General features: G+C 38.8%; 1 non-coding gene across 1 annotated transcript; it reads right to left on the reverse strand.

Annotated features, from left to right (window-relative positions):
- Positions 1 to 51,367: 51,367 nt before the first annotated feature.
- LOC116761379 lies at positions 51,368 to 51,478 on the reverse strand. Its single transcript, XR_004351955.1, has one exon. It is a non-coding gene; the product is annotated as a U6 spliceosomal RNA (small nuclear RNA).
- Positions 51,479 to 64,737: the final 13,259 nt, after the last annotated feature.

Below are 64,737 nucleotides of genomic sequence, written 5' to 3' on the forward strand. Positions count from 1 at the left end.
AATGACAAATAACATACAAGGGAACTCCCATAAGGTTAATAGCTGATTTCTCAGCAGAAACTCTACAAGCCAGAAGGGAGTGGCATAATACATTTAAAGTGAAGAAAGGGAAGAATCTACAACCAAGATTACTGTACCCGGCAAGGATCTCAACCAGATTCGACGGAGAAAACAAAAGCTTTATGGAAAAGCAAAAGCTAAAAGAATTCAGCACTACCAAACCAGCTCTACAACAAATGCTAAAGGAACTTCTCTAAGTGGGAAACACAAGAGAAGATAAGGACCTAGAGAAACAAACCCAAAACAATTAACAAAATGGTAATAGGAAGATACATATCAATAATTACCTTAAATATGAATGGATTAAATGCTCCAATCAAAATACACAGGCTCGCTGAATGGATACAAAAACAAGACCCTTATATATGCTGTCTACGAGGACCCACTTCAGACCTACAGACACATACACACTAAAAGTGAAGGGATGGAAAAAAGATACCCCATGCAAGTGGAAATCAAAAGAAAGCTGGAGTAGCAATACTCATATCAGATAAAATAGACTTTAAAATAAAGAATGTTACAAGAGACAAGGAAGGACACTACATAATGATCAAGGGATCAATCAAAGAAGATATAACAACTATAAATATATATGCATCCAACATAGGAGCTCCTCAATACATAAGGCAAATGCTAACAACTATAAAAGAGGAAATCAACAGTAACACAGTAGGGCTTCCCTGGTGGCGCAGTGGTTGAGAATCTGCCTGCCAATGCAGGGGACACGGGTTCGAGCCCTGGTCCGGGAAGATCCCACATGCTGCGGAGCAACTAGGCCCGTGAACCACAATTACTGAGCCTGCGTGCCTGGAGCCTGCACTCTGCAACAAGAGAGGCCGCGATAGTGAGAGGCCCGCGCACCGCGATGAAGAGTGGCCCCCACTTGGTGCAACTAGAGAAAGCCCTCGTACAGAAACGAAGACCCAACACAGCCATAAATAAATAAAATTAAAAAAAACACTCTACTCTCTTAAAAAAAACAAAACAAAACAAAACAAAAAAACAGTAACACAATAATAGTGGGGGATTTTAACATCTCACTTACACCAATGGACAGATCATCCAGACAGAAAATTAAAAAGGAAACACAAACTTTAAATGACACAATAGACTAGATAGATTTAACTGATATTTATAGGAAATTCCATCTGAAAACAGCAGATTACACTTTCTTCTCAAGTGTACATGCAACATTCTCCAGGACAGATCATATCTAGGGTCATAAATCAAGCCTTAGTAAATTTAAGAAAATTGAAATCATATCAGGCATCTTTTCCGACCACAACGCTATGAGATTAGAAATCAATTACAGGGAAAAACATGTAAAAAACACAAACACATGGAGGCTAAACAATACGTTACTAAATAACCAAAAAATCACTGAAGAAATCAAAGAGGAAATCAACAAATACCTAGAGACAAATGACAATGAAAACAGGACAATCCAAAACCTATGGGATGCAGCAAAAGCAGTCCTAAAAGGGCAATCCTACCTCAAGAAACAAGTAAAATCTCAAACAATCTAACCTTACACCTAAAGGAACTAGAGAAGGAAGAACAAAGAAAACCCAAAGTTAGTAGATGGAAAGAAATCATAAAGATCAGAGCAGAAATAAGTGAAATAGAAACAAAGAAAGCAATAGCAAAGATCAATAAAACTAAAAGCTGGTTCTTTGAGAAGATAAACAAAATTGATAAACCTTTATCCAGACTCATCAAGAAAAAGAGGGAGCGGACTCAAATAAATAAAATTAGAAATGAAAAAGGAGAAATCACAACAGACACTGCAGAAATATGAAGGATTGTAAGAGACTACTACAAACAACTATATGCCAATAAAATGGACAACCATGAAGAAACGGACAAATTCTTGGAATGGTACAATTTTCCAAGACTGAACCAGGAAGGTTTACAAAATATAAACAGACCAATCACAAGTAATGAACAAACATTTGGAGAAGAGCTAACACCTATCCTTCTCAAACTCTTCCAAAAAATTGCAGAGGAAGGAACACTCCCAAACTCATTCTACGAGGCCTGGATCACCCTGATACCAAAACCAAAGATACTAAAAAAAAAGAGAATTACAGACCAATATTACTGATGAATATAGATGCAAAAATCCCAAACAAAATACTAGCAAACAGAATCCAACAACACATTAAAAGGATCATACACCATAATCAAGTGGGGTTTATCCCAGGAGTGTAAGGATTCTTCAGTATATGCAAATCAATCAATGTGATACACCATATTAACAAATTGAAGAATAAAAACCATATGATCATCTCAATAGATGCACAAAAAGCTTTTGACAAAATTCAACATCATTTATGATAAAAACTCTCCAGAAAGTGGGCATAGAGGGAACCTACCTCAACATAATAAAGGCCATATATGACAAACCCACAGCAAACATCATTCTCAATGGTGAAAAACTGAAAGCATTTCCTCTAAGATCAGTAACAAGACAAGGATATCCACTCTTGCCACTATTATTCAACATAGTTTTGGAAGTCCTAGCCATGGCAATCAGAGAAGAAAAAGAAATAAAAGGAATACAAATTAGAAAAGAAGAAGTAAAATTCTCACTGTTTGACAGTGAGATGACATGATACTATACATAGATAATTCTAAAGATGCCACCAGAAAACTACCAGAGTTAATCAATGAATTTGGTAAAGTTGCAGGATACAAAATTAATGCACAGAAATCTCTTGCATCCCTATACACTAACAATGTAAGATCAGAAAGAGAAATTAAGGAAACAATTCCATTCACCATTGCAACAAAAAGAATAAAATACCTAGGAATAAACCTACCTAAGGGGGTAAAAGACCTGTACTCAGTAAAATATAAGACACTGATGAAAGAAATCAAAGATGACACAGACAGGGGCTTCCCTGGTGGCGCAGTGGTTGAGAGTCTGCCTGCCGATGCAGGGGATGTGGGTTCGTGCCCTGATCCGGGAGGATACCACATGCCGCGGAGCAGCTGGCCCCGTGAGCCATGGCTGCTGAGCCTGAGCATCCAGAGCCTGTGCTCCGTAACGGGAAAGGCCACAGCAGTGAGAGGCCCGCGTACCCACCCCCCCAAAAAAAAAAAGATGACACAGACAGAGGGAGATATGTACCATGTTCTTGGATTGGAAGAATCAATATTGTGAAAATGACTATACTACCCAAAGCAATCTACAGATTCAATGCAATCCCTATCAAACTACCAATGGCATTTTTTACACAACTAGAACAAAAGAATCTTAAAATTTGTATGGAGACACAAGAGACCCCGAATAGTCAAAGCAGTCTTTTTTTATTTTAATTTTTAAAATTAATTAATTTATTTATTTTTGGCTGCGTTGGGTCTTCATTGCTGCGTGCGCAGGCTTTCTCTAGTTGTGGCAAGCGGGGGCTACTCTTCATTGTGGTGCACAGGCTTCTCACTGTAGTGGTTTCTCTTGTTGCAGAGCATGGGCTCTAGGCACACAGGCTTCAGTAGTTGTGGCACATGGACTCTAGAGCACAGGCTCAGTACTTGTGGCGCACGGGCTTAGTTGCTCCATGGCATGTGGGATCTTCCTAGACCAGGGCTCGAACCTGTGTCCCCTGCATTGGCAGGTGCATTCTTAACCACTGTGCCACCAGGGAAGCCTGCCAAAGCAATCTTGAGGGAAAAAAATGAAGCTGGAGGAATCAGGCTCCCTGACTTCAGACTACACTACAAAGCTACAGTAATTAAGACAATATGGTACTGGCACCAAAACAGAAATATAAATCAATGGAATAGGATAGAAAGCTCAGAGATAAACCCATGCATCTATGGTCAACTAATCCATGACAAAGGAGGCAAGGGTATACAATGGAGAAAAGACAGTCTCTTCAATAAGTGGTGCTGGGAAAACTGGACAGCTACATGTAAAGAATGAAATTAGAACACTCCTTAACACCATACACAAAAATAAACTCAAAATGGATTAAAGACCTAAATGTAAGACTGGACACTGTAAAACTCTTAGAGGAAAACATAGGAAGAACACTCTTTGACATAAATCACAGCTAGATCTTTTTTGACCCACCTCCTAGAGTAATGGAAATAAAAACAAAAATAAACAAATGGGACCTAATGAAAATAAATGATATTGGAGAGTTGAAACTCCATCTCAGCACTAATTAAAACCACTCTCTTGGGCATAGGCACAGGGGGGAAAAAAAAGGAAAGACATCTTAAAAGTTTTCTTCTTGTGGACCAACTAAAATTTTTGTATACTTGGAGAGTTTCTAGTGCAAAGGTGTGATAGAGGGTATCTAGCCACAGAGAGCCGAAATGCCTTCAATATTACTCTTGACGGATAACGTAGCATCCTCCTCTTGAGTATAAACTCCTTAACTTCTAAGTCAGCCAATTCTATTCTTGAACATTAAATCTTAGGATCTGAGGTTTAACAAAAACATGTTAAAAAAAAACCAAAAACCTTCTTTTGCAAATTCCCTCTGAAGCAAGATAAAATGATGATTCTGTGGCTGTTACATCCCCACAAATGCCCTTCAAATATTTAGAGAGTACAATAAGAGTCATGCCCAGTTAAACATAGCCTATTCCTTCTGGTCTAAATCTTTTGTATACTCATTTATAATGGTAAATTTCTCAGTTTTATGACATTGGGAAGAATTTCAGGCTATGTCTTATCATTTTAATAAATAAGACTATGAAAGTGATTAACAGCTTTTAAAATAGTTGTTAGCAGAGCTTGGCTTTTTTCTTTTTCTTTCTTTTCTTTTTAGTAAACTTGCAAAGAAAGAAAGGAGAAATATGCAGTGGTGCATGTGTCATGGGAGAAGAGAGATTCTCACCTTCTCTTCTTTAGTTTTCCCCTTAATCATTAATTACTCAGACCAACTACAGAAAAACTCCACATGGCGGGTGGGCGCAGGGGAAGAACCACAGACCCCCTGAAAAATGAACACATGAGTTTATTGTCCACTGGATTCTCAAAGGGGCCCAAGAATCCAAAAAGGTTAAGAATCCCTGAGGAAAAAGCCTTCAGTAAACCTAAGACTCTAGAATCAAAGGGGTTAAATGTATTAACAGTCACCAAGTTGGTTCAGAGATAGAAATAAAGAGATTTTATTGGGCTTTCAACCTCTGTAGACAATGGAAGGTGTTTGTTCGGTTAACTTTTCCAAAAACGACTTCCTGCCAAGCAGTGGGCTGCAACGCTGGCTCACAATAGTCTGCACTTCCCACACAAGCCGCTGAGAAAACCCTGATTTCCGTGGACTGTTTCTGAGTGGTGCCATTATATTACAGTCGAGAAAAGGAGTGGGAGGAAGGAGGGAAACACTGCATTCAATTCTCCTGCAATCTATTTTTAACATGCTTGAGAAGGTTTCGAGCTATTAATGTAATGAGGCTAGATTTAAAAACAAAAAAAAAGAGCAGTAGGGCAGCAAAGGCCCACCCTGGAGGGAGTGGTGGCTGATTCCTTAAGGGTGCTAGCAGTTATTTCAGTATCACATGGATGTTCACAATACTCACCACCTTACATTTAATTAGAGAAAATCTTGATAAAAAGCAAATGTGTAATATGAATAACTTAGCTTCTCCCCGATTATGTTTTGGTGTTTTATAACTCTCTGCAGTCCATCTACTGAATTCTATGTTTCACAGGCTTATCAGGGGAAATTTCTACAATCCTCCAGCCTGGTATTGCTCTAGGTTCTTTTTTTTTATGTAAAAAAAGTAAAATACAAATTTGATCACCATGGCTAGGATTCAGGACAGGTATTGATTGCTAAAACACCTAAAGAACAGCTTAGCTAGTGTAGCATCATTCAAGGTCAAGATGTACCAAATTTTATGACACCATGGTGGCTAAACAGTAATGCTCTGCTGTTAAACTTCGAAATGACAGTGCAATCAACAGCCACCACTTAGTACAAAGTGGAAACCTTAGGTGTATTACTTTTTAATCATTTTTGCAAGTTCTCCCTCTCTTCATTTTCCAGAAGACCAGCTTGTCAGCCTGACTACTAGTGAACTAAGCAGGTATTAATTAAGAAAATTATAATAGTAGTCATAATAGCAGCTAGAATTTGTTAAATGCTTGATAGTGATAATGTACAATACTGAGCACTTTACAAATGGCATCTCGTTTAATCCTTGTTTCTCCCATTTACAGATGACACAAGTGAGGTTCAGAAAAGTTAGTTACTTGACAAGGCAATACTGCCAGTAAATGGTGGAGGTGAAATTTAAATCAAATTCCATCTTTCTCCAAAGTCCGAGGTTCTTAACCCCTGTGCTATACAACTTTCATCTATAGTTGTGATTCTCCGTGTGACTCACAAGAAACTTACACCAAGCAAGATAAATCACTTTCTTCTTAGAAAAATTTACCTGGCACTGAGTCTCAGAATTCACTGCTCAGCCTCTCCAGTCTCAAGTGGAGGTGAAGATTGGGGGAAAAGAGGAGGTAGATGAAAGGAGAGAACATGTCATCCAATGCCTCTCATCCTGCATGGCTGGCATCTTACTTTTCCTTGGTCATCTCAGTCGTGAAGCTAACACTCAACCTAGGAGAAGCAGCTTCATGCAATTACTCCAGCTCCTCTAAGTGGAGTTTAGTAATCTGCCAAATACCAAACCATCCTACCAGTATTGTTCCTGCTATGATTATATCAGTGACTAGTACCCTATAGAATAGACAAATGACATTTCTTAACCAGGGGGCTGTTTACTAGGTTACTTAATGTTCTATGTGTCTTTTATTTTCTTTTATTCTCTTTATTATAAATGAAAAAGTGCATAACTTGAACTTGTCTTAAACTTCAGGAATAATTAGAAATGGGAATACTCGGCAACACTTCAGCGTGAAAGAGAGGAGGCTGGAAAAAAAAAAAAAATGAAGATTGCCCAGATTCATACAGAGACTTATGGAACAGATTTCTGGGATGTGATTCTCTTACCCAGTCTCGATTCTCAACTCTCAGCTTCTCAACTTTCTCTCCTTGGCCCACTTGCCTTCTGTTTTGAGCCTCCTTCTACCCACAGATCCTTACGTCACAATATAAGCTAGAACAAAAATTATGCTTACTGATAAATGGACAATTTCAGTAATATTAAAGGAAAAAACCCTGAAACTTCTATGTGTAGTCAAAACAATTTTAAAAAGCTGTTTTGTTTTCATTACATAAATCATATATACTTATTACAGATAATTTAGAAAACAGAGAAAATATAAAGAAAATGAAAACCACCCATATTCATAGAAAGTGGAGATAACCACTATTAATATTTTCTGCACTTCTTTTTGATATTTATTCTCTGTATAAGTTGATGAATTCATTCATTTAACAAAAATTATTGAATAGCTACTATGTCTCAGGCAATGTTCTAGGTGTTGAGGACACAGAAGTAAAGAAAACAGGCAAAAACTTCTACCTGATGGAACTTATATTCTAGTTGGTGAAGACAGATGATAACACCCTCCCCCCAAAATGAGTAAATTATATAGTATATTAGAAGATGGCAAGTGCTGTGGAGAAAAATATAGTGGGTAAGAGGGATCGGGTATATTGGACTGGAATGAGGGTTGTCGTTTTTAATTAGGGGATGTCAGTCACTATGAAGGTGACATTCTAGCAAACCTTGAAGGGAGCAAGAGACAAATCCATACATATATCTCACAGAACAACCTCAAACATGGAAAACCAAAATTAGTATTTATTTCTTGCTCAGTTTTGTTGGTAACCTGGGGTAGCTTTGTTGCAGGTGGCAGTCACTGGAGTGGTTCTCCTCTGCATGTCTCTTATCCTTCCCTGAGACCAGGAGACTATCAAATGTCTTTTCTTTTCATGACAATGGCAGGAGCACAAAAAGGCAAGAGCCACAACTTAAGCATATATATATATATATATATATATATATATATATATTTTTTTTTTTTTTTTTTTTTTTTTTTTTTTTGGTACGCGGGCCTCTCACTGTTGTGGCCTCTCCCGCCGCGGAGCACAGGCTCTGGACGCGCAGGCTCAGCGGCCATGGCCCACGGGCCCAGCCGCACGTGGGATCCTCCCGGACCGGGGCACCAACCCGTGTCCCCTGCATCAGCAGGCGGACTCTCAACCACTGCGCCATCAGGGAAGCCCCATGTTCTTTTTTTTTTTTTGTGGTACGCGGGCCTCTCACTGTTGTGGCCTCTCCCGTTGCAGAGCACAGGCTCCGGACGCGCAGGCTCAGCGGCCATGGCTTACTGGCCCAGCTGCTCTGCGGCATGTGGGATCTTCCCGGACCAGGGCACGAACCCGTGTGCCCTGCATCGGCAGGCGGACTCTCAACCACTGCGCCACCAGGGAAGCCCCTCCCCTCATGTTCTTTCGAAGAAAGAAAATGTTCTTTTATTTGGTCCAAGTTCTGATCCCTGGAAGTCTCTGCCTAGTCCATTATTCTCCAGAACTGTTGAGGGAGCCCTCCATGAGTGAGGTGGAGATCCTTCCTTTTACATTCTTTGCCTTGGCCTTCTGACAAGGACATTGGAAAATATACCATTCTAGAATCCTAAGCCTTCTCAGCCTGCTTCCTGCCACAGAATGTTAAGATGTCATTTTTATAACTCATATAGTCTTAGTCCCTTTTAGTCCAGGCTGAGGTTAGCCCAACACAATATGCTCAAAGACTTTGGGGATATTTCCATGTATTTGATTCTAACCAAGGTCATTTGCCAAAAACCACATCCACCATTCTTCTTGAGACGCATCCCTCTTTCTAGACTCAGTTATAAGTACTTCAGGCACATCAGCTTCTGTGAAGCACACAGTGCAATACAACAATAATTATTTCTCAATTACAAGTTTGCAGGTCATTTGGGGCAGCTCTGCTTCAGCGTGTAGTTTCGCATTACGGGGAAGCTGGTGTAGCTCTGCTCCATGTGTCTTTTATTCTCCTCCTGGGTCCAGCAGACTATCCAGAGGTCATGTTTTGCTCATGGCAATGGAAGAGAAGCGTGGCCTCCAAGTGCACTCTGGAAGTGAATGAAGGGATGGGAACACAGACATCTAACCTCCTTGGCCCAGATGTGGCACATCCCTTCAGTTCCCATTCCACTTTACCAAACCAGTGATGAGGCACCACAGAGCTGCAAAAGGACTGAGAAGTGCAGTCACTGGCTGGGAAGCTGCTTCCCAACAACAGTGCTACACTGTGGAAGGGAAGCTCAAATCTTCAGAACTCAACTGGCCTTTTCTGCCACGATAGAGAAGCATTTCACTATACAGCATTATGTAAAAGAAAACACGTTAGGAAATATATACTATATAGGGACTTCCCTGGTGGTCCAATGGTTAAGACTTCGCCTTCCAATGCAGGAGGTGCGGGTTCGATCCCTGGTTGGGGAGCTAAGATCCCACATGCCCCGCGGCCAAAAAACCAAAACATAAAACAAAAGCAATATTGTAACAAATTCAATAAAGACTTTATAAATGGTCCACATCAAAAAAAATCTTAAAAAAAAAGAAATATATACAGTATAATGTCATTTCTATGATCTATAGAGAGAGTTCGATGTTGATGTACTTGAGACCTGGATAAATAGAGAAAAAAATCTGGAACTATATATTGATAGTGGTTACTGATGCATAGTGAGATTACAAGTAGTTTTACTTTCTCACTTATATACAAAAAAGAAAAATTTATACTTTAAGAAATAAAGTATAATTTTTATAATTAGAAAATAATACTATAATATAAAGTTCAAACAAATTTCTTCTTTACAGCATAGTGATATTTGCCATTTTCACTAAGGATCTGTAGTAAGACATTGTCATTCTTTTTCACTTTTTCCTTCATTCTGGAAAAAAAAGTACCCATTTTTAATTTCTGTCATTTCTTTGAAAAAAAATGATTATGCTTTATTTTTGGTCTGCCACTGAACTTTGTCCTTATTTTGAGAATGCTCACAAAACGGTACATTCCTCTGGGTATGCTGATAGTCAAGGGCATTACCTTTCAGCACACAGAAACAGCAGGGATAAAAGCCTTTTTCCATGCCATTTTAGAAGGAATTATTTCAGGTGGTCTTGGGGTCAAGTTCGATGTCAGTGGATATGTTCCCAAGAGACAGAAGAGCTTAGAAATTCTTAGGGGCATAGAAATTAATGTTCCAATTTTTCACCTGTAGTCTATTTTTAATAGATTCATATTGACAAACAGTCACCGTCATCTTCCATTTGGTCATCTCTACCTACAGAAGGAGACTGAATGTATACTATCCAAACCATTCATTTAAACTGCTTCTCATGAAGGTAATTTGTTAACTACAGTTTGAGAATTTCCTTTATAAATGATTTCTTACCAATACTGAAAATGAAGTCTGTAATTACCAGAAGCTGAAATAAATCATGAATTTAAAAGTTTTATTTCAAGTTTTATTTGCCTAAATCTAATGTTTTAGGCGCCATCTTATTCTTCTGTCACAAAACCCTTGCCAATTATCTCCAATAAGGAGTATACTTTTCAGAGTATTATAAAGTATGGAGGGGCAAGGTACAAAACAAATTAGCAGTTCATTTCTCCAAGAAAGTTAATATCTAATTGGGAAAATAAAGCATATGTAGAAAATTATCTAGAAACTACAATAACAGTATTATCAGTATGGTCACATTCCATGTGATAAAAAAGCATGAAATCTCCCTCATGAAGCTCCCAGTCTCCCTCTGAATTATTCAAAATCTTAGAGGTTTACATGGTACAAAAGAGGATCTGTCTGCCATCTCCTCCCTATTGGAGACATTGTTTATATCTGCAACCTATGCAATAGCTAATAATGTGGTCTCCAAAGAGAGACTGCCTGGGTCTCAGTCTTTGAATTCTGGTTCTGTCACCTCTCTCGGTAATTTATCACCTCGCTTAGCTTCAGTTACCTAACCTAAAAAATATGTAGTGAGAATTTAATAAATTAATTCTTGTAAAGACCTTAGAACAGTGCATCGTACGTAGTAAGTATGCAGTGAATGCCAGTTCTTAATAGGCTCCTAGCTGCCACATGGTGTTATTGTTGCAAACTTGTCCTCCAAAGTCTGACAGGTGAAGCTGCCACTCTATGATGGTACACCACTAACTATTACCATGCATGTCATCTCAGTTCTTCAGCATAGGACCATCCTACTTCCTCAGGGCTAAGCTTGGCAAAGGATGACCCCACACGTGGACTCCATAGGGTTACAGCTTTGCCTTATCATCTCTTTAGGGACTACTCCCAGCCATCTCACAGAATGATAGCCATCATCCACACTGCTTGATTGGAATGAATCAGATGGTTACCTCTTCAAAGACCCTAACTACTGCCCCTTTCCCTTCCTATAAGAGATCCATGCAAAGAATTAAGACAACTCTTCTTTCTAATCATAAATTCATGACACATGAAGGATGTAATTATACACCTGTCATCCTCAGGCAAAAGGTCAAGACCTATTGCACCTGGAGAAAGGGAATAGAAAAACATTCTTCTGTCCCTCCAGGAAGGGCAGGAAGTCATCTGGGCTCAGATGATTAGTGGTCTCCTACAAAGAGGGAAAGGGAAAAATCATTTGAAAATCCTACCCCCAAGGCTCAGAAACACAGAACTTACCTATGACTGAGGCTGAACTAGTACAACAGAGAATACACTGCATGACTATCCTGAAGAACCAAGCCAGCGAGCATTGAGTAAAAAGTAACAGCAGTCCACTGCTGGGAGAAGGACAAGAGATTGGAAAGAGACACTGTCTGAGGCACAGGCACAAAGGGAAGACCTAAAGCTGAAGATGGAGCAGATATTGGGAAAGATTCTCCAAAAACCAATTACCACCCTAAGGACATGGAATTTAAACCTGTGATGTGCTGAGGATCATAATAGCAATAAAACCACACCCAGCTCAACTCCTGATCAGATTAATTCAATATCCCCTCCCCCTCTACCACCCAGCCCAAAAAAGTGGACATTTCCAAGCACAAATAATATTAATTTGTCTTTACTGTTCTACATTAAATGCCCAACATTCAAATAAAACGTACAACACACAAAGAAGCAAGAAAAAGTAACACAATGCCAGAAGACAAAGCAATCCACAGAACCAGACTTGGATGTAACCTAGATTTGTAATTATCAAAGAATTGAAAATATGATTAATATGTTGAAGGCTCTAGTGGAAAAAATGGACAATATGTATAAACAACTGGGGAATTTCAGCAGAAAGATGAAAAAGATAAATCAAATGTAAATGCTAGAAATGAAAAAAAAAAAAAGAAGGTAACAGAGATGAAGTATGCCCTTAATGGCTTAATCAGTATACTTGAAGCAGCTGAGAAAAGAATTGGTGAAATTAAAGATAGGTCAATAGAAATCACACACACACACAAAAAAAAAAACCATGAAGAGAAAAAGTGTTTAAGAGAAAGAACAGAAGAGAAAATCTAAGAGTTGCACAATATTAAACAGTCTAATATTTATGTAATTGGAGTCGTAGGAGATGAGAGAGAAAGAGGCAGAAAAAATAAACTATGGACTTTAGGTGATTATGATGTGTCACTGTCAGTTCAGCAATTGTAACAAATGTACCCTCTAGTAGGGGGTATTCATAATGAAGGAGGCTATGCATGAGTGGGGTCAGGGACTATATGGGAAATCTCTGTACCTTCCCCTCAATTTTGCTCTGAACCTTAAACTGCTCTAAAAAACGAAGTCTTAACAAAAAAATTTTTTTAAGTTCAAGGAGAAATAAACAAATCCACAATTATACTTAAAAACTTCAATCCTCTCTCAGTGATTAATAGAATTAGTAAACATATATGAGCAGAGATATCACTAACATCATGCTTAATAGTGAAAGACTGAATGCTTTTCCCCTAAGACTGGGAAAAAGACAAGCATATCCACTTCTACCACTCCTGTTCAACATAATACTGGAGGTCCCAGGCAGTGCAGTAAGACAAAAGATATAAAAGAGAAAAGAAAAAAAAGGCATACGAGTTGGAAAAGAAGAAACTCTATTTGCAGAAAACATAATTGTCTATGTAGAATATCCCAAGGGATCTACACACACCCACACACCCCCCCACACACACAATCAACTAGAACTAATAAGTGAGCTTAGCAAGGACACAGGATAAAAATTCAATATACAAAAGCAATTGAATTTCTATATGCCAATGAACAATTGGAAATTACAATAAATAAATAAATTGCTTGCAAAAATAAACAATGTCTTTTCCCAACTGATCACTCTGCTAACTAAAGTAAGAAGCCAGAATAGTACTTAATATTTTAAATATATAGATCAAAAAAGTCTTAGTGTTAAAGTTTGGAAAAGATTACTTTCTCCCTGCATTGTGAATTAAACTAGATTATTTGTGTTATTTTAGAAATATTAAGCAAACTATTTCCAAAAAAAAAAATTTGTTTCAAACTCAATTTCTTTTACCAGCTAAAGAAATATAAAGTATATTTTGATCTTTACTGTCTCATGTTCAACAGTATTTGTATTGATAAATGTTGTTCTTATCTTCATTTTCTTCATTTGAAATAGTATAGTAAGAAAATGTTTGTGGAATGGACATTTTAAAAATCATATTTAAGGTGACTTGCCTCAAAAAAATCCACTGCTGTGTTGCCTACTGCATTGTAGACTATGCTGTAGCAGTTATGACAAACCTTTCCTTCCCATGCCCACAGCAGATATCACTAATCACAGCATCTTTGTCCTTTATCTTTTGACTAGGCTTAGAATTCTTCTCAGCACAGCCACCACCTGACAGCCATTACCAGTCAAACAGAGTTGACACGCAAGTTGAAACCTATTTAACATCCTAGAGTTACACCACCAAGTCCAAATTCCTTTGGAAATTAAGGCTCCATAATTGAACACATCCTAACCTCCTTATCTGTCCAGTAAAATTTCCTTTGGCCTTCTCTCTGCCTTTTCCAAATTTGCCTTTCTTCCAGGCCTAGCTCAGTCTCAACATCAACCATAAAGCCTTTCCTCAAATACTTGGGTTTATAACGAGTATTCACTTTTGTGAGCTCCTATCCCACACCTAAGCAATACCACATTTTAATACTAATCTGTCCTACTTTGGGGTCATGAGTTGCGACTTTGACTCCCCAAATTGACAAGTGTCCTGTCCCATGATTACTGTATAGTCTGCCCATCATAAAGCTGAAGGCAATACAGGAACTCAATAGCTACCATAGGTAACTTGTTCTGTTAAAATGGTAACGCCTAATGAAAAGGACCCTGCCGATGGTCTGTAAATAAAGAACTGCTGCTGTTTGATGTTACTAAACACTATAAATACTTTGGAACAACTCGTTCTAAGTTGTTCATATCATTCTAATTGTGTTCATACACCTCTAAACTTTTTTTCCAAGCTTTCCTGGAATTTCCACGTCTTCCAAATATCTTCACAAACATCATTTTAGTGGGTGCTCTGCTTCATTATATGCATATTGGGGGGAAAAAAAGATTGGAATGAAGTGAACCAAATTGTTGACAGTGATTAACTTTCAGTGGCAAATTTACTGTGATATTTATTTCCATCTTTGTTTTTTATCTTTTACAAATTTTCAGCAGTTAGAATGTACTATTTTTATACTTGGAAAAATAAAGGTAATTCAAAAAATACTCTCACCCTTTACTGTATGAGGCTGAGCTTCTTATTGGTAACAGTGTCCCTCCCATGCTGGATATTTTTGATTACTGAGGTTTCTGCAAAGCTACTATTACTCCTTGTGGTAAGAATAAAGAGAAAGACGATGGTCATTTCACTAAAAGAAATAGAACATCTAGTGCTTTCACAACATACTCAGACACACACAGAAACACACACACACAATAACTTCTTCTTTAAATCTAAAATTAGGGTTTCTCTGTGGGACAATTACAAATCAAGTATTTTTTTAAAAGCCCCCTTTAACAAATTATATATGCTGCCTCTTTTCATTTTAAAATTTTTGCCTCTATTCTTTCGTTTTACACATTTCTCATCACTTTTTCTCTGCTTACTCTTTGATGGCAGAGAAATATTACAATTAATATCCTAGGCTTATTTTGCCAATATATGGTATTACAGTATGTTTATAGTCTCAGAAATTACAAAAGCAGATATATTTCCCAATCTTTAAATAATATCATGCAGAACTTGGGAAGAGAGAAAGGTAAACAGGTAGGTAGGTAGGTAGACATTCGACATTAGTTAGCAAGTTTCAGCTAATGAACCTAAAGAAAAGGAATAAAATTAATTTTACCTTGGAAATATATAAAAGGAATATTAATAGAGCTTACTCTTTTGTTCCCATGAAGCTCAGAAATGATTACTCAAGTGGCAGTGCATAAACCCTAATTTTAAAAGAGATAACTGTGGCACCTTAAAACATTCTCATAATTTTATTATTTCATTCCTATTTTGTGTTAATTTTTCTAATATATTGATAGAAGTTTTGACAAATGGTGGTCTGTCTTTTCACCAATAACAGAAATCAAACAAACAAAAAAGAGCTGAATTTTATTTCAGTACATTGACCACCCCTATATTTACACGCATATTTTATATATATATGACCCGTAGGAACTAAGGCCAAACAAGACGACATTGATCTCACTTGCCCAAAGAACTCTTTCCGGTTCTGTCTCTTTGCCTGGCTGTCTGTTCCACAACTGAGTTCATTTAGTTTGTAATTTCTCTGTTCACAGCAGAACTTGCAACTTTTTGAATGACCACAGTAATCCCCTAGAGCCACTGTTTACGATGATTTTTTATACAAATGCTGTCACTGCAGGGAGTTTTCTTCTCAAGTACACTGAACTTTTGACAATCCATATGGTCTTAATGAATTTCCCAGGTGCTGAACACCATCCAACCTGTATTTTTGGCAGCCTGCAGAGGCATTTAAGCCTGCCTTTGTCATTCTTCCTAATGCTGCTTAAGATGTTTTTTAGAGGAGAAAGTGTGAAGTAGGTGGTGGAAACAATCAAGCTTTGCATGCTTACATTATCAATGCAAAAGTACTGTCAAGGAGAATTCACTTCTGAGAGAAGGAAACAAACCTGTTCACTTAATAACTATAGAGAACTATTATTGGAATACGTGTTTGAAATGTTATTTTATACTTCTAGATTGAGTTTTCTGCCTTTAGTCCACTAGAAAAAGTAGTGTACGATATTTTCTTCACCTAACTTATAAATCTGGGTAAGTTTAGAGTGAGCACAAAATTGGCCCAATTGTCAACCTTGCTTATTATGGAATTCCAAATTAATTTTAGAGTATTCCCATATATTTATTGGCTAGCTGAACTGAAATAATGGCTAATCAGTTAATGATACGGATGGACAGATACTATTGAGACCACCTAGAAAGGAAGAAAATATTTTAAAATCTTTAAACTACATTTAGAAGTTAATGTGTAAATCTATCCCTTTTTTCTCTATTTATTAAGCCTCTACTTTACAAATGTTGCCCACAAAACCCCAGGAGGTAGGCATTATGAATACATTTTATGGAGCAATGACTGGAATCCTTCTTTCTCTAACTCTAAAACCATACACTTAAGCACTTATGCTATTTTTGCCCAATCTGAAAAATATGTTGGTCATTATAGTGCACATTTTTGGCATTTTTTTAAAATGGCTGCTCAGAAAAATGAACCCCCTGTCCATGCTTTGGGTCCAACATTGTGTAAGTCAGTCTTCGCAGGAGACAGCTTGACCTCCCATTGCCAATGCCTAGAAGGCCAGACACTTGTGCTCCCAAACAGCTAGCGCTCAGACTTGTGTTAAGTTCAACATTCTGGTGTCCCAACCTGGGATTTTGAATCTGGCACAAAGATTCAAAGAAGGAGAGAAAGTTTAAAATTCATTTCTAGCTTTGGCAGCATCCAGTACTTAGTTTCCAGTGATGATATACACAACAAAATCAAGAATCTAAGAGCCTAGGGGTGATGTCACCAGTGGCACTATTATAAGCAGATCATTCCACAGTGTGATTTGCATGTGTCTGTGGGTGCATCGTCTTGAGCCTGGTTCTGTGCCTCATTCTCCAAAATTTTCATCAATTCTATATGTCTAGCCAACAAGTATCTTCTCAACTTCAGTTTACCATAACTGGTTTCTGTATCTTACATACTTACAGGTTGGCAGAGCTAAAGGATAATCACCTGCTTACCCCATACCATATTATTTCTCTATCCCTCAGTTTTACCAGCAGTAATTATAGCATTATCCATTACCTCTCTAAAATCCATCCTTCCCTTTTTTGCTCAATTGTAAAAACTCTGATTGGCCAGGCAGATGGCCATTCAACTGAAGACTACATTTCCCAAATTTCCTTACAGCTAGGTTGGTTCATGTAACTAAGTTTTGGCTGGTGTGATGTGAGTGGAAATGATTGGGACAACTTCTGCATCATGACAGTAAAGGAAAGAAGCATTCTCTCCACTTCACCTTCTTCCCTCACTGTAACTAGAAGGCAGACATGGCAGTGAAAGTTGAAGCAGCTATTTCAGACCATAAGACGGATACCAAAGGTTGAGAAGGCAGAACAACAATGCAGGTGTGTGGGTCCTGGATGAAGTGCAGCCTTCAGCCCTGGTCTGCTTACCCTTGTACCATTACTCATGAACTTCTATTTTTTTTTTTTAAGTCATTGTTACTTTGGACTTCATTGCACAGCCAAACTAATGTGGCCACTGGCATTTTCAACCATATTCTACAACTTCTCACCAGTTACCCTCTACCTTGACTCTGTTGAAGCTTTCTCATGAGAAGAGAAACACTGCTTCATGTGCCTCCCACTTGAACTTTTTAAAATTCATTTACTTTGTTAGCTACTCAGCAGTAACCGAAGTGGGAAGAAATGACAGGGGGATTGCTTGGCCACTTGTGCCACAACGGCAGAAACAGAAGCCCCAGTGTAGCATGAAGAGGTGTAGCAAATTCTAATGAGCATGGAAAGGTCAGGCCTTAGTTTTACATGCTTCTTGAAAAGTGGTATGAGGCCTTTTAGCAGTACTTAAATAACTTTGTCGTGCTGGTTTTCATTCTGAGGTTCATGGCACACTACCTAAATAGAAGAGCAAATAAAAGAAAACAGCTGTGTTGTGGTTTATGACATTCACATTTGCTATTGACAAAACTGCAGTTGAGGTTATTTTTTTATTAATCACACTGAACAAAGGTTCCAAAAGTAAGTCTCTCTTTTTCCAATTAAACATAATCTCTATTCCATAAATTAAAATTTAAAAGGTCGAATGCAAAGCACTTATGAAGCTCTTCCTTTCTTTTCTCAGCTTACAGTCTGACCATTTCCATGTGCATAAGATAAGAGGTTTGGGAAACAAGTGGCTTTGCTAAACATTTTGGTATGTGGAGAAACCATTCCGGCACCAATGCTATGGGACTGCAGTAGAGTCCACACACAAATGAAACCTGTCTACTGTAATAAATTACCGCGCACATTAGAGCCTTGATCTGACCCAAAATGCTTCATAATGGGTGTTTTACTATGTCTAAATCTCTGCTTTCTTTGGGGTGGAAAAAAAAGAAAAAAACCCTGAATCTTTTCCCATCTGTGGTTCATGTTCTACAGCTAAGGGGAATAAAAGAAACTATTTCTGTGCCGTTGCAAGAATGTAAAAGTTTACTGCTTCCAGGAAGTCGGATCAAGTCATTAGTACTTATAAGCACTAAAATTACTATCACTATTAATTTTCTTTACCCACCCAAAATTCTAGAACATTTTTAAATACAGTTGGAATTGTCATTAAAAAAGACATATGCACACACATTACATATCATAAAGTCATCTTCTTGAACCATTATCAATTTCCTTCCATACGTACTAGAAAATCCAAGCGATTTGATCACTTCTTCCCTCTGTTCCGATACTTATCAGGACAAGTGTCTCTTAATAGTATGAAGAGGACCAGCTAAGAGCTCAGCTGCCAAAAACGACTGCTTTAAAGTCCTTGTAATATCAGCCTAAGGCAGCCTACAAGATGAGCAAAGTGATTACTCACAGACCTGTGAACATAGGTAAGCAAACCACAGCCAAACGGATAATGTTTCACAAAGAACGTGTAATCTTTGGAAGCTGGGGCTTCTTCTACCACACACATTCCATAATGGCTATAAATTCCTTTACCACTAAATACCCACTGAGCTCTGAGCCAAGAGAAGGAATGAAATCCTGTCTATACAATATCAAGATGGCCAACTGATTTAGTTTATTTCAACAAATATTTACGACTACTTTCTATATGCCAGGCACTAGGCTAGGTGATAAGGATGTAGCAGTGAATTAGACACAGCTCCTAAACTCTACATTCTTACAGGCTTGTGGTGATTATAGACCCTGAAACAGATCACTTCAACATGTAACGAGCACAGCTATTAGCACACAGACAAGTGAAAGTGCCTGGGTTCAAATTCTAACTCTACCATGTACTCATATGTTATTTGAATTTGCAATGCCTCAATTTCCTGATCTACAAAATGGGAATAATAATTGTACCTGCCTTAAAGGGCTGTTGTGAGGATTAAATGAGAAAATATAATTAAATCACTTAGAACAAATCCTGGTTAGAGTAGATACTCAATAATTATGAACCACGGTCTTTGAAGTAAAATGAAATTGTCCAGGGAGACAAGAGAAGAAAGAGGGTCCTAGGATGCAACCATAAGGAGCTTCAGCATTTAAAGATTAGGAAGACAAGGTGAAATCTTCAAAAGAAAATGAGAAGTAGCCAAAGGTGATTAAAAAAAAAAAGTCAGAGGGTCTCACAGAAATGAGGGGGAAAGCATGTTTATCAAGGAGTTGATAAAACATACCAAAAACTAAAAAGAGTTCAAGGAAGGTGGAACTGAATATTGTCCTTTGAAGTCATTAGGTCCTTGGTGGTCTTGACAAGAACCAATGAATGAAATGGTGTGAGTGGAAGTAAACGATGCTCAAATGAAGACTCCAGGGGAGATAAGGCGGTCTGGCTGTGAAGAGGAGAGGCCTGATGGGGCAACAGCTGGAAGGTCTTAGAGGACCCCAGGAAGACTTTTTTAAGATAGAAGAGACTAAAGTATGTTCAAATCCTGCGATCCATGAATGGGTGGCAAATGTGGAATCCTGAGCACAGCTTTCTCAACTTTCAAAGCATAGAAAACTATCGCTACTTCTCAGGAACCCTTTCTGATACTCTAAGTTAGGTGATGTACCCATAGAAAAATGTCTGCAGACCGCTACTAAACCACTTACCATGCTGAAATTATTGGTTTACTTGTTATTGCACTCACTAAAAGAGAATGCACTTCAGGGCAGGGATTACTTATCTACTCCCATGCCTGACATGTTCAATTCACTAGTCAAACAAGAAAGTCTAACCCATGAGTAAAATCAGTTCTATTTAATCGTTAAACACAAATGTCCAATTCTCCTCATTTTCAAAAAATAGTCTGGCCAGAGAAAGACTATGAACTTTTTAAAAGGCCTAGGTAAAGAGATTTCTAATCTAGACTTGAACTTAACTTTTTTTTTTTTTCTGCGGTATGCGGGCCTTTCACTGTTGTGGCCTCTCCTATTGCGGAGCACAGGCTCCGCACGCGCAGGCTCAGCGGCCATGGCTCACGGGCCCAGCCGCTCCGCGGCATGTGGGATCTTCCCGGACCAGGGCACGAACCCGTGTCCCCTGCATCGGCAGGCGGACTCTCAACCACTGCGCCACCAGGGAAGCCAGAACTTAACTTTTTAAAATGTGTTAGAACAGATAAAAGCTACACAGACTGTAAGATTTCCTGTCTATCTTGTAAGTACTATATTTTATGCACTTTTGTATCCTCCACTGAGTCCAGCAAGGCACTCAACATAAAGTAAGAGGTTCAATACAGTAATTTCTCTTCAGTGTTGGTCAAACAGCTTGTGTCTCCCATCAATTTGACAAAAGAAAGTTCACACAAAACAGCAGGTAAATGAATCACGGTGAATAAGACCATCCATTTGCCACATCAAGTAGATGTACTGGTCTCTCTGCAATGCAGCCTTTTTTAGCTGTCAGGTGATTGAATTGCCAGCTTAAGTTCTAACTGTTTAAATTTGTTGTGTTGGAAATTTATAATGAAGTTAATCTACTCTCAGGAACACCTCTGATGGGCAGAGGAGTTGTATAGCAGCATAAAAATAAATTCTTCCCTAGTAAGAAACATTTACATGGTGACCAATCCATTGTTCTCCAGGATGAATCGGTACAGGACATTTTCTACGCAAAATACAGTCATTTTATTTTTCTGCTTCTGTTCCTTCTGCCTCAGGCACAGATGCAGTAAGAAAGCTAAAAAGTCAGAAAAACAGAACTCAAGTGTTCTGACATTCAACCTTTCTTGACTAAAGAAACCCAGCAAAGGATGTTATTTCCAGTCCCAGTACATAAGAAAAGTGCCACTAAATGCACATTTCTGTGGCAGAGGTCACTGATTCATCTATAGCTGTGTTTTCAGAAGTAAAATAATTTCTTCTGGAAGAAAAAAAATTTAATAGGAACATTTTAAGCTGTGAATTCAGGAAAATACTTGGTTAAAAACATGGGCCCTATCATTAGGTGAAAGATATTTTTAGGTCTGGGGCAGAGGAAAAACCTTCTCGCAGTCTTTCTGGCACAGCTGGGGACCCAAAGAAAGTTGAGAACTGCATTCTTATTTCAAGCTATAAAATAAGCTGCTGTGCTAGACTAGGGCATTCAAAGTCTACGTGACTTCTGGGAAAGATAACTACGTAAGCACATGCATCTAGCTCTCCTTCTAAAATCCTACTGAAGTGACCAATGGAATATATTTTTTTAACATCTTTATTGGAGTATAATTGCTTTACAATGGTGTGTTAGTTTCTGCTGTATGAAAAAAGTGAATGAGCTATACATATACATATATCCCCATATCTCCTCCCTCTTCCATCTCCCTCCCACCCTCCCTATCCCACCCCTCTAGGTGGTCACAAAGCACAGAGCTGATCTCCCTGTGCTATGCGGCTGCTTCCCACTAGCTATCTGTTTTTCATTTGGTAGTGTATATATGTCCATGCCACTCGCTCACTTCATCTCAGCTTACCCTTCCCCCTCCCCACGTCCTCAAGTCCATTCTCTATGTCTGCATCTTTATTCCTGTCCTGTCCCTAGGTTCTTCAGAACCATTTATTTGTTGTGTTTTTTTTTTAGATTCCATATATATATGTTAGCATACACAATTTGTTTTCCTCCTTCTGACTTACTTCACTCTGTATGAGAGACTCTAGGTCCATCCAACTCACTACATATAACTCAATTTCGTTTCTTTTTATGGATGAATAATGTTCCATTGTATATATGTGCCACATCTTCTTTATCCATTCATCCATTGATGGACACTTAGGTTGCTTCCATGTCCTGGCTATTGTAAATACAGCTGCATTGAACATTGTGGTACATGACTCTTTTTGAATTATGGTTTTCTCAGGGTATATGACCAGTAGTGGGATAGCTGGGTAGTATGGTAGCTCTATATTTAGTTTTTTAAGGAACCTCCATACTGTTCTCCATAGTGGCTCTATCAATTTACATTCCCACCAAAAGTGCAAGAGGGTTCCCTTTTCTCCACACCCTCTCCAGCATTTATTGTTTGTTGATTTTTTTACGATGGCCATTGTGACCGGTGTGAGGCGATACCTCATTGTACTTTTGATTTGCATTTCTCTAATGATTAGTGATGTTGAGCATCCTTTCATGTGTTTCTGGCAATCTGTATATCTTCTTCGGAGAAATGTCTATTTAGGTCTTCTGCCCATTTTTGGATTGGGTTGTTTGTTTTTTTCATATTGAGCTGCATGAGCTTCCTGTATATTTTGGAGATTAATCCTTTGTCAGCTGTTTTGCTTGCAAATATTTTCTCCCATTCTGAGGGTTCTCTTTTTGTCTTGTTTATGGTTTCCTTTGCTGTGCAAAAGCTTTTAAGTTTCATTAAGTCCCAAGTTTTAATTTTTGTTTTTATTTCCATTTCTCTAGGAGGTGGGGCAAAAAGCATCTAGCTGTGATTTATGTCATAAAGTGTTCTGCCTATGTTTTCCTCTAAGAGTTTTATAGTGTCTGGCCTTACATTTAGGTCTTTAATCCATTTTGAGTTTATTTTTGTGTATGGTGTTAGGAAGTGTTCTAATTTCATTTTTTCCATGTAGCTGTTCAGTTTTCGCAGCACCACATATTGAAGAGGCTGTCTTTTTCCACTGTATATTCTTGCCTCCTTTATCAAAAATAAGGTGACCATATGTGCATGGGTTTATCTCTGGGCTTTCTACCCTGTTCCATTGATCTATGTTTCTGTTTTTGTGCCAGCACCATACTGTCTTGATTACTGTGGCTTTGTAGTATAGTCTGAAGTCAGGGAGCCCGATTCCTCCAGCTCTGTTTTTCTTTCTCAAGACTGCTTTGGCTATTCGGGCTCTTTTGTGTTTCCACACAAATTGTGAAATTTTTTGTTCTAGTTCTGTGAAAAATGCCATTGGTAGTTTGATAGGGATTGCACTGAATCTGTAGATTGCTTTCGGTTGTAGAGTCATTTTCACAATGTTGATTCTTCCAATCCAAGAACATGGTATGCCTCTCCATGTGTTTGTAACATCTTTAATTTCTTTCATCAGTGTCTTACAGTTTTCTGTATATGGGTGTTTTGTCTCTTTAGGTAGGTTTATTCCTTGGTATTTTATTCTTTTTGTTGCAATGGTAAATGGGAGTGTTTCCTTAATTTCTCTTTCAGATTATTTGCCATTAGTGTATAGGAATGGAAGAGATTTCTGTGCATTAATTTTATATCCCGCTACTTTACCAAATTCATTGAGTAGCTCTAGGAGCTTTCTAGTAGCATCTTTGGGATCCTCTATGCATAGTATCATGTCATCTGCAAACAGTGACAGTTTTACTTCTTCTTTTCCAATTTGGATTCCTTTTATTTCTTTTTCTTCTCTGATTGCTGTGGCTAAAACTTCCAAAACTATGTTGAATAATGGTGGTGAGAGTGGGCAACCTTGTCTTTTCCTGATCTTAGTGGAAATGGTTTCAGTTTTTCAACGTTGAGAACGATGTTGCTATGGGTTTGTCATACATGGCCTTTATTATGTTGAGGTATGTTCCCTCTATGCCTACTTTCTGGAGGGGTTTTATAATAAATGTTGTTGAATTTTGTCAAAAGCTTTTTCTGCATCTATTGAGATGATCATATGGCTTTTCTCCCTCAATTTGTTAATATATTGTATCACATTGATTGATTTGTGTATATTGAAGAATCCTTGGGATTCTTCCTGGGATAAACCCCACTTGATCATGGTGTATGATCCTTTTAATGTGCTGTTGGATTCTGTTTGCTAGTATTTTGTTGAGGATTTTTGCATCTATGTTCATCAGTGATATTGGCCTGTAGTTTTCTTTCTTTGTGACATCTTTGTCTGGTTTTGGTATCAGGGTGATGGTGGCCTCTTAGAATGAGTTTGGGAGTGTTCCTCCCTCTGCTACATTTTGGAAGAGTTTGAGAAGGATAGGTGTTAGCTCTTCTCTAAATGTTTGACAGAATTCGCCTGTGAAGCCATCTGGTCCTGGGCTTTTGTTTGTTGGAAGATTTTTAATCACAGTTTCAATTTCAATGCTTGAGATTGTTCTGTTTATATTCTCTATTTCTTCCTGGTTCAGTCTAGGAAGGTTGTGTTTTTCTAAGAACTTGTCCATTTCTTCCAGGTTGTCCATTTTATTGGCATAGAGTTGCTTGTAGTAATCGCTCATGAACCTTTGTATTTCTGCAGTGTCAGTTGTTACTTCTCCTTTTTCATTCCTAATTCTATTGATTTGAGTCTTCTCCCTTTTTTTCTTGATGAGTCTGGCTAGTGGTTTATCAATTTTGTTTATCTTCTAAAGAACAAGCTTTTAGTTTTATTGATCTTTGCTACTGTTTCCTTCATTTCTTTTCCATTTACCTCTGATCTGATCTTTATGATTTCTTTCCTTCTGCTAACTTTGGGGGTTTTTTTGTTCTTCTTTCTCTAATTGCTTTAGGTGTAAGGTTAGGTTGTTTATTTGTGATGTTTCTTGTTCCTTGAGGTAGGACTATATTGCTATAAACTTCCCTCTCAGAACTGCTTTTGCTACATCCCATATGTTTTGGGTCATCGTGTTTTCATTGTCATTTGTTTCTAGGTTATTTTTTGATTTCCTCTTTGATTACTTCATCTGATCTCTTGGTTATTTAGGAGTGTATTGTTTAACCTCCATGTGTTTGTATTTTTAACAAATTTTTTTCTTGTAACTGATATCTGGTCTCTTAGCATTGTGGTCGGAAAAGGTACTTAATACGATTTCAATTTTCTTCAATTTACCAAGGCTTGATTTGTGACCCAAGATATGATCTATTCTGGAGAATGTTCCATGAGCACTTGAGAAGAAAGTGTATTGTGTTGTTTTTGGATGGAATGTTCTAAAAATATCAATTAAGTCCATCTTGTTTAATGTATCATTTAAAGCTTGTGTTTCCTTATTTATTTTCATTTTGGATGATCTGTCCATGGGTGAAAGTGGGGTGTTAAAGTCCCCTACTATGATTGTGTTACTGTTGACTTCCCCTTTTATGGCTGTTAGTATTTGCCTTAAGTATTGAGGTGCTCCTATGCTGGGTGCATAAATATGTACAATGGTTATATCTTCTTCTTGGATCGATCCCTTGATCGTTATGTAGTGTCCTTGTCTCTTGTAATAGTCTTTATTTTAAAGTCTATTTTGTCTGATAGGAGAATTTCTACTCCAGCTTTCTTTTGATTTCCATTTGCATGGAATATCGTTTCCATCCCCTCACTTTCAGTCTGTATGTGTCCCTAGGTCTGAAGTGGGTCTCTTGTAGAAAACATATATATGGGTCTTGTTTTTGTATTCATCCAGCCAGTCTATGTCTTTTGGTTGGAGCATTTAATCCATTTACATTTAAGGTAGTTATCAATATGTGTGTTCCTATTACCATTTTCTTAATTGTTTTGGGTTTGTTATTGTAGGTCTTTTCCTTATCTTGTGTTTCCTGCCTAGAGAAGTTCTTTTAGCATTTGTTGTAAAGCTGGTTGGTCGTTCTGAATTCTCTTAGCTTCTGCTTGTCTGTAAAGGTTTTAATTTCTCCGTCAAAAGTGAATGAGAGGGCTTCCCTGGTGGCGCAGTGGTTGAGAGTCCGCCTGCCGATGCAGGGGACACGGGTTCGTGCCCCGGTCCGGGAAGATCCCACATGCCACGGAGCGGCTGGGTCCGTGAGCCAGTGCCGCTGAGCCTGTGCGTCTGGAGCCTGTGCTCCGCAACGGGAGAGGCCACAACAGTGAGAGGCCCGCGTACCGCAAAAAAAAAAAAAAAAAAAAAAAAAAAAGTGAATGAGATCCCTCTGTGTAATCTTGGTTGTATGTTTTTCTCTTTCATCACTTTAAATATGTCCTGCCAGTCCCTTCTGACTTGCAGAGTTTCTGCTGAAAGATCAGCTGTTAACCTCATGGGGATTCCCTTGTATAATATTTGTTGCTTTTCCCTTGCTGCTTTTAATATTTTTATTTGTATTTAATTTTTGACAGTTTGATTAATCTGTGTCTTGGCATGTTTCTCCTTGGATTTATCCTGTATGGGACTCTCTGCACTTTCTGGACTTGACTGACTATTTCCTTTCCCAAATTAGGGAAGTTTTCATCTATAATCTCTTCCAATATTTTCTCAGTCCCTTTTTTTTTTCTCTTCTTCTTCTGGGACCCCTATAACTCGAATGTTGGTGCGTTTAATGTTGTCCCAGAGGTCTCTGAGACTGTCCTCAGTTCTTTTCATTCTTTTTCCTTTATTCTGCTCTGCAGTAGTTATTTCCACTATTTTATCTTCCAGGTGACTTATCCATTCTTCTGCCTCAGTTATTTTGCTATTGATTCCTTCTAGAGAATTTTAAATTTCATTTATTGTGTTATTCATCATTGTTTTTTTGCTCTTTAGTTCTTCTAGGTCCTTGTTAAACGTTTCTTGTATTTTCTCCATTCTATTTCCAAGATTTTGGATCATCTTTACTATCATTACTCTGAATTCTTTTTCAGGTAGCCTCCCTATTTCTCCTTCTTTTGTTTGGTCTGGTGGGTTTTTACCTTGCTCCTTCATCTGCTGTGTATTTCTCTGTGTTCTCATTTTGCTTAACTTACTGTGTTTGGGGTTCCTTTCTACACACTGCAGCTTCACAGTTCCCATTGTTTTTGGTGTCTGCCCCCAGTGGCTAAGGCTGATTCAGTGGGTTGTGGAGGCCTCCTGGTGGAGGGGACTGGTGCTTGTGTTCTGTTCGATGATGCTGGATCTTGTCTTTCTGGTGAGCAGGACTGCATCTGGTGGTGTGTTTTCGGTTGTCTGTGAACTTATTATGATTTTAGGCAGCCTCTCTGCTAATGGGTGGGGTTGTGTTCCTGTCTTGCTAATTGTTTGGCATAGGGTTTCCAGCACTGTAGCTTGCTGGTCATTGAGTGGAGCTGGGCCTCAGTGATGGAGATCTCTGAGAGCTTTTGCCGTTAATATTACATGGGGCTAGGAGGTCTCTGGTGGACCAATGTCCTGAACGTGACTCTCCCAACTCCGAGGCTCAGGCCTGACACCCAGCTGGAGCACCAAGACTCTGTCAGCCACCTAGCTGGTCTTCCTAAAACCAGGCTGCCTGCAGCAGCCTGACCAATGGAATATTCAAACTGGAAATGTTGCCTTAGCACTGGGTACTAGAGGAGATCTCCATCGCTCCATACCAGAAATAAAAAAGTATGGACAGCTCCTGTGGCAATCAAAATATTGGGTAATAAGTAAGAGTATGTTTCAACCACGCTTATTAACTATAGGGAACATCTAGAGACAAGGGCAGAAAACATCACCATGGGTAGATTTCTTCTGTCTGCTGTTATAGGCTAACAGCACAGGACCACAGGGCCAACAATGGAAGGTTGCATGGTTTGCTTCTAGCACAGGTAGAACCAAAGCAGTCATGGAAGTAGGCATATGAATTATGGGAAACAACTAATTCATAACATTGCACAGAGACAGCTCTGTGCCATGATGTCCCCAAGACCCAGCTCCCTCTTTGACCCTCTCATACTGGTAATTTACTGTGGCATTTTTGTTGATTTGGTTGTTTGCTTCTTCCCTACCTCCTTCTGTCTAGACTTGAAGGAACTCTGCAGAACATTTTGGGAGAAGATGAAGCATACCAATTTCTATTAGTAACCACTCAACTCCTGCAAAGGTTGGCAAGCATAGATAACCTTCTGGGAGTAAAAGAAAACTAAAAAATCATGAGACCTAAAATTTTTAAGGGTATAAGTGAAGGGAAGCACTTAGAAAAATGACACATCCATTGACTCAACAGGTATTTTTTAAAGTATCTAGCACGTGCCAGACACTGTACTAGCTGAAAAAAGAAAATAAACCAGCCCAGACATCTTCCTTCTTTTGAGGAAGTAGCTGGCTACCTCAAATATTGATTTACTACCAGGATCAAATAAGCCTTTAGAAAATGTCTAATCCGTGCATCAGCAAGTTTTAAGGGACCAGTGAGTTGATAGTGCAGTAAGAGGACAAATCTAAGACTAAAAACTCATTGAAAAATGAAAGCAGAGTCACTAAATTAAAGCCACAATGGAGGCAGTTAAAAACAGAAAATCAAACCACTGTAAGATAAATATGAGAAATTCACCCAGAACTCCCATGAAAGCCCTAAAAAATGTAAACTATGAGAGAAAATAGGTGAGAGAGAGAGAGAGAGAAAGAAAGAGAGATCCTGGTGTTTCAACCTGTGGTTCATAGGAATTCCAGAAAGACAGAAAATAACCAAAATAATAATAGCAGAAAACTTTGCTCATATAAGGCTTTACTTGTGACATTGACAAGCCATTTCTAATATTCACATATGAAAATTCTAAGCATCTAAAAAAGCCCAAAACTTGAAAAAGAACCAAGTTGAGGATTAACATTATCTCATTACAAGACTTCCTATAAAGTTATAGTATTCAAGATAGTACTGTATTGCCATAAAAACAGACAAATACTGTAACGTATTGGGACAGACTGAGGAGTACATAATGGACTCCCCCTTATATGTTCTAAAGACTTCTGACAAAGGGAAAAATCAATTCAATGAGGGGAAGGAAATTCTTTTCAAAAAATAGCAGAAAAATAATTGGCTATTCATGTGGAGAATCTTGATCTTTGCCTGCCATAGCATACAAAGAATCAATTTAGAATAGAGTGCAGGACCAAATTTATAAGCTAAAGTTATAAAGCTTCTAGAATAAAACACAGATGAATATTTTCACAAGTATAGTTGAGGTAAGGAAATTATTTTTTACAAAGCAATAATCATAAAAGAAAAAATTGAAAAATTAGACTTTATCAAAAATGCAAAACTACTGCTCATCAAAAGACCCCATTATGTAAATGAATAGGCAAACCATAGACTGGAAGAAAATATTCACAGTACTAATATAAAACAAGATATGTATATCCGGAATATATAAGAAATTCCTACAATTCAAAATAAAAAGACAAACAATACAATAAAAATAGGCAAAAGACTTAGACAACTCACAACTGAGATACTCAAATAGCAATGAGAAAGAGGATTTTGTGCAATACCATCAGACATTAGAGAAACGCAAAATTAAACCAAACAAGTACATATTACAAATTATAATGGATAAAATAAAACAATACTGACAATCCCAAACTGAGGATGTGAAACAACTAGAATTCTCATACATTTCTTACAGTGGTGTAGAATGGTACAACTGTTTCTGAAAATAGTTCGGCAGTTTCTAACAGTGTTAAAAATCCACCTACTCCACTGCCCATATATTTTCCCAGAGAAATAAAAACGTATGTACATAGAAGACTTGCATAAGAATGTTCATAGAAGTTTAGTTCATAATACCCCCAAACTGATAACAACCCAAATATTTAGCAACAGATTTTTGTATTTCACTCTATGTAAATTCTGCATCAATAAAAATAAAAATAAAAGGAAGAAAGGTCTGAGTTTGAAAATTCATAATGTGCTTCATGTCCTAAGAAAACCTTATCAACAAAATCATACTTAGTATAATTTTCAAATTACAAAATAAGGAAGAGTCAGATGGCCCAAAATGGAACAAAATCAAGTTGCATAGTTTTCTTTCAGTAACACTCAATCATAGAACACTATGTAACAATATCTTTACCATTACAAATTAAAGGGTAATGGTGTCAGAATTCAATATCTGGCAAAGTTGTCATTAATGTATGAAGTCAACTAAAAGACAATCTCAGCTATGGAAGGACTCAGAAAATATACCAGCCATCTAAATATTCTTCCAGAAAAAATCTAACCCAGTGCAAAACAATGGGGTGGGAACATGAGGCCAAGGATTAATTAAGAAAAATGTCATAGAAAAAAAAAGCTGACATTAAAGTTAAAATACACCTAAACACCAGTAATTGTTTTAGGTATACACACAGAGCTGATCACCAAATGCAATGTTTCAAAGTAAAAGGGATAATTTACAACAGGAGACAGAAAGCAAGAGTCTAGGTTTATAACATCAGCTTAAATTAACAAAAATCAGGAAGAAATTTGGATAGGAATCCAAATCACTGTAGGAAATAAAACAACCAGTACAAAAAAATTAGATTTTTTTTTTAAAAAAGGCAAGAAACAACACATATGCAGGTGGAGAAAATGTGACCAAAAAAAGGGAAATGACCTACAGTGCTTTACTGAAGAGATTCTAAAAAGGATTGAGTAGCTGGTACATACAGAAAAATGTGAGAGGCAATTCTATTGCATAGGAGAAACAGAAAATCATGCTGATTTCCTATTTACCACTTCCATGTAGTATAAACGAGCTTCTTCCACTGTAAAGCGGAGGCTTTCATGTCCCTCATGAGGCTGACCCTCGAAGACTGTGACTTTGACTCTTCAATCTCAGTTTCAATATCTTTTTCCTGCCTTTACTTCATAAAAAACTCAACTCATATCTCACTCCCAGAGGACCTAGCCTTCTCTTGGTTGCAGACTGTGGTACAGAGGAAAGAGAACGGGACGCTGGAAGTCAAGGAAATCAGAATTTCAGTCCAAGACCCGGTCATTTCCTGGCTTACCCTAACATATATGTATTTTTTCTGAGTCCAATTTTCTCTTTCATAAAATTACAATAATATACCCCTCACAAAGGTATTGTGAAAATTGAGTGATACCCGAGTATCGATCATAAATATGGTGATTAATGAGAAAATGTGTTAACTGAAAATGTTTTGAAAGATTAACTTTGGGACATTTGCCTTTCAACTAGAGTTTTGATGTGTATCAAGAAGTGTGCTAAGGGATTTCATATAAATTAAATCATTTCATTTAATTACTCAAAAAGGAATGCATTTCTAAAGGTAGAACTTCAGTTTGTGAGTGAGTCCTAAATCTTGGGCCAGTTTATGACATTTCTGTGTCCTCCTGATAATTAAGAAGATATCAAGAATCTAAAAATGAGAATTTAGAATTCAGCTCCTTGGAAACTTATATTTTTTGTAAAATCATGTGTCATGGAATTGAAGTCTTGAGAGCTGTCCAAAGAGTGTAATTATTATATATGAAAGCAAACCCCAAAGAATATTTATCTGTGGATAGAATTCAGCTGCACCTAAGGGAAATAAAAGATGTAAAGATATTCTTCACTTCTGCTCTGCTGAAACTTCTCTACCAATCTTTAGCAGAATGATACAGCTTAGAAACAACCTAGTGAGTGGGTTTTTTCAAGTGTTTTGCTCATACAGCTCAAGAGAGGAGATTGTAAAATAAATCTCTTGTAGTTAGAAATAAAGTGGATCAAAGGATCTTGAAAGAAGTCACAATATCCCCACACTAACTGGACTTCAAGAAGCTCCTTCACTTGAATTTACACCCTTAGGTTAACATCTAAAGTTAGACAATATTTAGAAAAGATTCAACTTTCCATTGTCCCAATTCCCAAAAGGTAAGTAAGGCGCAATGTGTGCCTGGGTCAAAGTGTTGAAAACCTCCCTTTGATCACAGTAACATCTCTCTTCAGTTTCATGCTTTTTAAAATACATTTGAGCTCTTGCCGTTTCCAGCATTTGTGATCCATTAAAACAGCTCAATCTCACTGTTCTTAGTTTGCTCCTAGGTAAAAAGGGAATTGTAATACCTGTACTACTCACCTCACTGACTTATTTGGGAAGATCATAAAAGATAATATAGGGGCTTTCCTGGTGGCGCAGTGGTTGAGAGTCTGCCGATGCAGGGGACACGGGTTCGTGCCCCGGCCCGGGAAGATCCCACATGCCGTGGAGCGGCTAGGCCTGTGAGCCATGGCCGCTGAGCCTGCGCATCCGGAGCCTGTGCTCCACAACGGGAGAGGCCACAACGATGAGAGGCCCGTGTACCACAAAAAAAAAAAGATAATATAAATGAAAGCACTTGAAAGTAACCTACTGCAGCAAATTGCAAAAATGTCTCCAATTTCTTCCTTCCTTGTAGCCATTACTCTTTGCTATGTATACTTGCATCTTCTCCCATCAAGAAGTACATTTTCCCACCTCTAGAATCTGGACTGACCTTTTGGCTTGCCCTGACCAATAGAAGTGTCAGAAATCCTATTGTAACAGTTATGACCTAGGCCTCAATAGATCCTGCAATAGTATGATGCTGTGGGTGGGGGGGGCGGGGCTGGGAATGGTAGTTACGGTCCCTGTGAGCCTGGTCAGCTGAGAGTAGCTAGCCCAGATCTTCAGAGCTCCCTGGTCAACTCAGACTCACGAGCCCTACAGGTCTACAGAGCTGATGACAGGCCAACTCTAGAAGTTTTTGCTTATGTTTTTTTTGTTTTAAATGGTGACTGGCATCTTTAAGGGGTTAAATATGAGTCTGTAGAGGATGAGACACAGAACAATCCATGTGACAGAATCTGGCCTAATTCATTAAATTACAGACCTTTGGAGTCTTCTTGTTAACCTCCCATGTAATTCTTCCCAGACATATCCTCCTGCCCTTAACAATTTGTTGCAAACTCAATTATCTTCTTTGGGAATTAGTTCTTTCCCCCAAAGCACCTGAACTTCTCATGTAGTGAAAGCAAGGGTTCCAGGTAAAGACTTAAATTGTACTTTTTTTTGAAATGTCAGAAAACTCTTGTAACCATAGAGAAACACATAAGATATCCCTCCTCCAAGGGGAGTGTAAATGAGCTTTTGTGTGGTTTCTAATGTCTGTATTTTTTCTAATAAACAGATCTATTGTTAGGGAAGAGAAATAGGATGAGCATTGCTTATAAGTTAAGGATTGATTGGGAGTGGCACAGTGGTACCCAGGGAGGAAGATAGAAAGAAGGAAAGGGGGTGATGCTCTGTGTCTGAGAGAGAGCAGATAACTGAGCCCAGTTCTGGGATCCATCTAAGGTGTAAGAGGCGTCATGGGCAGGTCTGCCATGAACAACATGATGCTGCCGTGATGCCAGCTCAGACCAGCCTCGAGGACCCATCCCAGCACCCTAGTTTAGAAGAGGTGACTCACCCACCCAGGCATCTACTCTTCCCTTACATTGATTCTCTGGTCACCCTCCTCTAGCATACCCCATCAACATCTTTCAGCCCTGGAGACGTTGCTACTCTCCAGCAACACTCCTGGACACCTAACAGGAAGGGAGGGAGGTTCCATCAGAGCTGCTGCTCCACTTATCAGAAGGTGAGAAAGTCCAGGACCTTGGGACCAAACTCAGGACATTGACGAACTCTACACCAAGGGTAGAGGGTAATGAAAACCATGACTATACTCTTACAAATGGACACTGGGAAGTACTACTCCCTCCTCCAACCTCCATAAAGTCCTACAGGCCATTCCAGGCAGTGTTGAATCCTATGTCAAACACAACTTACACTCAGTCTGGTCTCCCCATATCATATTCAATCCTTCCAGATGACAGGCTTTAAAATACTTGATAGCAGCCACCATGCCCCCCTCTGTCTTCTTTCCTCTGGGCTAAGTTTCCCTTGATCCTTCAATTAGAAAATAAGTATGCCTGAATGGAGCCATTTGAACAAAATTCCCAGCAGCCTCACTGAAGCAGGGAACCCCATCTGTAACCATCAGTGTAAACATTAAATAGGGAAATTCCTCGGATACTGTCTACAAGACAGCCATCAACACAGTGGGCCCTGTTAAACAAAGTCATTGGAGTGATGAGAATTATACAAATTAAAAAGCTACTCCCAAGTGAACAAAAGATTATTTTGTTTTGCAAGTGAACTGTCTGGTATTGTTCAAAATGGTTCCCTAGGCACTGGTCTTAATGCCCATGAAACTGTAAGCTCTCTGAGGGCAGAGCCAGCATTTCCTATCACTTCCCTGTGACCATCCTGCCCAGACGTGGACACACAGTTTTCACTTAGTACATCCTTAACGAGACGTTTGTGAATTGAATGTATGCTTTTTCTCCATTCCAAAGGACAGAGGTGTCTACCAAAGACTGCACTGAGGTACACATTTGTGCTAAGAAACTGGCATGCTGAATGGTGGGACTCCAAGATGGAATAAATTCACTTTTATGCAGAACAACCCAATGCACATACTTCCACATGGCCCTAATGAAATTATACCTTGTATCTGATTAACACTGGAATTATAGACCTGAAAATGTGAATGAACTTTAATTGAAGAGAGTCTTAGAATCCTGTTTTCCAAAAGGATCTACATAATCAATAGGATAACATTTTTTCCAGTTTTAATAAAAAATAATTGACCTATAGCACTGTTTAAGTTTAAGGCATACAATATGATAGTTTAATTTATATACAGGATGTATAACAGTAGGTTCAGGAAAAATTCACCTTCTCATACAGACACAGTAAAAAGGAAAGAAGAAAAGAAAAAGGAAAAATGTCTCCTTATGAAGAGAACTCTTAGGATTTACTCACTTAACTTTCCTGTATGTCATACAGCAGTGTTAGCTGTAGTCACTGTGTTGTACATTACATCCCTAGTACTTATTTATCTTATAACTGGAACTTTGCACCCTTTGACCACCTTCTTCCAATTCCCCCTCCCCCAATCCTCCACCTCTGGTAACCACCTATTTGTTCCCTTTCTGTTGTTTTTTTTTTTCTTAGATTCCACATGTAAGTGAGATCATATATGTCTTTCTCTGTATGAGTTATTTCACTTAGCATAATGCTTTCAAGATTCATCCATGTCGCAAATGGTAGTATCTCCTAGCTTTTTATGGTTGAATAATATTCCTGTATGTGTGTGTGTGTGTATACCACAACTTCTTTATCCATTCATCCATCAATGGACACTTAGGTTGTTTCCATGTTTGGCTACTGTAAATAATGCTGCTATGAATATGGGGGTGCAGCTTTTTATTTATTTATTTATTTTTATTTTCTTGGCCATGCCACATGGCATGTCGGATCTTAGTTCCCTAACCAGGGATCAAACCTGCGTGCCTTTCATTGGAAGCACAGAGTCTTAACCACTGGACCTCCAGGGAAGTCCCTGCATCTATCTTCTTAGGTTAGTCTTTTCATTTCCTTTGGATATAATCCCAGAAGTGGAAATGCTGAAGCATATGTCAGTTCTATTTTTAATTTTTTGAGGTTCTTCCATATTGTTTTCCATAGTGTCTACGCCAATTTACAATTGCATCAACAGTGAACAAGCATTTCCTTTTCTCCACATCCATACCAGCATTTGTTATCTCTTGTCTTTTTGTTTAATTAATTAATTAATTTTTGGCTGTGTTGGGTCTTCTTTGCTGCTCACGGGCTTTCTCTAGTTGTGGCGAGCAGGGGCTATTCTTTGTTGAGGTGCGTGGACTTCTCATTGCGGTGGCTTCTCTTGTTGCAGAGCACGGGCTCTAGGCATGTGGGCTTCAGTAGTTGTGGAGTGCAGGCTCAGTAGTTGTGGTGCACTGGCTTAGCTGCTCCATGGCATGTGGGATATTCCCAGACCAGCGCTCGAACCCATGTCCCCTGCATTGGCAGGAGGATTCTTAACCACTGCACCACGAGGGAAGTCCTTATCTTTTTGATGATTGCCCTCTAACAGGCATGAGGTGTTATCTTGTGGTTTTAATTTGCATTTCCCTAAAAACTAGTGATGCTGAGCATCTTTTCGTGTACTTGTTGGCCTTTCGTATATCTTCTTTGGAAAAATGTCTATTCAGATCTTTTGCCCATTTTTCAATTGGGTTATTTGATTTTTTTGCTATTAAGTTGTATGAGTTCTTTGTGTGTTTTGGATATTACCCCCTCATCTGATATATGGTTTGCAAATATTTTTCCCATTCCATAGGCTGTCTTTTCACTTTGTTGATGGTTTCTTTTGCTGTGCAGAAGCTTTTAATTTTGATGTAATCCCACTTGTTTATTTTTTATTTTGTTGCTTGTGTTTTAGGTGTCATATCTGAAAAGTCATTACAGAGACCCCTGTCAAGGAGCTTTGTGCCTATGTTTTCTTCTAGGAGTTTTATATCTTACATTTAAGTCTTTAATCAATTTCAAGTTCATTTTTGTGAGTGGTATAATGTATGGGTCCAGTTTCATTCTTTTACATGTGAATATCCAATTATCCCAGTACCATTAATCAAAGAGACTGTCTTTCCTCCACTGAGTATTCTTGGCTCCCTTGTCAAACATTAGTTGACTATATATGCTTAAGTTTATTTCTGGACTCTCAATTCTGTTCCATTGGTCTAGTTGTCTGCTTTTATGCCAGTCCCATACTGTTCTGATGACTGTAGCTTAATAGTATAACTTGAAGTGTGATACCTCCTGCCTTGTTCTTCTTTCTCAGAATTTCTTTGGCTATTCCAGATCTTTTGTGGTTCCATATAAATTGTAGGAGTGTTTTTTCTACTCCTGTGAAAAATGCCTTTGGAATCTTGACAGGGATTTCATTGAATATATAGATGGCTTTTGCTAGTACTGACATTTTAACAATATTAATTCTTCTAATCCATGAATACAGGATATCTTTCCATTTTCATTTGTGTCTTCTTCAATTTCTTTCATCAATGTCTTGTAGTTTTCAGTATGCAATATTTCACCTCCTTACTTAAATTTATTCCTAATTATTTTTTGATGCTTTTGTAAATGGGATCAATTTCTGTATTTCTTTTTCAGAATTTTTTTTGTTTTTGTATAGAAATGCTAACAATTTTTGTATGTTAACTTTGTATCTTACAATTTTGCTGAATCCAGTGATTAGATCTAATAGTTTTTTGGTTGAGCCTTTAAGACTTTCTATACATAAAATCATGTCATCTGCAGAGAAAATTTTAATTCTTCTTTTCCAATTCTGATACCTTTTTTATTTCTTTTCCTTGCCTGATTGTTCTAGCTAGGACTTCCAATACTATGTTGAACAAGAGTGGTGAGAGTGGGCACTTGTCTTTGTTCCTGATCTTAGAGGAAAAGCTTTCAACCTTTCACCATTGAGTATGATGTTAGCTGTGGGCATGTCATATCACCTCTATTATGTTGAGGTATTTTCCTTCTATGCCTAATATGAACGGAATAACATTTTCAGAGAAATCTGACATGGCTTTAACAAAAAATGAGGATGAAACAGTTTGAATAATTTCAAATGTAGTTACCTATCATAAAACTAATTTAATCATGTGTATCTTTATTTATTCAATACATATTTATTTAATACTTGCTATATGCCAAAGAACTAGCCTGAAACCCTGAATAAGATTAGTCAGCTATTGCTAACTATTGCTAATTTAGTCAACTATTGGTGCAATAATTCTGCATAAGAAAAATAAACTCGAAATCTCAGTTGCTTAAACAGCATTTATGTAATTTTCTTGATCATAGATCTGCACATCATTAAGGGTTCAACTGGGCTTGAATCCAGGTTGTATTGAGTTCTGGTTTACACCAAGTGTTTTTATTCTGAGACCAGGAGCTACTCATAGTATAAGCTTCCCACAGAGGACTGCAGGAGGGACGAGTGGAAACACACCATGCCTCTCAAGGACAATTCTAGAAACAGTTATGTCTACCTACTTTCCCTTGGCCAAAGAAAAGCATATGGCCAAGTCCAACATCAGTGCAATAAGGAAATAAAATCTGCCTGCTCTAGTGGGAGGGGCTAAAAGGTTACATGGCAAAAGATATGGATATAAAATTTTTTATTCAAGCAGCAACAAAAGAATTAAGAAAAAATAATCCAATCTACCATGAAGGCATGACTGAGTGCTCATGGAGCTCAGGTAAGAGGAAAAAAAATTTTAAACGAATAATTATTAAGTTCAGTGGGAATTCACTATGTAATTTTAATGGAATTAATATACTGAATATATTTTAGGATGCTATTTGCTTGTGAGAACAAGGGGCAGGAAGGTAAGAAGGGAGACCAGTTAGAAGCCATACAGCTAATGATGGTCTGGGCTATGATGAAACCAGAGATGATGAAGAGCAGTGGACAGAGTTAAGGTAACCCTTAGTGGACTTGGTTAGTCATTATTAGATATTGTGGGTGGGGAAGAGGCATGTTTGAAGAACCTCACTTGAGTTTCTGGCTTGAATATCAAAGGAAATGGCGCTGAAATGGGGAAATATGAAAGGGAGAGTGTCATAGTCTTCATGGTGAATCTCTTCAATTCATTCCTTCATTCCTACAATTGATTAATCTAAGCCAGTAGTCCTAAACAAGGCATGCTCTTCTCCGACCCCTCGCCCCCCACTGCCCCAGGGTGGGGGGTCTTAGAAAAATGTGAGGTTGGGGAAGTTTGGGCTTTTCCTACTGACTGAGAAGTGTTACTAGTGTTTTTCATTCAGCATTCCAGAATAGTAAACACCCTGAGATGCATGGGTCAGGCTCACAAAACAAAGATTTGAATTGTCCTGTCCTGCGTGAAGCACCAATACACCCTGTTGAGAAACCCTGGCCTAGGCCTGTTATGATAATCCCATTCCATGCACTAATAATTGGGTTAGGAATAGGCCTGGGGCTCTGTCCCGACCAGCTTTATATGAGAAGAAATGTTCTAGAGACTTGCCATGAAAGGCTCCTTCCCCATAGGAGAGAGACAAAGGAAGAAACAGTCTTTTTTCCCTCTGAACACTGTTTGGATGTGATGCCTAGAACTTCTGAGGACATCTTATGAACAAGAGGGAGACCAATCTGAGGGCAGAGCCAGTGAGGATGAAAGAACAAAACTGTGAAAGGAAATAGGACAGTGGCAACTTCTCTGAGCTGCTGAATCAAACAATCCCAGTTCCCCACCCTCAATCATGATGTTAGATAATACATCTCCTTATAGCTTAAGTCAGCTTGAGCTGGATGCTTTTTTTTACTTGAGTAAGAAAGCATCCTAAATGACAGAGGAAGGAAACAGGTTTAGCAGTCAAAAAAAATTGAGTCCCATTTTGTGAGAGAGCAGGATATGTGAGTCCAGACCTTTCAGTATGTGGGTTTGGAGTATATAAGCAGGACTGGATCTACCCTTGATATCAACACTGGAAGACTACATGTAATGAGTGTATATATATATGTGTGTGTGTGTGTGTGCATATATATATATACACATATATATGTGTATGTATGTATATATATATATATATATATATATATATATATATATATATAAATAAAATTGAAAGCACAGCAAACCAGACCTTCATAGTTTATACCATTAAAGATGGCAAACCTAAGATCACTGGGCATTTTGATGAATTATTCTGGCCGTTTCCTACAGTGTAGACAAGATAATTACTCATCTCAAAGTCATGAAGCCATACACTTATTTATGTCTTCTGGTTGTTCCATGGATACTTGGTTGCTTCTCCTCAACTAAATCATAATCTGCTAAAATTATTTATTCCATATCCACCACAGCACCAAATAAAATGCAAGGCACTCAACAGATACTAAACAAGTGTTCAATGAATTAAAATTGTTCAAAACATCTGTTGCATTTTTATAGTTGTTAGATAAAGAATAATTTCGTGAACTACATCATGTGCCTTTACCCAAAGGCTACAAATTGGAGACCAACAGGTATGTAATTGTGTGGCTTAATGTTTCAAAAAGTTTGAATTATGTAGTCACCAATATTTAAAAATTGGGAGATTTCACATTAAAATCTGGGTGCTTGGCTTCAATTGATTATCTGACAACAGTGGTCCCATTTTCCTTCCTATCAATGAACTAGAGCTGAGAAAAGGGCACTGCCCACCATCCCCCATTTCCAATAGCCAAGTTCACTCACATTTGAGTTAGTGCCCCTTACTTAATCTCTCTGGCATCAGGGCTTACTTCTGTACTATCAATGGGTTGAACCAAGTGATCTTTCTAACACTGTGTGCATCTAAAAGGCTGTTTTTACAATAATACAGTAAATTAGTGAAAATCAGATTGTTTTTCCCTTCCTGTCCATCTCTCCTGAGTATTTAGCCACAATACTGCCTGTCCCTAGTTTTAGCCTACACGTACTGCCTGATGAAAATAGAAGAGTCAGAATTGTTCTAGGCAGCCTCCATATGGTTTGGTTAAAGATAAAGCTACATTTTTCCCTGTTTACCACAAGAGAGCGCCTTCCATTAGTAAGGTGAAAATCTAATAAACCGGGTAAAAGCCAGACAATGCTCTCTACTGAAATGACTCAACCGGCAAGAAGACAAACAGACTCGTCCCTCCATCTTAATACTGAAAGAAAGAGAAATAGCTTTAAAATATTTTTTTTTACCTGTGTGTTGATCCATTCAAAACAAAAACTTAATTACTTATAAGTCAAAATAAATGCAATAATATTTATTATTAGATTAATAATAGATAGCTCAACTGGATACCGTGAACTTTATTTATGACCCCCTATTTTCTTTTTCGATGAAGGAGTATTACCAATTTTCAATCCCATTGAGATACTCTAAGAAGGCATTTTCCAGCTCTTGTGCCATCCTGCTGCTCTATTCACTCTGTCGCACTAACAGTCCTCCCTCATTTAATCCATTTGAAAGACACACAAAGAGGTGAGACATCAGGATTTCAGCTTATTTTCCCTTCTCACCTAAGGTTTACTAAAATAAAATGAAGCCATGGTCAATAGGCATATTAAGCAGAACTGTAAATTTTTGTACGGGGGTACCTAGGGCTACCCTCTTCCTAACTCTGGAAACCATGTATCTGAAAGCCTCTTCTGCAAAGCACTGTATTTAAAGGCTTTGTACTGACACCTAGTAGATGATACTAATGTAAAAAAGCAAGATTTGGTGTTTCTAATTGCAGAGAAAATAGGAAGCCAACACTCCCGAGAGCAATGAGTTAGACAAATACCCTTCAGGTCATTTATGTCAACCAAGGCAAAAAAAATGTAGGGAAGGAGAAATGTAAATCAGTTGCTCAGATGGTCATGGAAACACTGTGACTGTTAAGGTTAGCCTGTAATAAGGATGAAAAACGAGATCACCAGTCCATTTGTCTTCAAAAATGTCTTTTGCTCTCTTGAACATATAATACCCTGATGCTTTTACTGCACAAATACAATGCACTCTTTTTTATCCTCACTCAACAATGTGCTTAAGCAGTGCGCAGTTAGACAAGCAGCAATAAGTAGTAATAGAGAGAATGATCTTTTATTCATTCAAAATGTTAAAGAAAAGATGACTAGGTATTAAGATTATATTGACTTGAAAATTATTTTCAGCTATGAAAGAATGTATTTAAAATAGAGAGTGCATTTAAAAGTTTTCAAATGTTATTATACCAAGGAGAGATTATACAAAACACGTCTCAACTTCCATATACAAAGAGAGATACCTTTTACTAAGATATTTGGAAAAGATGCTTTAGCGTCTACATTGTCTAAACACTGCAGCTAGTATGTGATGTGATTCATGAGCATAACATTATCCGGAATAAGCCTTCATTCACTATTCTGTATTCCACTTATGCCCTCCCTTGAAGAGACAATAGAATGTCCAATAAAGCTTGAATCAATAGAATAAGACAAATTAGCACTGGTGAAATGCCTGCTTGTCATTGTCTCAGACATAGATTTAATGCTTCAGAATGCTTACTTTATCTACATTTTGATAAATTCCTTTCACAGTCATATTTTCTACCATCTTGGACCAGTTCTGCATGTTTTTTAAGCTTTAAGAATAGAATTTGAATCCTATTATTCCAAATTGATTATTTTAATCTTTTCTACGTGTATTGGAAGAATATAAGTACCTACTCTGAGTAAAAATAAAGTATATATTACTGATGTAATCTAGAATATAGGAATGGAGTCCATTATTATAACTTTATTCTGGAGCGATGTAAGTGTTCAAATTAAAAATTTGTCCTATGAATTCTTTGGTTTAGAAATTTCTAAATGTGAAATTGAATGATTTAATGATATTAAATGTAGATAAGAGACAACAATTTAAAAATTCTTAGGGAGCAGGTTCAAAACCAGGGTTATATAATTATAAGAAGATAGAGAACAAACCCATAACTGTTAAGGTCTTCTGGATTAATAAATATATGATATAAGTCAAATACTTAAGAGCTTTCAACCTTATTTTAAAAATAAAATATGGTGGGGCTTCCCTGGTGGTGCAGTGGTTGAGAGTCCGCCTGCCGATGCAGGGGACACGGGTTCGTGCCCTGGTCCGGGAAGATCCCACATGCCGCGGAGCGGCTGGACCTGTGAGCCATGGCCACCGAGCCTGCGTGTCCGGAGCCTGTGCTCCGCAACGGGAGAGGCCACAACAGTGACAGGCCCACGTACCGAAAAAAATAAGTAAATAAACTATGGTGAAACATTTAAACTTATTCAGAGAATTCCCTGTGTTGGCTACTTAATACTTTTATCTCTTCATACATTCATTCATTCATTCAATGTTTATTGAACCTTTACTGAATGCTAGGACCTGATAGAAGTTTAAAAAATACTAATTGAATGACATTTTCCATAATCATAAAGTGTACACACACACACACACACACACACACACACACACACACACACACTGTTCTTATGTTCCTGTATCTGTTCATAAAAAATATAAAACATGTATTGATCTAATTAGCCAGCAGTGTAAGTGAGCAGGATAACAGTGTATGGCTTAGCACTTTCGCTACCTAGAGAGAAAGCTTTGGAGCTGCTATCTCCCTGGGGGAGATGCTGTCACATAAGCCTTTCTGGGAGGGATTAAGAAAGCCAGAGCAGCTGGGACCCATTTTCAAATATAAAACTGGCAAGAAAGGCTTTATGTGAATTACTAAAATGCTAAGTTCAAATAAGCTGAAAGAGCCTAAGAATGGGCTGTCTTGGTGTTAAAACCAAAGAAAATTGATTAGATCACAAAACAGGCAGGTTTAACTTCTGATTCTGTAAGCCTAGGAAAACGAAAAACAACAATCTGCACCCTTATTTATCAGTCTTCTTGCATATTATAGTCAGAAGATGATAAGAATTGAAGGTTATATAAGAAATGTAACAGGCTGAACTAAAATAATCAATACTACGATTTGGGTTAAAATCTTTCACTTTCCAAAATTTTAGATAACTTTTGGTATATCCCATTTTTGAAATTTAAAAGATGAGGAGCTTTTTGCTAAGACAAGGTAGCACTTGCCACTTTTTATTCCTTTGTCATCTCCTCCAGGGAGTAGCCCTTCACTGGTTAAGTGGTACTTTTTCTTGAGCATCTTTATACACAAGAAGAGTTTAATGTCAACTTAAAATAGGTTTTTATGTTATATTCTTAGATATTAAAGTATTTTGGCCCTTTGTTTCAATTTGAATTATAGTTAAATGAGATGTAAGAGTCCTGGGAGTTTAGAGTGGGGTCAAATTAAAGTGAGAATAATGAGACAATCCTATTATACTTCCTGTCTCTCTATAATCGAGTGACGATAGTGATGATTATTAGATTTCTAGATATTTGGAAACACAGCACCTATGAAACAGCACTTTGATGTTTCTGAAGGGTCAATTTCCTAAAACAAATATAGAAACCCAGCAAATATCACAAGCACTTTCCACCATCACATTACAGAAGTGTATCGAATTAGTAAAAATAAACAGTACACTACTTAATAGTTGATAGCCAGAAATGTCTGTTGCTGATTTTTGTTATATACAGCCTCTTACTGAGCCTGGCTCGAGATTCCACATGGTATGAATCACCACAGAACTACAGGTACCATTTAAATGTCACAACTTCAGGTTCTGAATAAAAAGCCATTTCTAAATTACACACTTTTCAGTTACTTAGAGAAATTACCATTCCAACGTTTTTTGGTGGTAGTAACATGTAATTCTCATATTCTCTAAATTTTTCTTCTGCTAAGAAACCAAAGAAACATACCCAATCGTGAAGGAAGTGGAATTATTGGTGTTGGGGGGGGGCTGGTTCTAGAAAACCTACTCTTTCATCCTTTCCCCTATGGGTTCTGATGAACTAGAAAAACAATTAAGGGAGACTAAATGAGGATTAAAAAAACTACTGAATGGATTTAGCACTCTCTGGTATTGGCTACATCAGAGTACTAGTAAAGCTCCCTAATACTTGTCCCACTCTTTCCCCTAATTCAGACCTTGAAGTCTATCTTGGGAAAGGTTGAAACTACTGAGCTCTCTTAGCCAAACACCCATGTGGAGCATCATGGACTATAATATCCCCTGTGGCAAGTCAGAGACAGGGATGCATGGTGACTTCACCCACGGGTTACCATGAGCCAACGAATGACTTCCTGACCCCATCTCACCAATCAATATGTCATATAGAAAGAAATCAGCGAGTGACATAGAGAAAATCAGGACATTTTCCCTTCAGTACTGCCCTCCTTTCAGGGTTTAGGGTGCAGGCTTCTCAAGAAAATCAAAGAAAAGATGACTAAGTATTCCCCCCAAAGCTGATTTTGTGAAAATTTATCATAATGCTTTCATGTTACTTGTGTTCTTAAAAAGAAAAAGAAATTCTATTGTTTTGCCACAGTACTTTCCAAACTTAATAGATTACACAAGATCATTTGGCCATTTTCTCTCTTCCACAGTGAAAGTCACTAACAATTATAATGATAGCATGAGCCATCTGTTCTCTTGACTTGATAGAAAGTTATCATAGGATGTGCAAATTTTATCATGTATATCACTTCAGGGGTGCATCTGAGCATTTGTCTGGTGAGAACCATTGTTTGTTTAATGGCGGCTGAGATGATCCTGAGGAATACCGGCCTACATAGAAACACTGGAGGAAGCTTTCTTCCAAGGTTCCTTTGCGCATGGATTCACCCGCCACATGCCAGTCTGTGTTCAAAGCACTGGAGCAACAGGCAAGGCCCTGTTCTCACAGCCTTTCATTCTGGAAGGTGGTTATAGTCAATAAGCAAAAGAAATACATAAGCAAGATAAGTTTATGTAGTGAAGAGTATAGTGCAAAACACTAAATCCACTTGATGTAATAGCGGAAATCAACTGGAGACAGGATAAGGGGAGGAATTTGGAGTAAGTAACCAAGAAAGGCTCTCTAAGGAGAAACCATTTGGGCTGAGAACTAAATTGAAAGGAGCCAGCCAGACCCGAAAGGGAGCACATTAAAGGTCCTAAGACACCAAGGTCTAGAAATGAGAAGCTACAGTTTCAAAGACCAGCCTATTTTATTCCAAGAAAATTGCTCTATAAGATGTTACCATACAGTCAAACAGCTTACTGCTTTGTAAATAACACATGGTAAACCCGTGGGAAATGGCAGACAACTAATGATGAATGCTGTGGTGCTGATCTGTGATGAGGGATGAATGAGTGAACACATACCCACTGCCTACTAAATACCAGACTCTGATAATGGTTGTTTTATACTCTGCTCCCTGTGAACAAATACATCCATCATTCATTCAGCGAATTTGTATCGAGTCCTCTGTGTGCCAGGCACTGTACATGGCATTTGATTCAATTGTGAACCTGACACAGTACTCCCAACAGGGCACTTGCACTCGACTGAGGGAAGCTGGCAATTAAACAAGCAATTGTGATATAGTTTGATCAGTGCCATCAAATGAGTAAAACAGGTACTACAGGTGCACACAGAGTTGCTCTTAGGCTACTTGGGGAAGAGGGTCAAGAAAGTCTTCCTAGATGAAGTGACACTTAAACAAGGTTTTACAGATGTCCTGGATATAGCCCGGCCGGGTGCCTAGAGAACAAAAGAGGTTAGGGCATTATAAGTTCTTCTCCAGGTCTGGAGCCATAGAAGGTAAGAAAAATTGTTAAGAGATAAGACTGTAGGATCAGCAGTGGCAGATCAAACAGAGCCCTATATGCTGAGCTAAGGCTTTATGTGGAGGCAAGAGGGAACCACTAAAGAGCTTTAAGCAGGGGATTGACACGACAGACTTGTGAGTTTAAAAACAAAAATCTCTCTAGCTTCAATGTGGAGATTCCAAGCTGGGGAGGAAGAAAAGCAGGTTGAACACAAAGTGAACATAACCCATTCAAGTAGTATGCTATGAAAACTTGAAAGCCTCCATTGAGCTGGATTTCTGCTTAAATCTCACAGTGCATTGCTTTAAATGAGCTTAATCCCTACTTATAAACTTCGCTCACATTTTTAATTCTCAGGTGGTGAATTTAATCACTTGAGGTTGCGCTGTATTACCAACTTCATGTATTTTGAAATGTGCATTTTTCACTGAGTCAGCACGGCCATATTGTTTAGCTCAGGAAAACGTGTCAGTCCTTATGCCCCTCAAAACTTCCATTAATACGCATGGCATCAGATTTTTCTAGGTGATGTAAAATTAAATCATGACTCTTTGCAATGTATTCTTTTTTTTTTTTTTTTTTTTTGCGGAACGCGGGCCTCTCACTGTTGTGGCCTCTCCCATTGCGGAGCACAGGCTCCAGACGTGCAGGCTCAGCGACCATGGCTCACAGGCCCAGCCGCTCTGCGGCATGTGGGATCTTCCCGGACCAGGGCACGAACCCGTGTCCCCTGCATCGGCAGGCGGACTCTCAACCACTGCGCCAGCAGGGAAGCCCTGTGCAATGTATTCCAATCAGCAACTCCATTAATTGTTTTCAAACGGTAATCAACTTGGCTCCAAATGAACAGTTTCATATTCAGCTTGCTCCATGAATTCTATGAATGCATTTACCATTACAAGTTATAATTATATTACTTTCAGAAGTCATTTACAGCAATTGAACAAACTAAGAAAAATGCTAAAAATCTCATGTGACAGTGCAATTAAACAATATAAACTGCAAGACTCTACTTCATATTACAAAATTTAGTTATGATGTATTTTCTGAGAAACAGTATCTTTGGAACAAATATAGACATTGTTCAGGTTAAGACTTTATGACTTTAAATTACGGAGCACCAAGCAAAATGATCAGATAACACACTATATTTTGTTATATGTAAATCAAATACACCTCGAACAGAAAGAAATCTTCTCTTTTAATAGGGAGGCAGGTAGAAATGTCTACAACAGAAAGACTGCTTGGGAAAAGCTAATTATAATTTTACAGCACCTGCTATGTGCCAGGCACTGCTCTACGGACTTTATGTATTTTGACCTATGTCATCTCTTTCATCTGAATAGATAGAAGAACACATCTTCCTCAAATCAGAATCCTTCAATTTCAGGTAGTTAGGTAGTTTATAAAAGAGACCACAACATTATTTCAATTATCCACTGCTACATAACACACCACCCCCAAACTTTAGGAGCTTAAAAGAGCAACCACCGTTCATTATCTTTCATGATTCTGTGTGCTGACCAGGCAGTTCTGCCGCTGTGGGGATGGCTGGGGCACTGGGTCAGCTGGAAGGTCTACAGTGGCCTTGCTCACATGGCAGGGAGTTGCTGCTGGCTGCTTGCTGGGAGCTCAGATAGGAGTGTTGGCCAGAGGCCTTGATTCTTCTCTATGGAGGCCTCTCTACATGTTTGCTTAGACTTCCTCACAGTATAGAAATTGTGTTTCAGGAAAGGGAGTTCAAAGAGCGAGCATTCCAAGAATAGAAACCCACCATGCAAAACTTTGGGGGTAGGTAGTATAATGCCCTGTACAAAGATACCCACGTTCTAATCCTCAAAAACTGTGAATATGTTATCTTACATGGCAAAAGAGACTGTGCAGATTAAGTTAAGGTGAGATGGAAGATTAGCCTGGGTTATCCATATGGTCCTAATGTAATCACAAAAGTCCTTATAAGAAGGAGGCAAGAGTAAGGGAAATTTGATAATGTTATACTGATGGCTTTGAAAATGGAGGAAGGGGCCACAAGCCAAGGAATGCAGGGAGCCTCTAGTGCTGGACAAGGCAAGGAAATCGATTCTCCCCTAGAGCCTCCAGAAGGAATGTGGTCCTGCTGACACCTTGATTTTTGGCCCAGTGAGACTTCTGACCTACAAAATTATAAGATAGTAAGTCTGTTTTAAGCCAGTAAATTTGTGTAATTTGTTAAAAAATCAATAGGAAACAAATACATTTGTCAAGCCTCTGTTATTATTCCCTTTGTGAATATCCCGTGGCTAAAGCCCAGAGTCACTGGACTCAATTCATGGAGGCATGATTCATTTTAACAGTCCACTACGAAGTAACAATCCAACACAAGTACCGTTGCCTTCCAAATATTTTCTTTATTTTTTTTTCCTCTTGCTTTACTGTTTTAAATTCTAAACACAGGTAAAACTCCAAGTCATCACATAAAATGACACAGTCGAAGTCATTCAATCATTATACTTTCATTGTTCATTTTGAATCCTCTATTTAAAGGCAAGAATATGTCATACAACAGGGACTGCAGCTATAATAGCATCCTAAGTGAACTGGTATGATCCTTTCTTTCTTTTTTTAACTGGTATGATTCTGAATCCTCATGAACTTGTTCTTGAAATGAATGTGTGTAGATGGGTCCACAGATGCCTGAGACCAACTGTACAACTGGGAGTCAATGTCCCATTCTGCAAGTCAATGTCCATGTAGGATACAAAATTTACTAAATGATAATTAACAAAAAGGTGCTAATTTCCAAATATTTTCTGATTTAGTTTTCTGTTGCTACTGTAACAAAGTACCACAGACTTGGTGACTTTGCGCAACACAGCTTTATTATCTCAGTTTCTGTAGGGCGTAAGTCTCACGTGGGGTTTGCCAAGCTAAAATCAAGGTGTTGGCAGGCTGCACTCCTTACCTAGAGGTCTGGAGAAGAATCCAGTCCCGAGCTCATTCTTGTTGTTGGCCGGGTTCAGTTCCTTGGAGTTGTAAGACTAAGGTCCCCATTTCCCTACAGGCTGTCAGCCAGGGGTGGTCCTTAGCTCTTCAGTCCTCACATGTGACCCCTTAGATCTCAGAATGACTGACAGTACATAGAATCCTTCTCACACTTGGCATTCTCTGGCTTTTCCTTCTGCTGCATTTTCCTCTAGCTGGAGAAAGTTCTCTGCTTTTAAGGGATCATGTGATTAGACTGGGTCCACCCATGATCATCTCCCTCTCTTAATATCTATAACCTGAATTACCTCTGCAAAGCTCTTTTTGCCATGTAACATAACATATTCACAGGTTCCAGAGATTAGGGCACAGACGTCTTCAGGGTCATTATTCTGCCTACCACAGTTCTCAGCAACCAGAATCTTCACAGCAAAGAGAAGTTAGAAATTCAGCACTGATCTAGTCTGTGCTGTCTAGGAATAAGCCCTCAAAGGCACAATTAGCACAGACAAACTCATCATTCTGTTCGCTGGCTCCGACAGCATCTCCAGGAGACAGTTTATGTGAGATGTTACTCCTCCAAAATTAGTCACAGTTGGGTATTTCATAACCAGCTCTGCTCCATCGTTAAAGGCCAAGGCTTCTCAGAAGAGCGACAATCCTTTTTTTTGCAGTAACCTCATAAACTGCCCTCCATGACAACTCAAAAACCAACTGATTAAAAATGATCTCACGACATCATATGGTGGACTATGTACCGATGGTTGCATCTTCACACCCCTCTTTACTCTCCAAGGATTTTGGACCTTTTGTTCAGTATTCTGAATCTACTAATGGCTTCTTTATTGATAAAAGCAATGTAATTAGAGCATCTGGGGTGAATGTGGTTATCCTATGTTATAAACATCAGAAATGCCTCTTACTTATAGATACATAGAATGTCTCTTACATACAAAGAGGGATAGGTAGGTAGAGGCAATAACTACACTTTCAAAAATCCAAACACCTACTGATTCATCTCAAAATATTAATTTTTTAAATACTGTATTGGATATTTAAGGACAATCTTGAAAAACAAAGCCATAAGAATTAAGCAAAGGAATGCTGAGATAGCCCAAGTTAGTGAGGAGAGTTTTAGCCTAACATTTTTATTAATTGTTATTCAACTAGAAGAGAAATATATGACTGAGCTGGTGGAAGGAAAGGACACTTTATACTCACTTCTTATCCATGATGCAAAGTTAAATTCTGTTCCTCCAGGGAAAATTTCAGGGCGCTGTCCCTGCCACCACCAGTGATAGAGACGGCTTGGGAAATATTAGAACCACCTAGGAAGAAGTAAGTTTAGAAGTTTTTAGTCTAACTTTATACAGTGAGGTGGGAGGGAGCCTCCTTCTGGTCAACTAAATAGAAGAGAACTTTGTTTTGCTCAGAAAGTTCTTCTTTCCCTATTTTACAGCTGAAATTGCAACCAGCTTCTCTTATTGAAAAAGTTTCTGCAGTATTAATACAAGAAAAGCAAAGAAAATGATCACTCTGTACTACCTCAGCAGAAATGTGCCCAAACATACATGCACTTCAAAGTAAAGGAAGTTCTGCACTATTTCAATTACTAGATAATCATTTTACACAACAGTCAAATTCCAAAGAAAACACAGTCTACACATATGTCCTCAAATTATGAGTAGATTTAGGACAAATGTTATAAACTAAATAACCTGAAAGTGATTTTTTTTTCCCCCACTAGCTATCTATTTTACATTTGGTAGTGTATGTATGTCCATGCCATTCTCTCACTTCGTCCCAGCTTACCCTTCCCCCTCCTTGTGTCCTCAAGTCCAGTCTCTATGTCTGCATCTTTATTCCTGTCCTGCCCTTAGGTTCTTCAGAACCTTTTTTTTTTTTGAGATTCCATATATATGTGTTAGCATATGGTATTTGTTTTTCTCTTTCTGACTTGAAAGTAAATATTTTAAATGACCTTTTCTCTTATTAAAATATTCATTAATTTAATGTAGCCTAGATGTAGACTTCTAATATATTTTTTAAAAATATGGACTGCTTCACAAATTTGCGTGTCATCCTTGCACAAGGGCCATGCTAATCTTCAGTGTAAAATATATTCCAATCTCAGTATATGTGCTGCCAAAGCGAGCACTAGACTTCTAATATTTATTATAATAAATGTACTGTAGGAGCATAAATCCCGGTTCATATATTTTAATTTACAAATATATCAATTTGATTGATGAAGTCATTTTTCTGTCCAATCACATTAAATTACATCCATAGCCAAATCTCTGAAGTAAATTATGAACTTATTCAGGAAACAGCCTGCCAAGAGAGTATTTAGCACACAGTAGGCAGTCGAAAAATACTGAAAATAATAAACATATATTCTATCAAGGTGTACATAGTATAGATTTTCAACCACATGTAAACTCTCCAATTGAAATGTTAACAAGTCATTAGTCCCTCATCCAACACACCTGAGAGTTGCTTCCCCTTCCATTAATTGAAATGCATGCTGGAGACAGACATTAACGAATAATAATCTAGTTTACTATGAAAGTAAAGCAATGCTACCACCAATGTACTCTGAGACCATATAATAATGATTTTAGAGTCACTACATTCCTTGTTCCCTCAGTTTATGCTGATATTGAATTGCCTGTCGTAATGTAGAAATAATCACTTGTCAAGAATAATCAGGGAGGGTGAACTTCAGATGAGTCCTTTCCCATAATCTGGAAAGGCTTCCTAAATTCTCATTCACGGATATTGAATGGTGGGGGGAGGGTCCCTTACTAGATACTGTGCTAGGCATTGGGTATACAGAAGTGAAGAGATGCGGTTCCTGCCCTCAAGAAGCTTATAATCTAGTAGACAGAAGTTTAAGCTCATACATGCAACAAAGTATTATACGAAGTGCTGAGGGAGAAAAAATGAAAACACAAATGAGGAAGTTGTCAGTTCAGAGTTAGGTCTATGGGAGAAAACCTGGAAAAAGTGCTCCCATCATACCTGAGCACATTAGTTCCCTGCTATAAAAGGCATCTGAATGTCTCCACCTTCCTGTGAGAGCTGTAGGAAATGTTAAAGAAAATTAAATACAGGAAAAGAAGGCCTGAGACAACGTGAGAAGGACTGAAGATCAAAGCATGGCTTGCCACAGGACATATATAGGACAACAGGCATAAATTTTCAAAAGCCAAAAGCAAATAGAAGAATCTAAGTTCCTACGGGATGCTGCACGTGGGCACCGCTATGCACACGTGATATCCTGCCTTATACTGTAGATATATTTTCACTTTGGTTTTCATTCACCAGCCTTGGAAATAATCAAGGGTTGGGGGGCTGACTTACCAGGGCCAAAGCACCCCCAAAAAATTTTCCCCAGCCAGTATTCTGAAAAGATTTGCATGTCCTATAGAAAAAGGATTCCTGGATGTATGTTTCAAAGTCCCAAATTATCTGAGTTCAAAGGCCCAGTGAGCTCCCTGTCCCACTCCCACCTCCCAGAAGGCTACCCCCAGCCAGCTCTGACCACTAGCACGTGGACATATCATCCCCAGCAAGTATTATGTCTCATACTTCTTGCTTGGTATCCTCCTTAGCTCTTGCCACAGTGTCCTGCAAGTAGCTCATTAGATGATTGATAATAATGATGATAACAAACACAGAAACTCTCCAAAGATGACCAGAATGGTAAAATCACAAGATTTTTCCACGTGTTAGAAGTTCTGTGAAAAGTGTGGTTGGTGGACAGGATAGCCTATTAAATACGTTCTATTTATTTTCTATTCCCATTCTCTCTTCCCGACAGTACTGCAGATGATAGCGGGTAGGCTGACATATGTATTCTTTATTTACGCTGCCCATGAAGAAACACGGAGGCTCCTGTTGGTACCAAATAAGGCATTTTATCTGCTTAACATAAGTCACCATATGGAGCAGGTTCTACCTGAGGCCTGCCTGAGTGAAGTCCAAGTCATCGTGAGACCTTATGTCCAACTTATCTAGGGTTCTGATTTACCAAGGAATGTCTCAAGGAGCTGCCCCAGATGCCAGACCTGTGTTAGTAGAACGAGACACAAGAGCCCTAAGCTGTGTCCAATAAGCAGAGGGAAGTCTTTGATCTCCCTGGGCAGCCACACTTCTGTTGCTCGCATCCCCTTCTGAACCCATAAAGCTCCTATTTGTTGCAAGAGCATTTATTTGGAAAATTAAGGGACAAAGGGCTTGTTTGCTTTAATAAAAGCTAAGAACAAGCTCACTAACTGATGGGAAGTTTTATTTGACTCCTGGGTCAGTGGTTTAATTTTACATATGTTCTCATAAATGTAACCGCAGTGTTTTGTGCAAGGATCATCTTGTAAACTAAATGTGCTGGCAGAGGAAAATCCATTTGTGGCACCCAAGACATTAGGGGAATTGGCAGCCATGGAAAACACCTGAAAAGCTTTCCTCCCCAGCCTCACTGATATCCACCAGAAAAGGAATGCTCTTACTCCAACACTCTCCTTGCAAGTGGTGAGCTCTTCTGCCAACTGACCACCTCCTGGGTAAATTTTAATATCAGCAAGGAGAAGCTGGAAGTAACACCAGCACTTATCTCAGTGCTGTTGTTTTGAAGAAAAATATTATATGACTTAGTAATCAGTCTCTCATGTCTCTAACACATTCCTAAACAATGGCAAATGAAGGTAAAACAAATTAAATGGAGAAATTCTCGGGTGTGTGCGTGTGCGTGCACGCACATGAGCACATGCGTGGGTTCACATGCTTTGTTTTCAAGTAGCCAAGACTTACATATTAAGATATACTTACGGGGGACTTCCCTGGTGGCACAGTGGTTAAGAATCCACCTGCCAATGCAGGGGACACGGGTTCGAGCCCTGGTTCGGGAAGATCCCACATGCCGCAGAGCAACTAAGCCGGTGTGCCACAACTACTGAGCCTGCGCTCTAGAGCCTGCATGCCACAACTGCTGAGCCCGCGTGCCTAGAGCCCGTGCTCCACAACAAGAGAAGCCACCGCAATGAGAAGCCCACGCACTGCAACGAAGAGTAGCCCCCACTCGCCACAACTAGAGAAAGCGCAGCAATGAAGACCCAACGCAGCCCAATAAATTAATTAATTAATTTTAAAAAAATAATAAAATATACTTATGGGAACTTTAGAGCCTTGTATGTTTGCCTCAACCTTACCAGGGACAGAAAATCCAACAGTGCAGACAATCCCCATCTGAAGCTGCTGCTATTAAATGTTGGTGGTGTCATGAAATTGACTCAAGACAGTCTCTTCATTTTTTTGTAAGCAGTCCTGACACTGGGGTTCCCTAATGTGGTGATCAAAGGGTTATGATAAGGCTCAATGGCTGAAGCTACCAATCGTGATTAGGACCTACCAGATGACACTGTAATAGGTATATTATCTTTAACCCCTTTCCCATACTGCTGAAATCTTACAGGACATAAATTGTTAACCCTGTTTTACAGATCAGGAAATTGAACCTCAGAAAACTTAAAAAGTGGAAAAAAATGATACATGAACTTAAATTAGTCTGACTCCATGGTCAAGCTTTTCCTACATACACACAGCCACTGACTTTATATACCTCTAGGAATACAGCCAGCCACCCAACCTTATTTCCAAGAAACCTGCTTTTCCAGGTGGGTAAAACTCTTGAGAGACACGTGCTATACTTATACTTCCCAGCTAGAAGTAGACGTTGTCATTTACCCAGTCTGCTGAGCTAGGACGAGAGGGCATCCCTCCTCCCACCTGAGATATCAAGGTTTACGGAACATCAGCCACTCCTACAAAAAATCTGACGTTTATCACGTAGTCAATCATTCATTCAATAAATATTTACTGAGGGACTGCTCCATGCCAGGCACTGTATAATGTGCTGGACTTAATGAGCACAAGATAGCGCCCACCCTCAATACACTCACAGTATTAGGGAGACAGACTAGTAAAAGAGCGATTGCTATGCAAAGCGATAAAAGCAACTACTGGAACAAGCAAGAGATTATTGGACCCAGGGCAAGGACAACCACTTGTCATGGAGTGTTTAGAACAATTTCCAGAAGAAAAATAGCATCCAGGCAGAGTCCTAAAGAACAAATTATGGTGAGCCTGGCCATTGAAGGGAGGTGGTTACGAGTTTTCCAGGCGAAAGGATAGGATGTACATGGACCTAAAAGTGAGAGAGAGCCTGCATGTGCCCAGACCTGCAAGCTCTCCCATGTTACGTGAGCAGGCAAAGGGGAGAAAATAATCACACTGGACAAGTAAAAACAGGAGAGATCGTGAAGGTCCTGGTGAGAAATATTAGGACTTCATCTGGGAGGGGACAGTTTCCCTAAACAGACAGTTATAATTTAGATCCCTTAGCCATCCAAGTAGAGTCTCAGGGAGCTAAGGACATTACTCACCTGACCCATCTTGGGAGCAAAACACTACACTCGTAAGGTTTGTCCCCATGTGCTCCTCACTCAGCCCTAAAGAGTGATTGTGGTGTTTTTCCCTCATGCAGTGATGTGATTTTCTAGCAGTCTCATGAATATTTATGACAGAACTAAGGGGACCAAAGCAGGAGAAGGCTGGCTGCTGCCAAAGAGGTTGTCATTCATTCACTGGTCCATTCACTTGTTTGGTCATTCATTTAATCCAGGCCATACAACAATAATGATTTAAATCAGGGGTTGGCAGTCTGCGCCTGTTAAGTCAAATGTGACCTACCACCCGTTTTTGTAAATAAAGCTTTATTGGAACATAGCTATATGTGTTCATTTATGTATTGCCTGTGACTGCTTTCATACTACAAGAGCAGAGGTGAGTTGTTGTAACAGACCAAGGGTATATACACTTGGGAGTCAATCACATATGACATCTTTAAAGCCACAGCACTAGAGGGAAAAAAGTATGTGGAAAGTAGAGAAGGGTCAGACACCAAATTCAGTTGAGGTTTGTGGGCATAAATTTAAAGTAAGACCAGTAAGCACTGTTGCATTTTTTTCAGCTATGTTCAGTTGTGCTGATGCCGGAGTGAAATAGGAAGAAAGCTGAATTTACTGAGGGTTGGAATTTTGCCAGGCAAAAACAGAAGGAGTGGGGCAAGGGAGCTGAATGTGTGTACATGGAAACTATTTAACAACAGACTGAGAAATCTTAACCAGGTAAAGATGGATATTCGCCAGTGAGATGGTAGGAAGGTCAACGGACTGGGGTTCCTAATGGTGTCCAAGAATTACTGGAGCAAAATCATTCTCTACTTACTCACTTACCCTAGAGTAAGTGAACTGGAGAAGTAAGAAGAGGTGGTCAAACAATAGACAGAAATAGTGATGTGAGAAATTTAGTAAACTAATGACTAAAATCCTTAATGCATGGGGCAAGTGATGGAGAATAAAGTAGATCACTGTAAAAAAAAAAAGCGGGGGGAGGTTGGGGGGCAAAGTGATACAGCCTAATTCCATGTGCTTCAAAGGACTAGAGACAAAGTGGAATTAAGGGTATAAAAGCAGTCTTGAGGGAAAAGGTAGGCACCTACTCTAAATAACCTCAGTCACAGATAAGCAACTAAGAGAGAAATGCTTACACAGTAGAGGCTAAATGTAAATAATGTAAAGAGAGTACCTTATTAGGATAATACTAGCTGCTGTAAGAAACAGATAAAACCCCAAAGCTCAGTGGCTTAATAGAAGTTTATTTCTTACTCAATAAATCCAATAGAAGTTTATCTCTTAGAAGAGGAAGGGCTCTTTTCCATGTAAGTATGCAAAGACTCAAGTTGAGGGAGGCTTTCCCATCTGCAATACATGGTTTCTAAAGCTGCCAGGGGTGTTGACATGAAGAGGGTAAGAGAGGAGGAGAAAAGCACTGCATTGTGGGCCAGGCCTGGAAGTGGCCAATATCAGTTTCTCCCATTTAGTAATTTGGCTGGGAATGGGGTCTGTATTTTGTGCCCAGAAATAAAGGGAAATAAATTTGATTCCTTGCAATGGAAGTCTATGGAACAGTGTAACCAGCATGCTTTGGTGGAACTTTATCAGTAAAAAGAAATCACAGTATAATAAAAAATATCATGGACTCAGAAGAATTTGATTTAAAAACCTATCTTTGTCAAACATATGACCTTAAACTGGTCATGTAAACTTATTAATCCTTATTTATAAAATTGGGATAAATAACAGTTCCCCTGCCTTAAAAGGTACATGAAAATATCAAAATGAGATGTGCATTAAAAACATTAAAGTCTTATAAACTCTGAAGCACTGCACAAATGTCAGCTAATATTATTATTATTACTACTGAGGACATGACTGATATCTGCCCTATTCTTGTTACTTTAAATTAACTATATACTGCTATGCAAACTGGCATTATGATTCTGTAAAAAGCTGCTTCAAATACCTACATTCCCTGTCCGAAATTTCTGCATACATGCATATTTCAATACCACCTAAGTCCCAGCTCTTGGCAACCCCAACTTCCCAGGTCCCCATATTGGTGCCATACTTAGCTCTCATTTTCTGCCTATCTCATAATATTGAGACCCAGCTTCCGGGTTTCCATCTTGTTTCTGCCCTCTGACACATCTACAGGACACAGATTTGTGTGTGTCAATGCCTGTGTCTTTACAGAGAGTGACCCTTACATTTCTGTTCCCTGCCTTTGTGCTTTTGAAGGACCTTTACATGTAGTTGTGCAAGCTGTATACTGCACAACCCTAGAGGCCATTTTTCATATAGTTGACTGAGTTATTATTACAATGTTCTAGCAGGTGGCAGCAAAGCATTTTGCTCTATCAAGACAATATTCTGTCAGAGAGAAAGTATGTGTCTTGAGGAAGAAGCTACTTTTCCTAATCCACACTAAGGTGGCACATGGACTTGCGGTGGTGCCTCATAAGAGGTCTGTTCCTGCCCAAATGTGAAGGAGAGTCACGTGTGTTCTGTCCAGAAAGATTAAGCACAAAACTCAAGAAGAGACTGTAGCTTAAAAGAACCAGAACTATGTCAGAGCCTTGTCTCTTGCAAACCATAGATTAAAAATATTTACCATTTCCCAATGACGTGGAATTGTTGATTAAAAGAATAGTACAACAGTAAAACACATGTTGAAATTTGTTATACATGTGCCTGTGCTCATTATCGTATAAACCCATGCATAAATTTCCCATTGTAATGCTCTGGTTCTTCAAAGAAAAAAACAACCTTTCTTTCAATGCCAAATCAAAATACTCCATTCCATCACAGTTCAAGTGAAAACAAATGAACCCAGTGTCCAGGCTTTTAGGCCCTAGGCAGGTACTTCTTTGTCTTCTGGACCACCATATACACTGAAAAGTCATATAACTGATGCCCAAAGATCCCTCCTGAGTTGGGAACTGCAGCTAAAGTCACATATAGACAATCACAGTAAACAGCAATCAAAATATCCATAACCTAAGATGAAATTGCCCCAAGGAAAACAAATAAGAAAGATGATGACTTGGCTTCTATCTCAGTACATGTTATAAAACACATGCTTTGGAGGAGCTTCAAGATGGTGGAAGAGTAAGACGTGGAGATCACCTACCTCCCCACAAATACATCAGAAATACATCTACATGTGGAACAACTCCTACAGAACACCTACTGAACGCTGACAGAAGACCTCAGACCTCCCAAAAGGCAAGAAACTCCCCACGTACCTGGGTAGGGCAAAAGAAAAAGAAAAACCTGACAAAAGAATAGGGATGAGACCTGCACCAGTGGGAGGGAGCTGTGAAGGAGGAAAGGTTTCCACACACTAGGAAGCCCCTTTGTGGGCAGACACAGTGGGTGGCAGAGGTGGGGAGCTTCAGAGCCATGGAGGAGAGCGCAGCAACAGGGGTGCGGAGGGCAAAGCGGAGAGATTCCTGCGCAGAGGATCGGTGCCGACCAGCACTCACCAGCCCAAGAGGCTTGTCCGCTCACCCGCCGGGACAGGTGGGGGCTGGGAGCTGAGGCTCCGGCTTTGGAGTTCGGATCCCAGGGAGAGGACTGGGGTTGGCTATGTGAACACAGCCTGAAGGGGGCTAGTGCGCCACAGCTAGACGGGAGGGAGTCCGGGAAAAAGTCTGGAACTGCCTAAGAGTCAAGAGACCATTGTTTCGGGGTGCGCTAGGAGGGGGGATTAAGAGCACCACCTAAACGAGCTTCAGAGACGGGCACGAGCCGCCATTATCAGCGCGGACCCCAGAGACAGGCATGAGCTGCTAAGGCTGCTGCTGCAGCCACCAAGAAGCCTGTGTGCAAGCATAGGTCACTATCCACAACTCCCCGCCCGGAAGCCTATGCAGCCCGCCACTGCTGGGGTCCCGGGATCCAGGGACAACTTCCCCGGGAGAACGCATGGCGCGCCTCAGGCTGCCGTAACGTCACGCTGGCCTCTGCCGCCGCAGGCTCCCCCGCATTACGTACCCCTCCCTCCCCCTGGCCTGAGTGAGCCAGAGTCCCCGCAGCAGCTACTGCTTTAACTCCGTCCTGTCCGGGGAGCGGGCGCGGCGGGGCGGGGAACAGACGCCCTCAGGCGACCTACATGCAGAGGCAGGTCCAAATCCAAAAGCGAAACCGCAGCAGCTATGCAAACAAAGAAGAGAAAGGGAAATCTCTCCCAGCAGCCTCAGGAGCAGCGGATTAAATCTCCACAATCAACTTGATGTACCCTGCATCTGTGGAATACCTGAATAGACAACGAATCATCCCAAATTGAGGAGGTGTACTTTGAGATCAAGATTTATTATTTTTTCCCCTTCTCCTCTTTTTGTGAGTGTGTATGTGTATGCTTCTGTGTGTGATTTTGTCTGTATAGCTTTCCTCCTACCATTTGTCCTAGGGTTTTGTCTGTCCGTTTTTTTGTTTGTGTTTTTGGAGTTTTTTTAGTATAGTTTTTAGCACTTGTTATTGGTGGATTTGTTTTTTGGTTTGGTTGCTCTCTTCTTTCTTTTTTTTATTACTTAAATTTTTAAAAAATAACTATTTTTTATGTTAATACTTTTATTTTATTTTATTTTATTTTATATTCTTCTTTCTTTCTTTCTTTCTTTTCTCCCTTTTATTCTGAGCCATGTGGATGACAGGCTATTGGTGCGGCAGCCAGGCGTCAGGCCTGTGCCTCTGTGGTGGGAGAGCCAAGTTCAGGACACTGGTCCACAAGAGACCTCCCAGTTCCACGTAATATCAAACAGCGAAAATCTCCCAGAGATCTCAATCTCAACGCCAAGACCAAGTTCCACTCAACAACCAGCAAGCTACAGTGCTAGACACCCTATGCCAAACAACTAGCAAGACAGGAACACACCCCATCCATTAGCAGAGAGGCTGCCTAAAATCATAAGGCCACAAACACCCCCCAAAACACACCACCAGATGTGGACCTGCCCACCAGAAAGACAAGATCCAGCTACATCCACCAGAACTCAGTCACTAGTCCCCTCCACCAGGAAGCCTACACAACCCACTGAACCAACCTTAGCCACTCAGGAAAGACACCAAAAACAACAGGAACTACGAACCTACAGCCTGCAAAAAGGAGACCCCAAACACAGTAAGTTAAGGAAAAAGGGAAGGCAGAGAAACTCAAAGCAGATGAAGACGCAAGACAAAAACCCACCAAACCTAATAAATGAAGAGGAAATAGGGAGTCTACCTGAAAATGAAATCAGAATAATGATAGTAAAGATGATCCAAAATCTTGGAAATACAATGGAGAAAATACAAAAAACGTTTAATAAGGACCTAGAAGAATTAAAGAGCAAACAAACAGTGATGAACAACACAATAAATGAAATTAAAAATTCTCTAGAAGGAATCAATACCAGAATAACTGAGGCAGAGGAACGGATAAGTGACCTGGAAGATAAAATAGTGGAAATAACTACTGCAGAGCAGAATAAAGAAAAAAGAATGAAAAGAACTGAGGACAGTCTCAGAGACCTCTGGGACAACATTAAATGCACCAACATTCAAATTATAGGCGTCCCAGAAGAAGAAGAGAAAAAGAAAGGGACTGAGAAAATATTTGAAGAGATTATAGTTGAAAACTTCCCTAATATGGGAAAGGAAATAGTTAATAAAGTCCAGGAAACACAAAAGTCCCATACAGGATAAATCCAAGGAGAAATACGCCAAGACACAGATTAATCAAACTATCAAAAATTAAATACAAAGAAAAAATATTAAAAGCAGCAAGGGAAAAACAACAAATAACACACAAGGGAATCCCCATAAGGTTAACAGCTGATCTTTCAGCAGAAACTCTGCAAGCCAGAAGGGAGTGGCAGGACATATTTAAAGTGATGAAGGAGAAAAATCTACAACCAAGATTACTCTACCCAGCAAGGATCTCATTCAGATTTGACGGAGAAATTAAAACCTTTACAGACAAACAAAAGCTAAGAGAATTCAGCACCACCAAACCAGCTTTACAGCAAATGCTAAAGGAACTCCTCTAGGAAGGAAACACAAGATAAGGATAAGACCTACAATAACAAACCCAAAACAATTAAGAAAATGGTAATAGGAACACATATCAATAACTACCTTAAATGTAAATGGATTAAATGCTCCAACCAAAAGACATAGACTGGCTGAATGGATACAAAAACAAGACCCATATATATGCTGTCTACAAGAGACCACTTCAGAAATAGGGACACATACAGAGTGAAAGTGAGGGGATGGAAAAGGATATTCCATGCAAATGGAAATCTAAAGAATGCTGGAGAAGCAATTCTCATATCAGACAAAATAGACTTTAAAACAAAGACTACTAAAAGAGACACAGAAGGACACTATATAATGATCAAGGGATCCATCCAAGATGAAGATATAACAATTGTAAATATTTATGCACCCAACATAGGAGGACATCAATACATAAGGCAAATACTAACAGCCAGAAAAGGGGAAATCGACAGTAACACATTCATAGTAGGGGACTTTAACACCCCGATTTCACCGATGGACAGATCATCCAAAATGAAATTACATAAGGAAACACAAGCTTTAAATGATACATTAAACAAGATGGACTTAATTGATATTTATAGGACATTCCATCCAAAAACAACAGACTACACATTCTTCTCAAGTTCTCATGGAACATTCTCCAGGATAGATCATATCTTTGGTCACAGATCAAGTTTTGGTAAATTTAAGAAAATTGAAATCATATCAAGTATCTTTTCTGATCACAACGCTATAAGACTAGATATCAATTACAGGAAAAACTCTGTAAAAAATACGAACACATGGAGGCTAAACAACACACTACTTAATAACCAACAGATCACTGAAGAAATCAAACAGGAAATCAAAAAATACCTAGAAACAAATGATGATGAAAACATGACGACCCAAAACGTATGGAATGTAGCAAAAGCAGTTCTAAGAGGGAAGTTTATAGCACTGCAATCCTACCTTAAGAAAACAGAAACATCTCAAATAAACAACCTCACCTTACACCTAAAGCAATTAGAGAAAGAAGAACCAAAACACCCCAAAGTTAGCAGAAGGAAAGAAATCATAAAGATCAGATCAGAAATAAATGAAAAAGAAATGAAGGAAACGATTCCAAAAATCAATAAACCTAAAAGCTGGTTCTTTGAGAAGATAAAACTGATAAACCGCTAGCCAGACTAATCAAGAAAAAAAAGGGAGAAGACTCAAATCAATAGAATTAGAAATGAAAAAGGAGAAATAACAACTGACGCTGCAGAAATACAAAGGGTCACGAGAGATTACTACAAGCAACTCTATGCCAATAAAATGGACAACCTGGAAGAAATGGACAAATTCTTAGAAATGCACAGCCTTCCGAGACTGAACCGGGAAGAAATAGAAAATATAAACAGACCAATCACAAGCACTGAAATTGAAACTATGATTTAAGATCTTCCAACAAACAAAAGCCTGGGACCAGATGGCTTCACAGGCGAATTCTATCAAACATTTAGAGAACGCTAACATCTATCCTTCTCAAACTCTTGCAAAATATAGCAGAGGGCGGAACACTCCCAAGTCATTCTAGGAGGCCACCATCACCCTGATACCAAAATGAGACAAATATGTCACAAAGAAAGAAAATTACAGGCCAATATCACTGATGAACATAGATGCAAAAATCCTCAACAAAATACTAGCAAACAGCATCGAGCAGCACATTTAAAGAATCATACACCATGAACAAGTGGGGTTTAACCCAGGAATGCAAGGATTCTTCAATATATGCAAAGCAATCAACGTGATACACCATATTAACAAACTGAAGGAGAAAAAACATATGATCATCTCAATAGATGCACAGAAAGCTTTCGACAAAATTCAACACCCATTTATGATAAAAACCCTCCAGAAAGTAAGCATAGAGGGAATCGTCCTCAACATAATAAAGGCCATATATGACAAACCCACAGCCAACATCACCCCCAATGGTGAAAAACTGAAATCATTTCCACTAAGATCAGGATCAACACAAGGTTGCCCACTCTCACTGCTATTATTCAAAATAGTTTTAGAAGTTTTAGCCACAGCAATCAGAGAAGAAAGAGAAATAAAAGGAATCCAAATTTGAAAAGAGGAAGTAAAGCTGTCACTGTTTGCAGATGACATGATACTATACATAGAGAATCCTAAATATGCTACCAGAAATCTACTAGAGCTAATCAATGAATTTGGTAAAGTTGCAGGATACAAAATTAATGCACAGAAATCTCTTGCATTCCTATACACTAATGGTGAAAAATCTGAAAGTGAAATTAAGAAAATACTCCCATTAACTATTGCAACAAAAAGAAGAAAATATCTAGGAGTAAACTGACCTAAGGAGACAAAAGACCTGTATGCGGAAAACTATGACACTCATGAAGGAAATTAAAGATGATACGAACAGATGGAGAGATATACCATGTTCTTGGATTGGAAGAATCAACATTGTGAAAATGACTATACTACCCAAAGCAATCTACAGATTCAGTGCAATCCCTATCAAACTACCAATGGCATTTTTCACAGAACTAGAACAAAAAATTTCACAATTTGTATGGAAACACAAAAGACACCGAATAGCCAAAGCAATCTTGAGAAAGAAAAACAGAGCTAGAGGAATCAGGCTCCCTGACTTCAGACTATACTACAAAACTACAGTAATCAAGACAGTATGGTACTGGCACAAAAACAGAAGCATAGATCAATAGATCAGGATAGAAAGCCCAGAGATAAACCCACACATATATGGTCACCTTATCTTTGATAAAGGAGGCAAGAATATACAGTGTAGAAAAGATAGCCTCTTCAGTAAGTGTTGCTGGGAAAACTGAACAGCTACATGTAAAAGAATGAAATAGAACACTCCCTAACACCATACACAAAAATAAACTCA

The sequence above is a fragment of the Phocoena sinus genome, chromosome 10, assembly GCF_008692025.1.
Source record: "Phocoena sinus isolate mPhoSin1 chromosome 10, mPhoSin1.pri, whole genome shotgun sequence".
NCBI classification, from domain to species: domain Eukaryota; kingdom Metazoa; phylum Chordata; class Mammalia; order Artiodactyla; family Phocoenidae; genus Phocoena; species Phocoena sinus.